The 60,948-nt window shown below is 55.8% G+C and overlaps 6 protein-coding genes and 1 non-coding gene across 16 annotated transcripts in view; 4 read left to right on the forward strand and 3 right to left on the reverse strand.

The window, feature by feature from the left end:
- The window catches only part of LOC103165915 (E3 ubiquitin-protein ligase RNF220-like), an 8,063-nt gene extending 6,442 nt beyond the window's left edge, over positions 1-1,621 (reverse strand). Inside the window, exon 1 of the mRNA XM_029049785.2 lies at positions 1,184-1,621. Coding sequence (XP_028905618.2) covers positions 1,184-1,621 — 438 coding nt within the window. The remainder of the gene's footprint in view (positions 1-1,183) is intronic.
- Positions 1,622-7,096: 5,475 nt separating this feature from the next.
- Positions 7,097-13,205, forward strand: LOC100090109 (phospholipid phosphatase 3). 3 transcript variants are annotated; one of them, XM_029052059.2, is made up of 7 exons: positions 7,102-7,538; positions 7,639-7,851; positions 9,882-10,039; positions 10,461-10,741; positions 10,957-11,014; positions 11,984-12,160; positions 12,483-13,205. In XM_029052059.2, exons 2-7 carry the CDS (start codon positions 7,668-7,670, stop codon positions 12,582-12,584), a joined length of 960 nt encoding a protein of 319 aa, XP_028907892.1. In that variant the 5' UTR covers positions 7,102-7,538; positions 7,639-7,667; the 3' UTR covers positions 12,585-13,205. The 3 variants fall into 3 exon arrangements, with proteins under 3 accessions (XP_039766271.1, XP_028907892.1, XP_028907893.1); XM_029052060.2 differs by having other exon boundaries at positions 7,102-7,442; XM_039910337.1 differs by having other exon boundaries at positions 7,097-7,851; positions 10,551-10,741.
- Positions 13,206-22,241: 9,036 nt separating this feature from the next.
- Positions 22,242-27,192, forward strand: TUBB4A (tubulin beta 4A class IVa). The gene is made up of 4 exons (XM_029052191.2): positions 22,242-22,411; positions 25,044-25,152; positions 25,287-25,397; positions 25,776-27,192. Exons 1-4 carry the CDS (start codon positions 22,355-22,357, stop codon positions 26,831-26,833), a joined length of 1,335 nt encoding a protein of 444 aa, XP_028908024.1. The 5' UTR covers positions 22,242-22,354; the 3' UTR covers positions 26,834-27,192.
- A 3,282-nt stretch (positions 27,193-30,474) lies between these two features.
- Positions 30,475-37,528, forward strand: DENND1C (DENN domain containing 1C). 4 transcript variants are annotated; one of them, XM_039910166.1, is made up of 23 exons: positions 30,475-30,636; positions 31,690-31,754; positions 31,852-31,895; positions 32,083-32,132; positions 32,349-32,468; positions 32,582-32,651; positions 32,835-32,915; positions 33,093-33,167; positions 33,324-33,377; positions 33,491-33,601; positions 33,695-33,795; positions 33,899-34,025; positions 34,128-34,229; positions 34,462-34,587; positions 34,765-34,866; positions 34,960-35,050; positions 35,193-35,233; positions 35,417-35,488; positions 35,684-35,728; positions 35,811-35,930; positions 36,298-36,368; positions 36,499-36,709; positions 36,814-37,528. In XM_039910166.1, the coding sequence occupies exons 1-23, from the start codon at positions 30,620-30,622 to the stop codon at positions 37,375-37,377; spliced, it is 2,460 nt and encodes an 819-aa protein (XP_039766100.1). In that variant the 5' UTR covers positions 30,475-30,619; the 3' UTR covers positions 37,378-37,528. The 4 variants fall into 4 exon arrangements, with proteins under 4 accessions (XP_039766100.1, XP_028908017.1, XP_028908020.1 ...); XM_029052184.2 differs by having other exon boundaries at positions 33,093-33,377; XM_029052187.2 differs by having other exon boundaries at positions 33,093-33,377; positions 33,980-34,025.
- Positions 37,529-37,983: 455 nt separating this feature from the next.
- On the reverse strand, positions 37,984-41,309 carry CRB3 (crumbs cell polarity complex component 3). 2 transcript variants are annotated; one of them, XM_029052192.1, is made up of 5 exons: positions 41,224-41,309; positions 40,445-40,621; positions 39,675-39,733; positions 39,216-39,359; positions 37,984-38,534 (listed from the first exon to the last, which is right to left on the reverse strand). In XM_029052192.1, exons 2-5 carry the CDS (start codon positions 40,515-40,517, stop codon positions 38,466-38,468), a joined length of 345 nt encoding a protein of 114 aa, XP_028908025.1. In that variant the 5' UTR covers positions 40,518-40,621; positions 41,224-41,309; the 3' UTR covers positions 37,984-38,465. The 2 variants fall into 2 exon arrangements, with proteins under 2 accessions (XP_028908025.1, XP_028908026.1); XM_029052193.1 differs by lacking the exon at positions 41,224-41,309 and having other exon boundaries at positions 40,445-40,652.
- Positions 41,310-44,818: 3,509 nt separating this feature from the next.
- LOC100090615 (calcium-binding mitochondrial carrier protein SCaMC-3) lies at positions 44,819-53,417 on the forward strand. Of its 4 annotated transcripts, none has more exons than XM_001519649.4 (10): positions 44,819-45,031; positions 47,058-47,184; positions 48,111-48,198; positions 48,376-48,487; positions 49,018-49,176; positions 49,523-49,675; positions 50,098-50,205; positions 50,519-50,686; positions 50,949-51,099; positions 51,832-53,417. In XM_001519649.4, the coding sequence occupies exons 1-10, from the start codon at positions 44,864-44,866 to the stop codon at positions 52,014-52,016; spliced, it is 1,419 nt and encodes a 472-aa protein (XP_001519699.1). In that variant the 5' UTR covers positions 44,819-44,863; the 3' UTR covers positions 52,017-53,417. The 4 variants fall into 4 exon arrangements, with proteins under 4 accessions (XP_001519699.1, XP_007662321.1, XP_028908021.1 ...); XM_007664131.3 differs by having other exon boundaries at positions 47,061-47,184; XM_029052188.2 differs by lacking the exon at positions 49,523-49,675.
- A 2,926-nt stretch (positions 53,418-56,343) lies between these two features.
- Positions 56,344-56,481, reverse strand: LOC114806671. Its single transcript, XR_003754733.1, has one exon. It is a non-coding gene; the product is annotated as a small nucleolar RNA SNORA7 (small nucleolar RNA).
- Between the last annotated feature and the right edge of the window lie 4,467 nt (positions 56,482-60,948).

The following is a 60,948-nucleotide window of genomic DNA, read 5'->3' on the forward strand; positions in this document are numbered from 1 at the left end:
AATATCCAGCCCCGAGGCTCAAGGCCTGTTTGCTTTTCCCAGCCGCGGGTGGGCGGGTAAACGCGAGAGGGAGGGAGGAGAGGGGAGGGAGGAGGGAGGCGGGTCGGGAGAATGGCCCCTATTGAGCTTTTCTCTCCCACAGACAAAGGCTGACCCCGCCTCCGGTTTCCCGGGCTCCCCTTTCCATCAATCAGTCAATCAGTGATATTTATTGAGCGCTTACTGTGTGCAGAGCACTGTACTAAGCGCCCGAGAAAGTACAATACAATACAAAGCAGTCTTTCCCGGACTGCTCCTGCAGGTGTGGTGAGGGTCGGAGGTGGGAGGGAGCTGCCCCTCTCTGCTCCCTTCCCTGCCAGTGATTGTAGCTCCCCCCGACACCGCCCCCTCGTCCTCCCCCCCAACCTTCCTCCCCTAGCATTTTCCTGCTTCCCTTAACTGCACTGAAAATGAAGTTTACTTTTGCGGGGTAGGGGGGTAGGGGCACTGCATTCACCAAACCCTAAGTGATGCCTCCTAGATTTGCCGTATAAAAACTGAAAATGGTCTCCCAGTCCAGCACACACACATACAGATAGGAGAAAGAGACCTGGGAATCAGATGCCTGGTCTTCTCCCCTCTACTAGATTAGCCCCCTCAATAAAACAGAGTAAACCTGCTCCCAGGAAACGACATCAAAATCCAGCATTAACCTCGCGGTGCCTGTAGCCCTCCTTACTCCTCCCTTCCTACCCACATGGCAGACCTGTTGAGAAATCCCACAGCTCCTCCTCTTCAGTACAACAATCAGAGATGCGGAGGCCTTCCCTGCCCTCCGTCCCAAATCAGCTTCAAATCAGCTCCTACTGCACCGCGACCCCATCTGTGTCCCAGTCCCATTCCCAAGAAGGCGGCCAGCTGGCGGGGCGGGGGGGCTGGGTTCTTGGAAGTTCTCTGGGTCTGTGTCCCAGCCCAGAGTCCTCTCCCTCCTCCCTCCCCCATCCCTTTTCCTCTCCCCAGCTCCCTCTGCCCCAACCCCAGGGCCAGGAAAGTGAAGCCCAAGACTCTCTATTGAGGGGCTGGCTGCTCCAACTTTGACCACCCCGGACCCAAAAGGAGGCTGGGGTGATTCCCTCTTACCTTTCTTGCTTTGAGAGGGCCGGGGACCAGAGGATGCTTGGAAGGGTCTGAGACTGAGACTGGCCAAGCCTGGCCCTGGCTCCCTCTCTCCATGATCCCTCTGATCCTTCAGGTCCTTCTCCAGCACCAGGTACCGGCTCTTGAGCTGCTTGGCTCCCAGGAAGCTGCCCAGTTCCTCAGGTAGGGGGAACGGGGTGAAAGGGTACAGAGCGCCATAGCCCAGCATGCCCACTGCTGCCTGCTCTAGGCTAGGGGGCCCAAAGGTCAGGGGCAGCAATGGGGATGGGTACTCTCGGCCTGGGTGCTCGGGGGGTGAGTACATGAGGGAGTAGCCGGTCCCCAGGAAGGGCACCTGGGCTGGCTTGTCCAGGTTCAAAGGCACCCCGAAGGGATGTGGCTGTGGGCAAGGGGGACTGGGGCCCCGGGGCGCTTCTGAGGATGAAGCCATGACCAGGAGGGCCGGGGAAGCCAGTGGATTCAGGAGGCCTGAGGAATTGTCCATCACTGGTACCTGGAAGCACAGATGGACACATAACCCCATCCCCATCAGACCCATTTGGACCAAGAACCCAGGTTTGCTGGCCCAACCCTTGCCTGGGGTTCCCCATTCAATCAAGCTTCCCACTCCGACAGCATCCCCCAGGGGCTGAATTGGCCCCTTCCTGTCCACACTGCTGTTCCCCACCTGCCACTCCCCAGTCTCGGCCACGCTCCCACCTCCAGGACAACTGGAAACCAGGATGGAAGAGGCTCCCTGGGCTCTCTGCTCGGTTCCCTGTGGTCTCGACTTGTCTTCAGCCCCCTTCTCTACCACTGGCAGAGACTGCGGACCCCAGGTTTGAATCCCAGCAGGGCCCCTCTGGGGGCAGAGCCCTGCCCCACCCCTCCCCTCAGTGCTCCCTAGAGGCTAATACATCATCCAGCTCAGCCCATCTCAGACTGGTGGTCCCCGCCTCTCCTCTGTAACTGCCAATCCCCCCCAACCCCCACAACAGGAAGGGGGTGGGGCGGTGTCAGCGAAAGGATGGGGGAGCAAGTCAAGGTGCCGGTGGATCCTCTGGGGGAGGGAAGAGAAATCCTCCCCGCCCCCCATGGTGGAGGAGGGGTAAGGGGGGAATACCAGGACTACACTCCGGAGGGCTCATGTTTGCAATTTCACGCTCCCAGGGAACAAGTGAAAAGAGCAGGAGGAGGAGGGTCTGGCAGAGCAATCATGGGGAGGAGGAAGATTGCGGGGGGCGGGCACAGAGCTTGGGTGGTCTCCTCTCAGACATTCACACACAAACACACACACACACACTCACACAATCAGTCCAGATACAGCCTGTGATTTTGCTCTTATTTTGTATTTAAATTGACTTAAGGGGTGTGTGGGGGTGTATGTGTGTGTGTGTGTGTGTGTATGTGGGTGTGGGTGTGTGTATGTGGGGGGGGGGTTTCTGTGGCATGTGCAATTACATTATGAGCCCCATATGGGACAGGGACTGTGACTGGCCTGATTATCTTGTATTTACTCCTCTGCTTAGTACAGTTCTTGGCACATCATAAGGTCTTAACACCACAATTACTATTATTCAATTACTATTATTATTAACACTGAATTGCAGCCTCTACCCACTCTCCTGACCCCAACTCCTTACTTCAACACTGCTTGCCTATCACAGCCTAAAGAGTTCTCAATTCCTCCTACTAATTTAGCACCCCTAAACTCCCATCAATTCTGTTTGGCCAACATGTTTCCCCTGGAAAAAAACCCAGCCTCCTGCTCTCCTGGCCAGCCATTCCCACACCTCTCCCACTCACCCCAGCTGTCACGTCCAGCCTGGCATTGAAGCTGCACTGCCCTGATAGAGGTGAGACAGGGAGAGCCGGGACAATAGAGATGGGGAAAGGGAGGCAGGGATGGAGTTAGGGATGTTGAAAGAGCAAGGAAATATGGGGAGAGGTAGAGATGGAAATGGAGATGGGGACAAGGAAATGGAGAAAGGAATGGGGCAGTAGGGATGAAGATGGGAACAGGGAAATGAGGACAGTTGCTTGGCCACCTGCTGCCTCACTGAACTGCAGCTCTGGCTCAGGGGGTTTTATTCTATGGGGTCAGGGCAGCCAGCTGGTCCCTCCACCCGCTTTCCTTTCACTCTGCACTGCGTGCGCGCGTGTGCACACACACACACACATTTCTCAACTAACTTCACCCACCCCATGAACACACTTCCCCTGCTATCTCTACATCACATTCACCCTCCCAATACACCCTGTACATCAGAAACTACTTTCAGTCTCACCACACACACACACCCTCATAGCTGCCCTCCCCCACAGGCCTCTTCTCTCCCCACCCACCCCACCAAGATCCTTGCCCCTCCCCAGCCAAACAAAGTCTTTTTCCCCCCCAGGGTTTCTACTCCCAGAAGAAAGGGAGGGGTGGGCTAAAAAATGTGGTGACCCGGCAGGAGGCTGTCCATTGGCCTGTGGGAGATGCTTAGCATCCAATCAGCAATGCCCTGCCCTTGGAGCAGACACACACACCTGGGTTTTCAGAAAACCACTTGTGTTCAGATGAAGGGGAAAAATGCAGGGGGGAGGGCCTGCAAGTAGGATGCCATTGCAAAAAACTTGGGGGATATGACTATCTGGATGGGAAGGGCAATTAGGAGTGTGTGTGTGTACATGCTTCTACTGAGCTGTGTATGCACATATGAGCCCAAGTTATGGGGTTGGGTTGTGTTGGGCATAGCGGGGAGTTTCACCCTCTCTGGAATCCAAAATATCCCTTTTCAAACTACCATACCCCCCTGCCAGTCAAATGACAAACGCACCCCTGATGTATCTGCTATTTGGCTATCTGCCCTGACCCCATAGAATCAATCACTGGTATTTATTGAGTGCTTACTATGTGCAGAGCACTGTACTAAGCGCTTGGGAAAGGTTAGTCTCTAGAAAATGTACAGGCAAAATTCTGGTGGAATGATGATGCCTACACTCCCTGGCAGGCTGCTTATCCTCCACCAGCTCTCCATCAGCTCTCTTCCTCTTCTTTATTCATTCTCTTCTCTCATTATACCCCAGCTTGCCCTCTTTGCTCCCCTCAATCTAACCTATTCACTGTACTTTGTTGTCATCTCTCCCACCGTCATCCTTGTGCTGACACCCTCCCTTCTCCCTGGAATTCCTTCCCCCTTCATTTCCATCAAACCACCTCTCTCCCCATCTTCAAAGCCCTTCTGAAATCACAGCTCCTCCAGGAGGCCTTCCGTGATTAATCTCTCATCTCCCCAGGTCATATCCTCCTTCCCCACCTCAATAATCCTATATCAATTATGCACTTATGTAGTCATAGCACTTGCATGCCCTGGACTGTAAGCTCTTTGTGGGCAGGGAACAAGTTTTCTAACTGTGTTATATTGTCCTCTCTCAAGAGCATAGTACAGTGCTCTGTACACAGTAAGTGCTCAGTAAGTACCATTGATTGATTGATTGATTAATATTATATAAGCTCTTACTCATCTACATATCAATTTCCCCTTTCCTTTTTCTATCTGTAAATGATTTTGTGGCTGTCCCCTTAATAGACAGTAATTTCCTTGAAGGTAGCAATCATGTCTTCTAACTCTATTGTACTCTCCCCAGCGCTTAGCACAGTGCTCGGCACACAGTGGGTATGCAGTCAGTATTGTTGATTGATGATTAACTGATCGATCTTCAGGAAGCACCACTGAAATGATAGCTGCAAATGAACACACTGCTTAAAAAAAAAGGAAGATGCTAAAGGAACTCCCATAGGGTTTGGATATATTCATACACAAGACTGTAGACCATTCATTCACTCATTCAATCATATTTATTGAGAGCTTACTGGGTGCAGAACACTGTACTAAGCGCTTGGGAAGTACAATTCAGCAACAGAGACAATCCCTGCCCACAATGGGCTCACAGTCTAGAAGAGGGGAGTCAGACATCAAAACAAGTTAGCAGGCATCAGTAGCATCATTATAAATAAAAAGAATTGTAGATATAAACACATCATTAATAAAAAATAAATAATAATAATAATGTTGGTATTTGTTAAGCGCTTACTATGTGCTGAGCACTGTTCTAAGCGCTGGGGTAGACATAGGGGAATCAGGTTGTCCCACGTGGGGCTCACAGTCTTAATCCCCATTTTACAGATGAGGGAACTAAGGCACAGAGAAGTTAAAGTGACTTGCCCACAGTCACACAGCCGACAAGTGGCAGAGCTGGGATTCGAACTCATGAGCCCTGACTCCAAAGCCCGTGCTCTTTCCACTAAGCCACGCTGCTTCTCCATAGAATTATAATTATAAATATGTACATATATACACGAGTGCTGTGGGGCGGGGAGGGGGGGTAGAACAAAGAAAGCGAGTCGGGGTGATGGAGAGGGGAGGGGGAGCAGAGGAAAAGGGAGGCTTAGTCTGGGAAGGCCTCCTGGAGGGGGTAAGCTTTCAGTAGGGCTTTGAAGCGGGGAAGTGTGCTAGTGTGGCGGATTTGAGGAGGAAGGGCATTCCAGGCCAGAGGTAGGACGTGGACCAGACTATAAACTGTAAGCTCGTTGCGGGCTGGGAATGTGTCAGTTATATTGTTATATCGTACTCTCCCAGGCGCTTAGTACAGTGCTCTGCGCACATTAAGCGCTCAATAAATACGACTGATTGATTGACTAATTGATTGATTGATCGATCGATCCTCTGAGCTGGCGAAGAAGCGGACTTAGACTGGATTCGACCCTGGGAGTCCCTTTAACTGAGACACGAGAGCAGCTCCCTCAAGTCACCACCAGGGGGCACTCTTTGCCTAGCCATCATCTCTCACCTCACCGCACAGGCCCGGAGGAGAGCTGAGAGCAGGCACCTGTGACCTAAGGGCGGTCATTCAACCCTATTCATGGAGCCCTTACTATGGGCAGAGCACTGCACTGAGCGCTTGGTCCAGGGCAGTGCCAGCGTAGTTCTTCAGGACGGGGGCCTGGGGGTGTTAGGCTGGGCTGGTTGTAGGGTGACCCCCCCCACACCCTCCACGGCCCCTCCCTGACCCGGAGCTGCTCAAGGGTGTGGGTGGGGGAGGAGCAGGCAAGTAGAGCAGATCCAGCTAAACAGGCTGCCCCTGTGTCACCTCCAGCTGCCTCGTCTGCCCCAGGGACATCCAGACCACCCGGGCCCCCTCCCCATTCAGGGTAGGGCCTTAACTAACCCCCCCGTTAAGCCCTAGAGCAGGCAGAGTTCTGGGTTTGTTGATTAACCCCAGCCCCATCCCGGGCCGCTACCCTTCCCCACACTGGCCTTGACCTCTAGCAATCAATCACTGGTCTGTGCTGCAATGCTTTTGCCTGGCTCCTTCAGTTTTGCTTATTGCTCTCTTACTCTGGGCAGAGCGCTGTATTGAGCGTTTGGGAGGGGCCACAGATGGCTTCTCAAGGCCCAGGGCCCACTTCCACTCAATCGATCGATGGTATTTATGGAGTGCTTACGCTGTACAGAGCACTGGGCTGAGCGCCTGGGAGAGTACAACAGAGTCGGCAGATACGTCCCTTGCCCACAGGGAGCTTCCAGCTCGTGAACTGCTCCCCGAAACTCCCATTCCGACCCTAGTGGGGGAAACTATAGCCAAAAAGCCCTCCCGCTTCCCTCGCCCTCCCCCCGACCAGCCTCGTCCAAACTAACCCGGTCTCTGGCTTCCCTGCCCATCCCTCCGGGTATATCCAGGACCCCTTTCTTTCCTTTCTGCTTCTTCCTTCCTCCCCTTCCCCGAGGCTGTGGATCCATGACAAAAAGCATTCAAACTGTTTACTCAAAACTACGGAGGGCTCGCTCATTTGCATGGAGTTTTGCATTTTATTTGAATGGACTGGATTTCCAATCCAATGCAAGCGCCTCCCCAGCCCTGTCCGGTTCCGGTGCTTCCACGCCTCCTCCCGAGCCCTAGTCCTAGCAGAGCCCCTCCTGCCAGCAACCCTCCAGCCCCACCCGTATCGAGCAGGCCGGAGCCCACCCAGCCGGGCAAGCCTCCCGACTAGGTGGTTGCTCCCTGCCCGGCCAGCTGGCCGGCTGCCCGATCCCTTTTCCTTTCCCCTCCCGGTCTCCTCCCCTTTTCCCCTTGCACCCTCCCCTCTCCCCGCCTCCCGAATCCGTCGCCGCTGCCCGAGAGCCCGGAGATCCACAAGATTCCCCCCGGCTGCTCCGGCGACTGGGACCCGAGTCTCGAGCCGGTGCTGTCACCGTCCCGTCCCCCGTCCCCCGTCCCAGTTCCCAGGGGGCCGGGGGCCACGAGCCATGTGCTGCCTGACCCCCCAGCCCTAAGCCCAGGTAAGGGAGAAGTTCCCCCTAACCCGGAGTAGGGCCAGGCCGGGCCAAGTGTGCCCCCTTCCTCCTCGTCTCCCCTGCTGCCAGCTGCCGCATCAGGTGAACAGATTGGGCCCCCACCCGCCCCCCCATCCCCGCCTCCCGCCGCCACGACCTGTAACAGCCTCAGGCCTGGGGTCCGGGCCCTGTTCCCCACCAGGCTGACCACCCCTCGCCCCGAGCCAGACCATGCAGAAGGGGAAACGCCAGTTCCTGCCTGAGCTGCCCGGGGAACAGCGGGTCTGGCCCGGGGACCCCGCGGACATCCGGGTCACCCGGCGGGCGCTCAGCAACCAAACTGATGACCTGGGGGCACCTGGCACCGGCCGCAGGAAGACCTTGGTCCTCATAGACATCGTCTGTCTCCTTGTGGGTGAGTCTGGCAGGCAACGGGAGCGGGGAAACCGAGATGTCCCGGGGGCCCACGACCCCCACTCTTTCCCGAGGACCTGCAGCGGCTCCTGGGGAGAGGCCACAACAGCCTAAGTCGGTTGGTGCGGTCTCGCCCACGAGGTGCCCCAGATCGGGGAAACCCGAACCTCGGGCGCATCTGGTACCCCATGCATCCGCACGGAGCTGGGCCCCAGGACGGCCGAGGCTGGCCTGAGAAGGGAAGGTTGATGGGGGAAAGGCCAAGAGGACGGCGGGTCGGTTTAAGGGATGATCTCAGAGACCCTAAGGGGGGAGAGCCTCAGTCCTGGCTCCTTACCTCTCAGCCTCATCCCACTTGCCTCCCCGGGGCCCTTGCTCCCGCCTGCCCCCCCGCCAGCCCCCTGTCCGCTCAAAGGTCGGCTACTTCCCCGTGATCATCTTTTGTCCCAGTTCCTAGCGCTCCACCCCCCCCCCCTGCCCCCCAAATAGTGCAGGCCAAGACACGCAGCCCCCACACCTTCCTCTCCGGCCAGCCAGGGCACAACTTGTGCCATGGAGAAGGGGCAGGTCTCTACTTGTCTCCCAGGCATGAGCCCCCGCAGGGAGAGAGGGGAAGGGGCTTGCCTAGGAGAGGCACGAGAGGGGCCCCCAGCGTGGTAAGTTTTACTCCCAGAGCCCTTAGGCCTTAGGTGGCATTCACACCCAAGCCCTGAGGCCAGGGAGGGAGCACAGCTGAAGGGAGGAAACAGGCCGCTGGATTCTCTCTCCAGTAATTTCCTTTGGAAAACTGGGAAAACTCTCCGAAGGGGAAAGGCCTGGGGTTGGGGGGGAGGGGGGGACAGAGCCTCAGGGCACTTCAGAGCAAAGGTGGCAGGGCCGGATGAGCTGGCTGAACAGGGCCAGGAAGGTAGAAGAGGGAGGCTGGGGGAGGGGAGAGGGCAACTGTTGTGGCCCCCCCACCAACCATCCAGAGAGGTAGTTTCAGAGCTTCTAACTATAAACACAATCCACTCGGGCCCCCACACACATGCTCAGAAATCCCCAAGCCCACACGCAGCACACATAAACACACACATTCACATATACACACATTCACAAGCAGACACCCCCTCACTCATACACAGAGATGCACTCATACACACACCCAAACTCATAAACGGTCAGCCAACCAGCCAGCCACCCTCTGACATCCAGAGCTGCATGCCTATAGACACATTACACATGCCTACACCTTGACACTCATATCTACACAGTCTTCTGATAGAAACTCCAATGAATACACATGCACTTTAGCCTAAAGACACACATACATACACACCTTTTTCTCCTGCTGAGGAGGCCTCTGTATTACTACACTACAGAACTGGTTGATGCCCAAGGACAAAATGGCCCAGGACCCATTTTCTGCTGGAGTTGCAGGGGAGGGCCCATTCCATTTGTAAAGTTGAGGGGGTCCTATCTTGGATGTCGCGGGGGTAGAGGAGCCGCCCTATTCTGCATTTTGGGAGCTAAGTGGGAGGGGACTAGTCCACGCTGGAAGTCAGAGGGGGCAGGCCAGCTCAACCACCAGCCAAACTCTGGAAGATGCATCCCTCATCCCCAAGCAATTCCTGGGGGCCAGGTTAGGGGAGGCGAGAGGCATCACACAGGGATCTGCTGACTCTAGCAGCAGAAAGACAAGACTGAGGACAGGCGGGAGCCAAGCAACTTGTTTGGAAAGGAAACCAGGGACTTGGGACGGGAAACACAGCCCCGGCCACACCCCCAGGAAAAGGCTAGTGGGCAGGACGCCTGGGTCCCCTTCCTGGCCCAGCCCCACGTCTGGGGAATTGGCAGCTGCAGGTCTCCGTTTCTGCTGACAGATCCTTGGATCTGGGGGGGCGGGGCGGGGGCGGGGGGGAGGTCAAGAAGCTTTTGTGACTGCCCCGCAAGAGGTCTTCAGGTTCAATAGTTGTGCCTGACACTGGGGTGCCCTCAGCTCCCGGGTGACTCCAGCTCCATCTCCCGGCCCCCAACTTCCCTCTCCCCCAGCTTCCATCCCCTTCTTCGTATGTGAGATCAGCCGAGTGCAGCCCACCCATCGGGGCTTCTACTGCAACGACAGCAGCATCCGCTACCCTCTGAAACGGGTGGAGACAGTCAGCGATACGGTCCTAATCTCCGTGGGCATCCTCATTTCTGCCCTATCGGTGAGCGAAGTCCACAGCTGGATGATGGGGAGGGAAAATGAACCACGGGAAGTGTCAGTGCCTCCTCTAGAGACCAGGACAGGAAGTCCCGCCTTTCTTTGGCAGGGCAGTAAAGGAAGTCTCACCTTTGCCCCACCAGCCTAATGGGGAAGGACAGCATACTCCTGGCGTCCCCCTGGATGGGGCCAGAGGAGCACTGCCTCCTGAGTAATGGGGCAACCAGGACACTGGGAACCGCTCCTCGATGGCTGCGGGAGCCACCTCTCCCACCTGCTCAGACCCGCAAGGTTGCCCTGCAGGTCAACTGGGGAGCCCGGGAGCCTGCCCCAGGGAAACGGGAGCCTGCCCCAACCTGGGCACCATCTCCCAGTTCTCCAAAACCTCCCGGGTCCTCGGGTCACAAGTTCGAATGCTGCCACAGATCGCCCTGGGGGAGACCTACCGTGTGCGCTACCGGCACCTGAGCTCCCGCTCCTTCGTGGGCAACTCCTACGTGGCTGTGCTCTACAAGGAGGTGGGTGCCTTCCTGTTTGGCTGCACCGTGGGCCAGTCCCTCACCAGCATCGCCAAGCTGACTGTGGGCCGTCTCCGTCCCCACTTCCTGGCCGTCTGCCAGCCCGACCCTGCTCAGCTCGACTGTTCCAGGGGTTACGTGTTGGACTACGTCTGCACAGGCCGCCCCTCTGAAGTCCGGGAGGCGAGGTGAGAGCGGGCGCTGCTGGGGGACCCGGGGGAACTCCATGCCGACGCTGAACTGAGAGCCACCTTGGCTCCGGCGCTGGTGGACTTCCATTTCCACAGCCCACCCAGTACCAAGGTGCTCCTCCCTCCCTCCCTGGTCGGCACCTTCGAGAGGGTAGTGGGGCTGGGGCTGGTAGGGGCTTCAGCGAGTAACGCAGCCTCTTCTTTCTCTCCAGAAAATCCTTCTACTCAGGCCACGCCTCCTTCGCCATGTACAGCATGCTCTACCTGGTGGTAAGTGCCTTCAGAAGCAACTCTCCCCGGGGTGGGCCCCCCCCCCCCCCCGACCCCCTAGCCAGGGCCTCGGGAAACAGCTTCTGGCAAAGACGAAAGAGACCTTCCCCAACTGGTGACCCCACCCAAAGGGAGTCTCCCGGGGCACTGGCAAGAGATAAAGGTGAACACTGATGCCTAGGCCACCTGCATCCCTGGTCCCTCCCAACTCCCCAAACTCCCCGATTCCCCCACCTGCTTCCGGCCTCTTCCCCATCTGCCTCTCTGCCTCGTCCAAAGCCGTTCTCCTTCCCAGTCCTCTGCGCCTCATAGCCCCGTCTCTTCTCCTGCTTTACCTGCCCCTCCCCCTCCACACCCTGCAGCTCAGCCTGTGCCCCAAGGGACAGAGAAGGCCCCATTGTGCCCACGATGCCCACGGAGCGGGCACAAATGAGGCCTTTGTGTATCCCTGGCCTGCGAGCGGCAGGAGCTGGAGAGCCGCCCCGAAGCCCAGACCCTATTCAAGCCCGCCGGCTCAGCACGGCACCCCATGAATGGAACCTCTCAGATGCCTTTTGTCCCCTTCCTCAGCTCACTCCCAAGTGAGCAGTGGAGGGGGGGCGGGCCCGGTAACAATGCCCATCTGTCTGGGCTCGCTCGGGGTGCTCCAGCCGCCAGGCTGAGCCCCGCGGCTCCCAGCAGCTCCAGGAGGGTTTTCAGCCCCAACAGCCTCCGCTCTTCTTCCACTCGCTGGTGTCCCATACCCTGCAGGTGTCCTGTTGTCGAATCAGTGGCCTTTCTGGTCATTTGGACCCCCCTCCCCTGGGGGAGCAGGGGGACACATAAAAAATCCCAAATACAACTGATTATAAAGACAGAGTGAAACAAATCCATCCAGTGTCAGTCTGGTGGGGGGGATGGAGGGAGGAGGGTGCCAATTCTGCCCAAGCCTGGGACAGAAACCCTCATCTGCCCTTTCTTTTCCCCCAGTTCTATTTGCAGGCCCGGTTCACGTGGCATGGGGCCCGGCTGCTGCGCCCCCTGGTCCAGTTCATCCTCATCCTCATGGCCCTCTACACCGGACTGACCCGGGTCTCTGACTACCGCCACCACCCCTCGGATGTGGCTGCGGGGCTCCTGCAGGGAGCCCTGGTGGCTTACTGGGTGGTACGTCCCAGCCCAGGGAGAGGGGGGTGGGCGTCCCAGGCGTCCAGGGAGGAGGGCTCCAGGAGCAATCTGGTGGGTTATCAGAGGGGGTGGGGGGCAAAGCTGGAGGAACTGGGAACCATGACCTCAGGGAGGGAGCCCGATCCCCACTTGACTCTGGCCTCACCCAGGATTGGGGTGGCAGGGGGCGGTCCTTGGGGAGGCTGCCAGGGGGCTGAGAGGCCCAAGGCTCAAGAGGGGTTAGTGCTGGGAAGAAAAACAATGTGTCCACGCCGGGGCCCGGAGGCCCAGCTGTACCAGCGTCGCTCGCCTTCCCTCTCAGGCATTCCACATCTCATCCATGTTCCGCTCCAAGAAACGCTCGGCCCTGTTCTCTTCCTCCTGCCCCGAGAGCCCAGACTCCAATGGCCACACCAACTGCTAACCCCATCGTGCCCCCGGGGCTCCTCCAGGGTCCGGCTGGCTTCTCCGCTGCCTGTGGCCCTCCAGCCTGGCCCGGACTTCTGAGACCCCATGCAGCTGGTCTTCTCGGCGGCTGTTCCCCAAGACCTAGGCCTCCAGGATTCTCCTAGCCTTCCCTGGACTTTCAAGGAAGGTAATTAACGGGATACCACCACAGGAAGTTGGATGATTCAGGAAGGCCCACCTCAACCGGGCGGATGACCCAGGAAGCCTCGGACAGGAAGTTGCCCCTTCCCTGGAGTATGGCATAGGAAGGCCCGCCTTTTCTAGCCAAGAGATACCGAAATCCTCCCTGAGGGTAGAACTGTTCTTGCCCTTTCTCTGAGTCTTGACATTTCAGCCTCTCTCAGCACGGGCCAGATCTGAGCCCTAGTCTCTGGCTGAGCTGGGTATAGCCCAAGGATGAAGAAGCGTGGGGGCCAGAGGGAGTAGGCCGGGGCCCTTGGGCCCTCCCCCTGCTCTGCGCCCTGCCCCCCAATAATGTGAAGTGTACAGTGTGGTGTGTGTTTTTTAATAAACGGTACAGCTGGAGCCGGGGGTGACCCCTTTAACCCCTAAGGACCTGCTGTCACCTTCACCTGGGCCCTATCCCACCTAACCCATTGTGAGTGCCCACCTCAGTGGGGTGGAGGGGTGCTGGAAAACAGGAATCTGTCATGAAGGAGAAGACATGAGGCAGGTGCCCCAACCCTGATCTCAGACCCATATTATGTATTATATTGTATTATGTGCATCCTGGAGCATGAAGCAGCATGGTGCAGTGGATTCAGCACGGGCTTGGGAGTCAGAAGATCATGGGTTCTAATCCCGGCTCCACCACTTGCCTGCTGTGTGACCTTGGGCAAGTCACTTCACTTCTCTGGGCCTCAGTTACTTCATCTATAAAATGGGGATTGAGACTATGAGCCCACATGGAACAGGAACTGTGTCCAACCCGATTTGCTTGTATCCATTCCAGTGCTTAGTACAGTGCCTGGCACATAGTAAACATTTAACAAATACCACAATTATTATAATCCAGTCTCCCTGGCTCTACCTTGGTTCCACAGTTTTTGCACTCCCTTGCTCCCTGAAAACAGCTGCCAAGTCTAAATTGTGGGAAAAGCCCCAAACCTGAAGGTGCCTGATGTTGGTTCAATCAATTCGTGGTATTTATTGAGTCATTACTCTGTGCAGACCAAGATCCTAAGCACTTGGGAAAGTCCAGTACCACACAGTAAGTAGGCACAATCCCTGCCCACTAAGTGCTTACAGTCTAGGATCGTATTGTAATGTTGGTATTTGTTAAGCGCTTACTATGTGCCGAGCACTGTTCTAAGCACTGGGGTAGACATAGGAGAATCAGGTTGTCCCACGTGGGGCTCACAGTCTTAATCCCCATTTTACAGATGAGGGAACTGAGGCACAGAGAAGTTAAGTGACTTGCCCACAGTCACACAGCCGACAAGTAGCATTCTTCCAAGTGCTCAGTACAGTGTTCTGCACCCAGTAAGAAAGGGGAGACAGACATTAAAATAGACTACAGATAGGGGAAATGGCAGAGTGTGAGGATATGAATGTGAGTGCTGTGGGGCTGGGGGTGGAATGAATATCAAGTGCTTAAAGGGTTCAGATCCAAGTGCCTTTAAGGTGACACAGAAGGGAAAGGGAGTAGGGGAAATGAGGGCTTAGTTGGGGAAGGCCATTTGGAGATGTGTTCATTCCAGATGGGTTACAGATTATCTGAAGACTCGGCAGACAGCCCTCCTCCCTTCACCCCTGCACATTTTGGTGGCCAAGCTGGGGGACAGACCTGAACCCCCAAGGTGCCTCCATCATCCTCCAGGGTCCCCCAAGACTGAGTCAAGTGGGACTCCCTAAGAGGCTCCACCTGGGGGATGAAAGGAAGAGGAGGCGGGGCCCTGGAAAGCGAGGTGGGGGATGGAGAGGGAGGCTGGAGCCAGGCTGGCTGCAGGGTGGAAGGACAGCTGGGCCTGGGCAGAAACTCCAGTGCATTCTTTCCAGACTGATAAGAGCCACTTCCTGGCCCTGGGGGTTGGAGGGGGGGAGGGCAGGCACAGCCATGCAGAATGCCCTCCCACCCCAGACCTTGGGGATCATCAGGCCCAGCCCCTCCTGCCTTTCTGACTCTAGGTCTGCCCCATCCAAAGCTGGGGGCCTGGACAGGAGGGAGGGGCTGCCCTGTGGGGACCAGATTAGGTTTCTCCAACCACATGGAGGACATGAAAGGCAGGGTTGGAGGAGTGTCAGGGAAGAAGGAGGGCTGCAGGGAAAGGGCCTAGGGGGCTGGGGGAAGGCCCATCAGGGCATGAACCCCAATATCCTGGCTAACAGCCCAGACTTCAAGTTACTTTCAGCCTGAACTTTGTCCCTGTCCATGTTGCAGCTGGCCACCACGGGCGGGACAGGGAAGATAGCAAGGGAGGGTGCAGGGTCTCCCAGAAGCAGAAGGGAGTGGCTCAGGGGAATAGGGTTAGTTCTTAGAGATAGCCAAGCTCTTTACGGACCTTTCCCAAAAGGGCTTTTGGGGGTACGGGCAAGAGCCCCCCCGCCCGGAAATTTCCTCAACTCCAGCGACAGGTCGAGGGGGTAGCGGGAGGAGGGGCATGGCCCAGAGGCTATTTGCAGAGATGCTGACGCACGTACACACGCCTGCGCATAGTCTTTGCACCTGGGCCAGCCCCGCCCCTGCTGCTTGTCGGGGCGTGGGAAGCCCTGAGGAGGGGGAGGAGCCATGTGAGGCATGTGGTGGTGTGAAGCACAAGGAACTAGGGGGAGACCCCCGAGGTAGCTCGCCTGTTTATGGGTGTGTCGGGGTAGCGGGGGAATCCTGAAGAGGCAGGGTAGAATAGTGTGGAGGGACGTGTTAGGCCAGACTGGCACTAACAGGGGCCCACAGGAATGGCCCCTGGCAGGGGTAGCTGAAGCTAAGCATAGGGTTGGCTAACCAGAGGGTCCCCATTGTGTGAGCTTCCTCAGCTGGAGCCTAGCCAGGCCAGAAGAGGGAAGGGCTGCTCCCAGTCCCAAGTGCCCCCCTTTCCTCCCCACATGGCGCCCACAACCTCTCCTGGGGACTGGAGGAGACAGGCTGTGGACCACTCAGTTTCCTTGCCCTTTCCTTCCCCCCTGACTCATCAGACCCACCACCCCACCCACCCTTCCTGCTTCCACCCCCTAAAGGGTTAAAAGAGCATAGGCCATGTTCCTGCCTCCCCAAAGTTCCCCTGCTGAGCCACACAGGCCAGGGACTGGGACTAAGGCAGGTGGTGGGGGAGGAGGGGCTAGACTCCAAGCCCCTGATGATGGACTTGGCTGGCAGTTCACAGAGAAGGAGGAGAGGAAGAAGCTTGAATGGGATGTCCTAGGCCCATTACTCATTACCCTGGGATGTAGGGGTTCCCTATCTTCCACTCTGGATGGGAGGGAGGCTCCAGGAACAGCTGGCAGCTGTCTCCTCCTCCTCCTCCTCTTCCCTACTACTACCATACCTTCTGCTTCCTGACACCTCCCAGTCCCTCCACCATCAGCTCTGGTCCTCGTTCCCCAATTCTGTCCCCAGCCCAACCTCTCAGTTCCTCAAGCCCCAGCCCACCACACCCTGGTCCCCCACCATGTCCCTTTCCCTGCCAAGAACTATAAATAGGGATTTCTCGGAGCTCTCAGCCAGTTTCCCAGAAATGAAGAGCTGCAGCTGCCATTCTCCCCGGGCCCCAAGAGGGAGCGGGCAGTGCCACCTGACAGACTGTGGGCACATACACACAATACATGTGCATGCACAGAAACACGTTCGGGCATACCCAAATAGACACCTCCACACACACACACACACTCACACACACGACTTCCTAAGGGGTCAGGATGAGGAAACCACCTCTAGAGAAGAGATGGAGCCCATAGGGGGGTGGGGGGTGGGGGGAGATTGAACATTCCACCACCAGGATAAAGGGGATTTATCCACTTCCAACGATCTCTTAAATCAAGTTCCCTCACCGAGAGGCACCACCTCCCCCTGGTGGACACTGGATAGTTAACAGGGATTTCCTGAGTCCTCGGGGCCGCAGAAGACTGGATGAGGTGCCCGGAACCTTGTCAGAGAATAGATCGAGTCCTTCCCCTCAAGGAGCTCCCTACCTATTAGAGGAGGCAAGCCCGACCGACCGTCATCATAAACACATGTGCAGATTAATTCATTCAATAGTATTTATTGAGCGCTTACTATTGCAGATGGTGCAGGCATGGCGAGAAGGTGTAGAGGTGAGAGTAGTGGGTCACTGTTTCTGCTGGTGGGTGGAAGAAAGGGATGGAATTAATAATAATGTTGGCATTGGTTAAGCCCTTACTAAGCACAAAGCACTGTTCTAAGCGCTGAGGTAGATACAAGTTAATCAGGTTGTCCCACGTGAGGCTCACAGTCTTAATTCCCATTTTACAGATGAGGGAACTGAGGCCCAGAGAAACTGTGACTTGCCCACAGTCACACAGCTGACAGGTGGCAGATCCGGCATTCGAACCCATGACCTCTGACTCCCAAGCCTGTGTTCTTTCCACTGAGCCACTCTGCTTCTCTGGAGTTAGTCTGGGGAAGCTTCCTAGAGGGGGTGCCTATGTACTGCAATTACTATTACTCTTATTATTATAGATAGTAATAATTGTAGTATTCGTTAAGCACTTACTATGTGCCAAGCACTATACTAAGGGCTGGAGTAGATACAAGATAGCCAGCATGGCTTAGTAAGAAGCTGCATGGCGTAGTGGGTAGAGTAGTAGAGTACGGGTCTGGAAGTCAGAAGGTCATGGGTTCTAATCCCAGCTCTGCCACTTGTCTCCTCTGTGACCTTGAGCAAGCCACTTCACTTCTCTGTGCCTCAGTTACCTCATCTGCAAAATGGGGATTAAGACCGTGAGCCCCAGGTGGGACATGGACCGTGTCCAACCTGATTGCTTTCTATCTAACCCACAGTTTAGAACAGTGCCTGGTACATAGTAAGCACTTTACCAATATCATTAAAAAAGAAAAATCGGGTCCCACATGGGGTTCACAGTCTCAGTATTCATTCAGTTCATTCAATTGTATTTATTGAGTGCTTACTGTGTGCAGAGCACTGTACTAAGCGCTTAATAATAGGTGGTGCTTTTATTATTTTATTTTATTACCAAAGCACCTTACATTACTTATTTATTCCTCATAACGCCCCTTTGAGGTAGGATTTAGGTATGAAACTGAGGCAAGGGGAGGTTAAGTGACTTGCCCAAGGCCACACAGGGTACGCGTGTAGAGCTGGAACTCGAACCCAGGACCTCCAGTTTTCTGGACCGCGGCTCTTCCATCGTGCCACAGTGCCTCCCCAAGTAGGAGGGGGGAAGGTATGGAATCCCCATTGTACAGATGAGGAAACCGAGGCACAGATAAGTGACTTGCCCAAGATCACACGGCAGACACGTGGCAGAGCCCAGATGAGAACCCAGATCCTCTGACTCCCCGGCCTGGGTTTTTTCCACTAGGTCACGTTGCTTCTCTAATTTTAAGGGAGGGAAGGACAGGGGGTGGCGGAGAGGAGCAGAAAGATCTAGCCATGTCTAACGTCTTCCTGCCAACACTGTTCCTTTCTAGGACTGACGTCTTGGGCTTATCGACTTCTCGTTGCTTCGTCCCCCTCCGCCCTCTGTCCTGCCCTTGGGAAAAGGATCGCCTGGACTGGAGAAGCTGCTCAGCTCCACCCAGATAGAGCTACATTTCCAAACGGCGGGGGCGGAGTGAGAGGGGCAGGGCAGGTGAATTAAACTGCCCCGATTTTAGGGGGAGGGAGGGGGCAAGGATGGGAAGCTAGGAGCCAGGATTCTTCCTGGATTCCGCCGGAGCAAGGGGGAGATAGTTGGGGCCGCTTTCACTGCTCAGGATTGAGGCACAGAGAAGGAAGGAGCCGGGGGAGAAGGGGGCGGTGATCAGCGGGCCTGGGGCTCCACCCCATGGACGCACTTGGCCTAACACCGAACAGCCTCTGCTTTCCTAGGCCAGGACCCCCCCTTTCCCTCTTTTTTTTATGGTATTATTAATAGCGATGGCATTTGTTAAGCGCTTACTATGTGCAAAGTACTGTTCTAAGCGCTGGGGGGGGGGATAGAAGGTTATAAGGTTGTCCCACGTGGGACTCCCAGTCTTCATCCCCATTTTCCAGATGAGGTAACTGAAGCCCAGAGAAGTGAAGTGACTTGCCCAAAGTCACACCGCCGATGAGCGGCGGAGCCAGGATTAGAACCCACGACCTCTGACTCCCAAGCCCGGGCTCTTTCCACTGAGCCACACTGCTTCCCCGCTTACCATGTGCCAGGTATTGTACTAAACGCAGGGGTAGGTACGAACAAATCAGGTTGAACACAGTCCCGATCCTTTAAAGCACTCAATCACCTTGCCCCCTCCTACCTCACCCGGCCATTCTCCTACTACATCCCAGCCCACACACTTCGCTCCTCTGATGCCAACCTCCTCACTGTACCTAGATCTCGTCTATCTCGCCACGGACCTCTCGCCCACGTCCTGCCTCTGGCCCGAACGCCCTCTCTCCTCATATGTGACAGATATTCTCCCCTCACTTCAAAGCCTTACTGAAGGCACATCTCCTCCAAGAGGTCTTCCCTGACCAAGCCCTCCTTTCCTCTTCTCCCACTCCCTTCTCCAATGCCCTACTTGCTCCTTTTATTCATTCCCCCCTCCCAGCCCCAACAGCACTTATGTACATAACTGTAATTTATTTATGTTAATGTCTGCCTCCCCCTCTAGACTGTAAATATGTGGTGGGCAGGGAATGTGTCTGTTTATTGTTGTATTGTACTATTGTACTCTCCCAAGCCCATATCACAGTGCTCTGCACACAGTAAATGCTCAATGAAAACAAATGAATTAATGAATTGTCCCACATGGGGCTCACCATCTCCATCGCCATTTTACAGATGAGGTAATTGAGGCCCAAAGAAGGAAGTGACTTGCCCAAGGTCACACAACAGAGCAGCGTGGCTCAGTGGCAAGAGCCCGGCCTTGGGAGTCAGAGGTCATGGGTTCGAATGCTGGCTCTGCCACTTGTCAGCTGTGTGACTGTGGGCAAGTCACTTAACCTCTCTGTGCCTCAGTTACCTCATCTGTAAAATGGGGATTAAGACTGTGAGCCTCACGTGGGACAACCTGATGACCCTGTATCTACCCCAGTGCTTAGAACAGTGCTCTGCACATAGTAAGCGTTTAACAAATACCAACAGTATAAGTGGTGGAGCCAGGATTAGAACCCAGGTCCTTCTGACTCCCTAGACCCTTGCTCTATCCACTAGGCTTCACTGCCTCTCCCCTTCCTCTAGTTGCTCTCTCTCTCCCTCCAAGAGTCCCCAGTGCCATCCACCACCCTACAAACTCGACTCCCACCTCGTCCCTAGCTTCCTCCCTTCCCACACCCGTGGCCAAGCCCCAGACCAAATCTTCGGTTGGGTGCGCCTGCCTTCTTGGCAATGCCATGAGGGTTGTCGGCTGGGAGACGACAGGAAGGAAGAGTCACAGAGCATTCCACCTCCCCGGCTGCCCCTTGCCTCATTCTTACACCTCTTGACATCATCCCCTCATTCTTCACTCAGACTCAGGGCCGAAGGGAGCCACTGGTTACAGATTGGAGGTTACACAGATAGGAGGAAGGCTAAGAACCCGGGAGCTGGGCCCAAGGACAGGGACAAGATAAGGATAAGGAATCCCAGTTTCTGGGAAGCCCTTTCTCCCCCCTTCCATTGCCCTGAGTTTCTCACCATCTTCTGCTGGCTAATAATAATAATTAATAATTGTGGTATTTGTTAAGCACTTATGTGCCAAGTACTGTACTAAGTGCTGGGGTAGATACAAGATCATGGAGCTCACAGCACAGGTATTTTATCCTCATTTTGCAGCTGAGGGAACTGAGGCACAGAGATGTTAAGTGACTTGCCCTAGGTCACAAAGCAAGTATCTGGAGGCAAGATTAGAACCCAGATCCTCTGAATCCCAGGCCTGTGTTCTTTCTAATTGGACCAGGCTGCATCTCACCTTCCTCAACCCCGTTTGGCTTGCCTGTGGCATCCCCACCCATAAAGTCCAGGAAACCAGGGACTCCTCTCTGGGGAAGGTAATCACAGAAAGGGTTAGAGGAAAGACCACAGGATGGTGAGTCAAGAGCTCTGGTTTCTAACTTCGGCTTTGCCACTTATCTGCTACTTGACCTTGAGCAAGTCACTTTGCTTCTCTGGGTCTCAGTTTCCTCATCTGTAAAATGGGGATGAAATACCTGTTCTCCCTGCCCCTTGGTCTGTGTGCCCCATGTGTGACAGGGACTTAATTATTGTTGTTGTTCTTCTTCTTATTATTATGGTATTTGTTAAGCACTTACTATGTTGCCAGGCACTGTACTGAGCACTGGGGTGCATACAAGCAAATGGGGTTGGACACAGTCCCTGTCCCACATGGGGCTCACAGTCTCAATCCCCATTTTACAGATGAGGGAACTGAGGACCAGAGAAGTGAAGTGACTTGCCCAAGGTCACACAGCAGACAAGTGGCAGAACCATGACCTTTTGATTCCCAGCCCCGTGCTCTCTCTACTACGCCACGCTGCTTCAAGACTTGATGATCTTGCATCTACCCAGCACTTAGCACAGTGCTCGGTACATAGTAAGGACTTGACGAATACCACTATTATTCTTAAGTGGGGGAAGTAGTATGGGTTGAAGGATTCTGGTGCCCATCCAGATGCCCAGATCCCTGATAGATGCTTTTCAGCCTCTCCTGCCCCCGTGCCTGCTTTGATGTGGGCACTCCCCACCCCTCCAACCTTGCACCGTGGGCTTCAAAGGGCTTACTGCCCCGAAGGTGCCGGCTGCGGGGGTGGCTCGCCCTGCTGGCGCCTCTGGGTCCGGGGAGCTCAAAGCCCCAGCCAGACACCTGCCTCTCCCCCCCACCCCACCTTCCCTACTCTCCCCCGCCCCATGGGTGGGCTGTGACTCACAGGGAGGGACAGGAGGAACCCATGTGTTCCGGCTCCCAGGCTTCCCTCCCCAAGCCCAGGGAGCCACCTGAGAGGCCCTGGGTTTCTCGGTGGAGGCATCTGGGAAGCAGCGGGGCTCAGTGGAAAGAGCACGGGTTTGGGAGTCAAAGGTCATGGCTTCTAACCCTGACTCCACCGCTTGTCAGCTGTGGGACTCTGGGCAAGTCACTTCACTTCTCTGTGTCCCCCGCGGGACAATCTGATCACCTTGTATCCCCCCGCCCCCAGCGCTTAGAACAGTGCTTTGCACGTAGTAAGCGCTTAATAAACGCCATCGTCATTATTATTATCTGGGGGTGCGAGGGGTTAACGCAGGGAGAGTTGGGAGCTGCAGTTCGGGTCTGAGACCCCAGGAGAAGGGCGGGGGTGACGGGGACAAGCGGAGAAGTCCGGGGCGCGCTGAGCGGGTGCAGGAGGAAGCGCGCACGACCTGGGCCGGAGGCCGGGCCGCGCGCGCCCGGGGTAAGGGCGGGGCGGGGCCCGTGAGCGTCATCGGTGACGTCAGCGGGCGAGGGGACAAATAGGGGAGCGCGGCCGGCGGGCCGGGGACAGTCGGCGGCAGCTGCGGTGCTCTAGCCGGTCCTATCTCCCCGCCCGCCCAGCGCCAATCTCCCCCCCCGCCCCCCTACGGGAGCGCCAGCCCGAGCCCCCCACTTCCCCGAGCGCGCCCTCCAGCGGCGCCATGCGTGAGATCGTGCACCTGCAGGCCGGCCAATGCGGCAACCAAATCGGCGCCAAGGTAGCGGGAGCGGGGTCCGGAACGAGGGGCCCGAGAATTGGGGAAGCGGTGGGGTGTATCGGCGTCAGTGCGCGAAGATTCGGGGGGCAGACGGGAACGGGTGCGTGAATTTGCTGGGGGGCCGTCATAGGGGATTTCTCGTAGCTCCAGCGGGGAGGACTGGGCGTTCGGAGGGGTGGGAACCCGGGGATGCGGGGAGGTGGGTCGAACAGTCGGGGTGACGGGGAAGGTAGGGGGGCGCCCAGGCCTGGGAACTCTGGGGGTACGGTCGTCCGAGCAGGGATTCCTCCCGTCCTGGGGCGGAGTGAGTGTGGGGACACTGCCCGGGTGAGTCCCTCAAAGCCTTCCCCCACCTCTGTCGAACTCCCTCCCACGACACAGACTCCGGCTGTCAAGGTGACGGGCGGCGGCAACTGGGGTGCCGCCAAAGGGGAGGGGCAGGATGGGCTGGGCCTGGAGATCGGGCGGATTGGGGGTCCTAGACCCGGCTAGCACCTCTTCCCCAGTCCCAGCGTGGAACTAGGGAGAGAGGAGAGAGCTGTCAAAGTGCCCAACTCCGCCCTGCCATGACCTGAGCTCAAGGGACCCTGCCTCCATTCCCATCACTAGGGTTTGCACCTAAGGAGCTCAACCTGGGGGCTGACGCAGGAGGTGCGACCAGGGCACCCTACCTGCCCCTTCACCCCTAAATTCGTCCTTGCCCCAGGGACCTCCGCACGGAAAGGTTCTGGGAGCAGATCAAACAGCATGCAGTGTAGCATCCCTTAATTAACCTGGGCTCGTTAAGGGAGCCGGGGGTGGAGCCGAGGGTGGGAACGGAGGGGTACTCTTCCCCCTCCCCTCCAACATCTGACCCACCTTAGGATGCTACTGCTGCTACCCTTGCCAGCTGGTGCCTGCCCCAGTTGGGCTCCATCCCATCTCTCAGGAATCATTTCTAATAGTGGAGCTGCTGCCCCTTCCCTCCGGGACATTATTTGGGGGTTCGGGGTAGCGGGGAACTGCCCCACAGTAAGTCTCAGGGCTCCCGAAATGAAATCAGGAGCGGGCAGAGCTGGGGAAGACCCCCCTCAACTCTGCCCACTCACAGACTTGGCAGCGAGAGAAAAGGTGCTCCAGGGCTGGGCAGCTGAAGATCCATCCCTGGGAAGAGAAGGGGTGGGGCGGGGGGTGGAGGGCAGAGCCTGCATCTTGGCGCTGGGTTGGACGGTGCCAGGCGGAGCCTGGTTTCCACCCCACCCCCAGGTTACCGCATCTCCATTGATTGAGGTTTGAACCACTGCTGAAGGGTGGGGAAGGGGGGAGGAGGAGGAGGAGGCTGTTAATTCTCCAGGCAGGGAGCTCTCTACTTCCCCCGCCCCCCTTTCAGCCTGCAGTGCTGGGAGCGGGGAGGGTGAAGAGTCCTCCTCTGCCCTCCCCCCACACCTCGGTGTCTGCCCAGAAGATTCAACCAGGTGTCTGGTTTGGAGGGAAACTGAGGCACTGACAGGTAAAATTGGGGGGGGTCCCCAAATGGGCCTCAGGAGCCTCTGCTCCCACCTATCTTACCCCCCAACCCATCCTCTCTCTTCAAATGAACCCAGGAGGGTGGCTCCTCAACAGTGTCCCTCACTTGGAGGGGACTTCCCCTCCTCCCCCCAGCTGCCCCTGGACTTGGCCAGCATTGGCTGGCAGAGCCTCACCCTGTATGGTAATGAGATCAGGCGAGGCTGCTGCTCAGCTGTAACTGCAGAACAAAGAGTCCAGCCGGGTGGGGCAGCCCTTGCCTTGGGGTAGGCAAGAGCCGGGCACAGCTTCACCCCGGGATGCCAACCCAGACCCCTTCCCACTCCTCTGTTTGATCTTTTAAGATGCTGAGGTTTTCACTTTAAAAATCCTCCAGGGGTCTGAGGAAAGGCAGAGAAGCCCCTGGTGAAGTTAGCCTGACCATTGTGAGTGGGACTGCACAGTTGGCTGGCTCTAAACTGCCCCCCTCCCCTTCTTCCCTCCCCCAGCCTTCTCCAGCAGTATTTGTCACTGGCTCGCCCCTGCCTTCCCTCCTCCACCAGGGTCTAAATAGATACAGCCTGGGCGAAGCTGAAGCTGGGGATGGAAGGATCCCACATCTTCTCCTAGAGCCCAGTTCCCCCCACTCCTCTACATCTCCCTCTGACTCATCTTCTCTGGTCCCTAGAACGGAGACAGGAGGAAGCAGGACCTCCTGGGTGGGTGGTGGGAAGTCCATCCAGTCTGGGCAGTCAGGAGGGCAGTGAGGTAGAACAAGAAAGCAAGAGTGGGGTCCCTACAGCTAGCCACCCAGGAAAGACCACCCAGGGTGGGGAGCTGAGAGAGAGATTGTGTGTGTGTGTGTGTGTTATGCCTGTGTTACATGGCTGCACCCAGATACCTGGCTCTGGTCCCTATCTCTTTCTCCCCTTCTCTCTGGTTTCCTTCTCTCCCTGCCTTTCTGGATCTCTTCTCCCCATCTCCTTTTCTTTTCCTATTTCTTCTGCCTCCAGGGCCTAGATCCCTGAGACCTAGTAACTTGCTGGCGTTGGTGGGTGGGGGTGGGGGGAGGATCACCCCAGCTAGGTTTGGGGTGAGCCTCCCCAGCCTTGGTCCTGCCTCCTGACCTCTGGGGGTCTTCCTACAGTTTTGGGAGGTGATCAGTGATGAGCACGGCATTGACCCCACGGGGACTTACCACGGAGACAGTGACCTGCAGCTGGAGAGGATCAACGTTTACTACAATGAGGCCTCAGGTGGGGCACGCCACATCCAGGGGCCTGGGGGATGGGAGGGTGACACAGCCTAAAATGTGTTCTTGGGGGCGGGATGCTCTGGTGCAAGGAGGGGGCTGGGTTCAGTTTCAGCTCTGACTAAAGACTCCCCCTAGGTGGGAAGTATGTGCCCCGAGCTGTTCTTGTCGACCTGGAGCCGGGCACCATGGACTCTGTCCGCTCCGGCCCCTTTGGACAGATCTTCCGTCCGGACAACTTTGTCTTCGGTGAGTCACAGGCACAGACGAACACACATAGACATGCACAAGCACACACAGTCACACACACGCACGCAACCCCACGCCAACCCCTGCCAACTTCCCATGGCGGTCCCCTATCCGGGACATAGAGCCAGTGAGACACGCATGCCAGGAGCATGGCATCCCTTTCTCTGACTTCCCCCTGCCCAGGTGGCTTGGCGGGAAGTGTCAACTGTACCACCCTTGGGGGTGCCCTGGAACTGTCCTCCAGGCACTTCCTGCCATGGGGAGACACTCTCTTCTCCCCTCAAGTCCTGCCCCTTCCAACTTCCTTCCTGCTCTCCCCTCTCTGCCTTGACCCTCCTCTCCCCTTAACCTCTCCCCAACTCACCACCCGTACTCCAGGTCAGTCTGGGGCCGGCAATAATTGGGCCAAGGGCCACTACACGGAGGGGGCAGAGCTGGTGGATTCGGTCCTGGACGTGGTCAGGAAAGAGGCAGAGAGCTGCGACTGCCTGCAGGGCTTCCAACTGACCCACTCGCTGGGTGGGGGCACGGGCTCGGGCATGGGCACGCTGCTGATCAGCAAGATCCGCGAGGAATACCCCGACCGCATCATGAACACTTTCAGCGTGGTGCCCTCGCCCAAGGTATCGGACACGGTGGTGGAGCCGTACAACGCCACACTGTCCGTGCACCAGCTGGTGGAGAACACAGATGAGACCTACTGCATCGACAATGAGGCCCTGTACGACATCTGCTTCCGCACCCTCAAGCTGACCACGCCCACCTATGGCGATCTGAATCACCTGGTCTCGGCCACCATGAGCGGGGTCACCACCTGCCTGCGGTTCCCGGGCCAGTTGAACGCCGACCTGCGCAAGCTGGCCGTCAACATGGTGCCTTTCCCCCGCCTGCACTTCTTCATGCCAGGCTTCGCCCCGCTGACTAGCCGCGGGAGCCAACAGTACCGGGCCCTGACGGTGCCCGAGCTGACCCAGCAGATGTTTGATGCTAAGAACATGATGGCCGCCTGCGACCCCCGCCATGGCCGCTACCTCACTGTGGCCGCTGTCTTCCGTGGACGCATGTCCATGAAGGAGGTAGACGAGCAGATGCTCAACGTGCAGAACAAGAACAGCAGCTACTTCGTCGAGTGGATCCCCAACAACGTCAAGACGGCCGTCTGCGACATCCCACCCCGTGGGCTCAAGATGGCTGCCACCTTCATCGGCAACAGCACGGCCATCCAGGAGCTGTTCAAGCGCATCTCGGAGCAGTTCACTGCCATGTTCCGCCGCAAGGCCTTCCTGCACTGGTACACAGGAGAGGGCATGGACGAGATGGAGTTCACCGAAGCTGAGAGCAACATGAACGATCTCGTCTCCGAATACCAGCAGTACCAGGATGCCACGGCCGAGGAAGGCGAGTTCGAAGAGGAGGCTGAGGAGGAGGTGGCGTGAGCTGGGGAGTGAGAGCTGAGGCGGAGGTGGGGAGCAGGGAGGGAGCAAGGAGATATCCCACCCTCTCCTGTTTGCTTTGACCTCACTTCTGGGGGAGCAGAGGGATGGGGTAGGGGGGCTTGGGAGTGGGATGGGGGGCTGTGCCCCCTCTTCTCCCTGCCTCTTGGCTCAAGCCTGCCCTATCAGCAGGCGGGTATCCTGTTCTATGCTTTTGATCTCTGGTAACTTATGCTTTCCTTTCAGGAGATGGAAGTGCACTAACTACTAACTTAGCTTCTAGGCACTTTTTTTGCAGTGGGAGTGGGTGATGAAGGGACCGGGGAGGATTGGTGGTGGGGAGAGAGGGGCTGATTTTCGGGGGGAGGGAGGGCGGGGGGGGGGGGGGAGGTGTGCACTAACCTGGTTGTATCTGTCTGTTGCCACAATAAAAATCCCTAGACCCTAGGACTTTTTGTGTCTTTTTGGGGGATTTAGGGTTGGAGGATGTAGGCTGGGTGAGAGCCCGATGAAAAGTTGGGAAAGCCCTTGAGTACTAGCTCTGATTTGAAGGTGGTTGGGGCTTGGGCCTGCCCCTGGGCCCTACGGACATCTGGGCTGGCAGGAGTGCCAGGCAGCTGGGCTGAGGAGAGAGCACCCAACCCCCTTCTTGCCTGAAATAGCCTCCAGAGCTATGCCCAGCAACCGGACACCATTCACCCTATCCTGCCTTGCCCTCCTAAGGGCCCCAGGCCAACTGGGAACAGGGCCAGGGGCCTGGCTTCTGAGCAGAGACGTAAGGACTGACCACACCCCAGGCTGACAATGGTCTGCACACAGTAAGTGCTTAATAAATACCACTGATAGATTGATTAATAGCAGGCACCATTTCTTTGGGGAGCAAAAAAAGAAACTCCAACTTTCCTACATTGTTCCACTTGGCTCTTCACCCCTCCTCCCCTATGTACCTTTTGCATTTGGGGACCAAGATCTGGGCCCCTCTACACTGTAAGCTCTTGGTGGGCAAGGAACATGTCTACCAATACATGTGTTATACTCTCCCAAACACTTACTAAAGTGCTCTACACACAGTAAGCACTCAATAAATACCATTGATTGGCCTTCCCAGACCAAGCCCCACCCAACTTTCCTCTTGCCTCAACTTGCTCCCTTTGTTCTTTCCCCCTCCCAGCCCCACAGCACTTTTGTACCTATTTGTAATTTATTTATTTGTATTAATGTCTGTCTCCTCCCACCTCTCCCCTCCATTCATTGGGGGCAGGGAATGTTTATTGTTCTATTACACTCTCCCAAGCACTTAGTACAGTGCTCTGTACATAGTAAGTGTTCAATAAATATGATTGAATGAATGATTGGTTGTCAGCCACTGGGGTGGCCAGTCGTCTGCTTCTGACCCAAACAGTCTGGTTTTTAGCTGGTCAGTTTCCTGCCCGATTCTGACCCAGCTTAAGAGGCCTCTGGGACTGGTATTTTAATTTTCAGGTCCTAACCTCCTACCCCCAAGTCCTGCAGCTCAGAAATGGCATCGGTGTTCACAGGGACTTGGGAGGGAAATCCAACAGTTCTGTAGCAAGCGTGTGGAAGGGGTCAGGGGTGTGTCATGTTCCCCTTCCCCCACCCCCTGGAAAATGCCCTAGGATCATATGGACACAATGTCCTTCTGCAAAATTGTGCATATGACATCACGTGTGTCCCTGGGGTGATGCATGTGATGTCCTGAGCATCCTTGTCCAACATCTGGGCTGCCCAATGGGTCACTCTGGACATTCCAGACTCCAAGATCAGGGAGGTGGGGAGAGCTGGGTAGCAGGGTCTACACCTGATCACCTTGTATTCCCCCCCCCCCCCAGCACTTAGAACAGTACTTTGCGCATAGTAAGTGCTTAACAAATACCATCATTATTATTATGTGGGACAGGGACTGCATCCAACCTGAATTTCTTATATCTACCCCAGTGTTTAGAACAATGCTTGGCACATAATAGGTGTTTTAAAAATTCCATTATTATTATTGGAATTCCTTGTGTCTTTGGATGGGGGAGATTAGGGTTGGAGTGGGAGGGTGTCCCTGGAGAAATGAGGGGCAGGGAAGAGAGGGAAGAATGGGGCTGGAAGACTCCTGAGTGCTAATCTCTCTGCTCCTAGAACCTAGTTGGAGGAACTGGGTTCTAATTCATTTATTTATTTAATTGTATGTATTGAGCATTTACTGTGTGCAAAGCCCTGTACTAAGCACTTGGGAGAGTACAATATAATAACCAGACAGATTCCCCGCCCATGACAAGCTCACAGTGTAGGGGGAATCCCTGCTGTGCCACTTACCTGCTGTGTGACTTTGGGCAAGTCACTTAACTTCTCTGTGCCTCAGTTCCCTCATCTGCAAAATGGGGATTCAATACCTGTTTCACACAGGGCCGGATGATCTTGTATCTACCCCAGTGCTTAATGTAATGCTTATTATAGTATAGAGAAGCAGCGTGGCTCAGTGGAAGGAGCACGGGCTTGGGAGTCAGAGGTCATGGGTTTGAATCCTGACTCTGCCACTCGTCAGCTGTGTGACTTTGAGCAAGTCACTTAACTTCTCTGTGCATCAGTTACCTCATCTGTAAAATGGGGATTAAGACTGTGAGCCTCACGTGGGGCAACCTGATTACCCTGTATCTACCCCAGCACTTAAGAACAGTGCTCTGCACATAGTAAGCGCTTAACAAATACCAACATTATTATTATTATGGCAATTATTATTATTACTATCCTGCCCAACCCTGCCAGCTAACAGGCCAATCCAAGAGGAGGTGTCCCCTGGGCTCAGAAAAAGGGAACAACTGGGCCACCCCTGAAAGATTTAGTGTGACCAGAGAATATTTGGTCCTTAAATGCTTCCTCTATGCAGTGTGGGAATGCAGTTCCCACCACTGTGAAAACAGGAAGAATTTTCACTCACACCATGACCTAGTAGAAATAATATGGGCCTGGGAGTCAGAAGATCTGGGTTCTAATTCCAGCTCTACCGCTTACCTACAGGATGAACTTGGACAAGTCACTTAACTTCTCTATGCCTGTACCCTCATCAACAAATTAGGGATTCACTAGCTCTTCTCCCTCCTCCTGAGCTCCAAATGGGACCTGGTTATCTTGTATCTACCCTGTGCTTCGTAAGGTGCTTGGCCCGTACTAAGTGTTTAACAAATACCACAGTTATCTCAGGCAGAGGAAAGGCAAGTCCTTGCGCTGCCCCACCCACCCTATCCATTCAGGGCCCAAACGTCCTGTGTACATACCTGGTTTCCCATTACCCTGCCATCTTCCCACTGGCTTGAGAAGCCAGAAGAGTCAGCAATGAAACAGAGCAAACTAGTGAGGCTTGGCCATGGCTGAAGTTGTCTGGTTAAACCTCAGAAAAACTCTCAGCCATTTTCTGTGTGTGTGCGTATGTGTGTCAGGGGCTATCCAAGGGCAGAGCTGAATGCCAGGACACCTAAGTTCCACTCAGGGCTCTGAGGGAGCAGAGCCCTAGGAATTAGCCTGGAGGAGGCCAGGATGCCTGGGTCCGGTAGAACCACGGGCGGGGGGCGGAGTATGTGGGGGGAAGCTGCCTTTAGGGACGTCACCCCGATACTTCCTCTCATAGCCACACAGGAAGCTGAGCTGAGCTGGGCCCGCGCCGCCACCCCCCCACCCAGAGAACTAGACGCAGATGGCAGATTTGTGACCCTTGGTGGGGGGGGGCGGTGCGGGGGACGGCAAAGCAGGGGCGAAGGGGCGAGGAGCTGGTCTGCACCAGACGCCATGGGCTCCAGGATCAAGTAAGACCTTCTCTTCCCTTCACCACTGCCGCAGATGCTGCCGCCACCACCACCGCCATCCCGTTCCCTCTCAACCTCCTTCCCCTCTCCGCTCCCTCATCCCCTTAACCCTGGCTCAACAGGCATCTTTCTGCTCCCTGCACTCAGCAGACCAGAACAGAAAAGGCCAACGGGCACATTTCTTCCAAAGAGACAGAAAGGCAGACTTCCCCTCGGCCCCACAGGGCTCTCCCTCCCAGGGGTGCCTGTCCCGGGGGCCAGAATGTTTATTCACCTGGAGTTTGCAACCCCTCCATCCCCCCCACCTCCCTTCCTCACCCCCAAATGCAATCTCTTTTTCTTCCTCCTCCTCATCACAAGGCCCCTGACCCTCTGGCTCTGGCCCTATGCTATAATAAAAACAATAACATCTGTGGTATTTGTTAAGCGCTTTTTATGTGCCAAGCACTGTACTAAGCTCTGGGATAGGTACAGGATCATCAGGTCGGACACAGTCCCTGTCTCACCCGGGGCTCAAAGTTCAAGTAAGAGGGAGAACAGGAATTGAATCCCCATTCTGCAGATATGGAAACTGAGGCCCAGAGAAGTTAAAGTGACCTGCCCGAAATCACACAACAGGCCAGTGGCAGAGTGGGGATTAGAACCCAGGTCCTCTGACTCCCAGACCTGGGCTCTTTCCACTAGGCTATGCTGCTTCTCTAGAATAGGAAGGGATAGGGCTAGGGAGAGCTGTGGGGTCCCAGCAGCCCCTCAATCCCACCACCCCCAGACTCAGGAGCGGGGAGGTCATGGTTGAAGGTGCAGGGGAGAAAAGAGGTGCTGTGAGTAAATCCAGGGATCCTGGCCCCCAGTTCCTCCCCTCCCAGTGCTCCTTTTCTTCCTAGGACCCAAGTATCTGGCTACCCCTGCCCTCCCCTACACCCCACTCTCCCATAACTTGAGTGGAAGCAGACCTGGTGGGAAACCAGAAGTCCCAGGGAGGGGCGGGAGAGGTGGAAGCGTGATCCATACAGACCAGGAGATTCTGCAGCACTCCCCCTCCCCCTCTCACAGGGAAACGCCCCCCAGTACATTCGATTGGTTCTTTGAGGCTGCCTGTCCTGCCTCCTTGCAGCAGGGTAAGTAAGAGTTGGAAGAAATTGTGGGGGTTGGGTCCTGGGAGGGGAAAGGGAAATCTCCGAGCTAAATCGCGTGGGCACTGCACTCTTCCCACAGACCCTCCTATCCTGAGGCAGTTCCCCAAGGACTTCAGTGACCAGGTAGGGTGGGCCCACCCTACCCCCTGACGCACTGGGAGAGAAGTGAGGATCAGGGGGTCAGTTGCCTGGGTCCATCTTGGGAGGTTAGATTAGCCCTTCTGTGCTGATGGGGATCAGGGGCCTGTGTTCAGGGCGGGGGAGGGGAAGCTCTCTCGCAGTGATGCTACCTCCATCTTTCCCATCCTAGGACTCAATTCAGATGTTGCCTAAATTCTGCTTCCCATATGATGTGGAGAGGTGAGAACAGAGGGTGAGACATCCGGGTGAGGGAGTGAAGGCAGGAAATGGGGGAGGGGACAGGACATCTAGGGCTTGAAAAGGAGGCTGGGGGCAGGACACCTGGGTTCGGGGAGGGGAGTAGGGGTGAAGGCAGGGGCACATGTCATCCCTGGGTGCACGGTGAGCCTGGGCATGCTGGGTTCCTGGCTGCCCCTCCCCTTCCCTCTCCTCCAGAGTGACCCCCAATCCCATGGTACAACATTTCACCTTCGTCCTCACCGACCTGGAGGGGAACCGGCGCTTCGGCTTCTGTCGTCTGGCTGGGGGCGCACTGAGTTGTCTCTGCATCCTCAGGTGGGCGGGGCGGGTTGTCTCTGGGGACTCAGCAGAGGTTGAGGGGAAGAGGGGAGTGCCCACAGGAGAAACCCAGGGTCCCACCTCAGAGCCACCATCTCCTTTCTTTTCAGCTACCTGCCATGGTTCGAGGTTTTCTACAAACTGCTCAACAATGTGGGGGACCTTTTAGCCAAGGGGCAGGTGAGAGCCCCTGGCCTCTGCCACAGCGACCTACAAGGTCCCCATTCTCCCACGTCCTCTCTCCCTCTCTACTTGATCCTTCACCAGCCCGGTCAGCCACCAAATCCAGCTCTCCAGTGGAGCCCTTGGCCCGCTCGTAAGCAATCTCTGGTGTCAGCTCCTGCCCCACTCTTTCTCACCTAGGTCAGCGAGGCAGAGGAGTTGCTCTCTGCCCTCTATCTACACCCTGTTCCTGGGCCCCACTCACCCATGGGGCTGGAGCTGGTAAGTCTCTGTGGCCTCTGGGAGTCTTGCTGCCTGTGTGCCTTGAACTCTGGGGTCCAGCCCATGTGGAGGGCTGGAGGTGTGGGGGGGGGGGGCATGACTGAGGGGGCTGGGCCTTGTTTCCCTGCCCTCCCCTCCAACCCCCCACGATTCATCACATCCCCTTCCTCTCCCCAGGACCAACAGCACAGCAAACTGAAAATCACCAGCCGCAGCTGCCCCCTGCCACAGGGCCCTGGGGAGAGCCAGACAGTGAGAGGGTCTCAGGGTGGAGCCAACCAGTGGGACGAAGGAGGGAGGGAAAAAGGGAGGAGGGAAGGAAGAAGGGAAGGAGGAAGGAGGGAAGAAGGAAGAGGAGAAGCTGTCTGCGCTGTGGTCTCATGTCTCCTCTCCCCCGCACCCCACCAGCTCTCCTACTTCATTGCCCCTGATGCCAACAGCCTGCCTTCCATCCCTGAGAGCGTGAGTCTGATCTGTGGCCGGTGGGGTATGGGAGAACTCTGGGCCGGGACACCTGGACCCCCTGCCCACCGGGGTGCCCAGGCCCAGCTGGTTCCCTGTCTTTACTTGGCCAGAGGAACCTGACAGAACTGGTGGTGGCCATGACTCCGGAGAACATTCTGCACCTGTACAGTTCCCTGCTCTGTGAGCGCCGCATCCTACTCACAGCCAGCAAGCTCAGCACGGTGAGGGCGGGCAAGAGAGAGAAGTGTGTGCGTATGTATTTAGGGGAAGGGGAAATGCTCTTGGCCCCCCTGACCCCTCTTCTCCCCCCCCAGCTGACCGCCTGCATCCACGCCTCCGCCTCCTTGCTCTATCCCATGCAGTGGCAGCATGTGTACATCCCCACCCTGCCCCCGCACCTGCTGGACTACTGCTGGTGAGAAGCCCAGGGGCCCAAGGGACCACAGGGCCAGGGGGAGGGACAAAGCATCTCCACTCCTGGAGATCTTGGAGAGAAGCTCTGCTCCCCCACCCCTCAGCTGGGCAGGAAGCAGAGGGCTGAATGAGTTCACCTCTCCGGCTCTGGGCGACACCCACCCGCCACATCCCTCTGCCCACAGCGCCCCCATGCCTTATCTCATTGGTGTGCACTCCAGCCTGATGGAGGTGAGTCTCGGGGTTGGGACTGGGGCGGTGTGGGTAGGGCCACCTGGTATTGCCCCATGCCCAGGGGTGGGTATTCACTCTCCTTTCCTCTTCCATTCTCAGAGAGTGCGGGACAAGGCCTTGGAGGACGTAGTCTTCCTCAACGTGGACACCAATACCTTGGAGTCACCCTTCCAGGACCTGCAGACCCTGCCCACAGAAGTGGTCAGGGCCAACACTACTCACCCTCCGGCCCATTTGCCCCAGCACTGCAATCTTCCCCCTTACCCCAACTCGCTGACATGACCAGTTTGGGCTAATGCCCACCCCTGGACCCAGCCAACTTCTCCTCTGGCCCCCAAATCTCCCAGCACTTCTCTCAGGCTCAGGCTAACTGGTTGGGGGAGGCTGGGCTGGTCCCTCACCCACACTGACTATCCCCCCTCAACCTGGCCAGGTGTCGCTGTTGCGGCTGCGCCTGCGGAAAATGACTCTGGCAGCGGGAGATGGGCTGGCCCGGGTGTTCCTGAGGGCCCAGGCCCTGCTCTTTGGGGACTACAGGGACGCCCTCCTCTACACCCCGGTGAGAAAGAGTTGGGAGCTATGGGTTTGGGGGCCGGTGGAGACCGGGGCACAGGATTCCTCTTCGGCCTCCCTAAGCACCCTTCCCAAGAGGCTCAGTCAAAGTCAAGGTCAAGAGGGACAGGAGTCGGGGATGAGTGGCAGGACCTGAGGCTAGCGCAAGCCTGTGTGTCTTCAGGGGCAGCCTGTGACTTTCTGTGAGGAGAAGTTCCTGGACCTGAAGCCAGGGCCCCTACACACCTTCCGTCAGGCTGCTGTGCACCTGCAGCTCTTCAAACAGGTGCAGCTGGTGGGTGAGGGAGGGGTGTAGGGGTCTGAGAAGGGCAGAGGGGCCCAGCTTCATTTCTTTCTCTGTCTCCCCGACCCTTGCCAGTTCATTGACGGGCGGCTGGAGAGGCTCAATGCTGGGGATGGCTTCTCCGACCTGTTTGAGCAGGAAATCACCGGGAGTGGGCTGGCCTCAGGTGAGACCCCCAGCCTCTTGCCCTCCCCCGGTCCAGGAGAGGAGTCAGCTTGGGGTTAGATTTGGTTACCGGGCTCCTCCTGGCAACCCAGCATGACAGGCCCCTTTGCTCCCCACCCTGACATTCTCCTTCCCTCCCACAGGCAGCCTGCGCTCCTATCAACTCTGGGCTGAGAATCTGAAGGTAATAATTCCACTGCCACAGAGTAGGGGCAGCCCAAGCTTCCTACTCCCACCAGGCCTCAGGGATCCCACACAAGTAACCCCCCCACCCAGCTCCTCCCAGAACTAAGATGGAACCCTGCCTCCCAGCTCTCTCCCTGGGATCTGTGAAGGTGACTCTCTCATGTCTCTCCCTCACTCCCAGAAAGGCGGTGGGGCCCTCCTTCACAGCGTGAAGACCCGGACCCAGCCAGCTGTCAAGAACATGTACCGCTCTGTGAGGCCTTGCCTGGGCAGGGATGCGGGGTGGGGAGGGCAGAGATGCAGCAAGCAGGACAAAGAAGTTGGGAATGGTTTCAGTGGGGGCAGGGGGAGGCATGGGGGGTGAGGGGGGAAGGGAGCAAAGATTGTTCTGAGGCTTCTGCCCTGGGTCAGAAGTCTCTTCCTATCCTCCTGCCATTGTCTCACCCAGGCCAAGAGCGGGCTGAAGGGCATGCAGAGCCGGTTGCTTTACAAGGTGAGAGGCCAGGGGGGCAAGCACTGCTGTGGAGGTTCACTGCAATCCATTCCCACCTAACGTCTCCCTCCTTCTGACACAGGATGGTGACCCCCGCTTGCAGAGGGGTGGCTCCCTGAGGGGCCCACCCCCTGGCCTCATGCCCAGCAACCGCTCTGAATGCTTGCAGAGTCGCCTGCCCATCACACAGCACTTCGGTCAGGTGAGAACCACTGTATCACCCCACCACCACCACCTCTAAGTGGGATCTCCTCCCCTTCACTTCCTGGCCAGACCCTCAACCCCCATCAGCTTTCTCCCCACCCAGAGCCTCCTAGCAAATTCCATTCGTTCATTCATTCAATTGTATTTACTGAGTGCTTACTGTGTGCAGTGCACTGTATTAAGCTCTTGGGAAGTACAATATGGCAACAAATAGAGACAATCTCTAGTCAACAACGGGCTCAGTCTACAATTCCATCCTTCCTCATCCCATGCTGGATCTCCTTCCCTACATCAACTGAGCTTGAGCTTCAGGGATCTGGACGGGGGGGAGCAGTGATGATGACCCCATTCTCAATCTGTTTCAGTCGCGGCCCCGGAGGCCAGCCCGGCGTTCTCAGCTCTGCAGTGAGCAGGGGCTGGTAGAGCAGGGGCTGAGGTAGGCCAGCACACGGGGTCCGGGAAGGGCAGCAGGTGGGGGGAGGAAGGGAGGTGAGGGGGAAAGGGAGGGTGGAAAAGAGGTGGTGGTTGGGGGGTGCACCTTAGACACTCCCTCCCTGTCTCCATAGCTCTGCTGCCCTGCCCCTGGAGGAGACAGGAGGGCTCCTGGGAGAGGAGCCCCTAGATAGCAGCTTCCTCGGTTCAGGGGAGCTGGACCTACTGGGAGAGATTCTGGACAGCCTGAACCTGGGAACCCCAGAACCCAGGGAGGCCCGAGGGCTGCACAGCAGCCGCAGTCTCGACTGCTGCAACCTGGAGACCGGCAGCTATTTCACTCCGGTAAGACAGACGCCCCTTCCTGTGCTCCTGAGGCCTGCTTTACCCTTCCCCCAGCCTGCATCACCCTAATTCCTCTCCCTTTTGATGGCCCTACCCCACTGCAGACCCAGAGACTGGGGGCCATGGGCTGGCCCCGCTGGCTCCTGGAGGAAGAGGAAGAGGAGGCACCAGAATCCCAACTGCTTCCTCACACAGTCCTACTGGCCGAGAGCCCCAGGCCCCTCCAGCCCCTTGAGAACCCTTTAAAGCCCGGACTAGAGCCAGACTCAAAGCCGGAACCACAGCCAGAACCGGAACCACAACCCGAGCCTGAGCCCGTGCCCCAACTCAAGCCCATCCCCGCGCCCCAACCCGCGCCTCTACCTGAGTCCATGCCCCAACCCGAGCCTGTGCCTGAGCCCATGTCCCAACCCGAGCCCATGTCTGAGCCCATGCTCGAACCCAAAATCGAGCCCCCTGGTTTCCTAAACACCCCCCAGCCCTCAGAGATCTCAGCTTTCTCCCAGCACCCAGCCTCCACCCTGCTTGGACCCCCAAGCCAGAGCCCTCAAAACAGTGGGATGTGGAATCAGGGAGTGGAGGACAGCCACTCTGCCCCTGGTGACAGAGATCCCGAAATCCTGGCCCTGCCCAGGGTGTCTGAGCTCAAGAAACGGTTTGAGAGTTAGGGGACACAGCCCGGCTGCCTTACCTCCTGCACCCCACTTGGTTTACATCGCCCTTTGCTGCTGAGGCTGCTCCCCCATGTGGCAGGAGTGGGTGGGGGTGGTGGAAAGGGCAAGAGCAGGCAGGGGAGATAATAAAGCTGCACCATCCTAACACCTGGCTTTTCCTCTCTCACTTCCAGCACAGGGGGAGGGCTGGAAGGAGAGTGAAGAAGTAGGTGATGGAGGTAGACAGCTGAGGGCCATGGTTCTGCGGCCCTCTCAGCTGACCCTCTCCAGGGGGAGTGGGGAGAAAGAACAAGAGGGAAAAGAGGCCCAGCCTGTCAAGATCGCCTCACCCCAGAGCCAAGGGACCAGCTAGATCCCCAGTCCTGAGCGAGGATCAGAATCCTGGGAGCATCCCCATTCCCAGCCCAAAGGTCCCACCAGAAGAGCCCCTGGCCCCAGGATGAGAAGAGGCCGCCATCCATGGCCCATAGCTTCAGGACCCCGGCAGAGGCCAAGCCAACATGTAGGCAGGCTTAATTGCCCAGGCTGGGGCCCCAGCCGAGCAGCTCAGTCCACCCCCTCCCGCAGCCACACCACCAGCCCCCAATCTCCAGAACACGGTTTCATTTGACAGCACAGCCACTGTCCTTTATATATATATAATATATATATAAAAATACAAGAGGTCCTGCCCTCTGCCCCACTCCCCAACAGTCCCCCAGGCCGAGTCCGGCAGGAGGAGAGAGGGGGAGAGGCTGGCAGGGGTCTAGGTTGGCTCGGGGAGAGTGGGGGAGCACCTGGGGAGAAGTTGCAAGAATACTAGGCTTACAGTGAGTTCTACCCTCCTGTGCTCTTAAGAGAGTTGGAGGGGAAGGGGGTGGGGAGAGGGGAGGGATGGTGACAGCTGGAGAAAGAAGCCCAGAGAAGTGAGAGGGTTGGCCCAAAGTCACACAGAAAAGGCCACCAGTATGAAAGTAGGAGGAACTGAGCAGGGTACATTTGCCCACTTCTCCCAGTGGCCACCCCCCCCCCACTTCCTTCCCCTACCAAGGGTGGCAATGCAGGGCCCAGCCTGGGGATCCAGGCTTCGTGGAGCCCCAGCCCTAGCATGGCAGACACCTGGCAGCTTTTGCCTTCGAGTCCTCGGGGCCGCGGGCCTCGGCGTGGGATGACTGAAAGGAGAGAAGAGTGGGGGTGAAGGGGTGGGGCATGGGTGAGAGGTGCGGTGGCAGCAGCAAAAGGGGAGAAGAGTGGAGAGGTAGGAGCCAGGAATGCCAGCAGTCCAGGCATCACACCCCATTTTCAGAACAGTTTCTTGGTCAAACTTCAGAAAAAACACCCAAAATTCAGCATGCAACTTGGAGATGGACCCCTCACCTTTCCCTGCAAACCACCACACACACACACACACACACACACCCCTGCACGCAAGCGCGCGCGCGCTCTCTCTCTCCTCTTTACGGCCCCACCCTCCATACAATCCCAGTCCAGGGGGGACCAAGAGCCAGAGCTTCAGTCAGAAGGGCAGGGAGTAGGCTGGACAGTAGGACTTGGCCATCACAGTTCACGAGGGCCAGGCTGAGGCCTCATGGCTCCAAGCCGCCACTTCCCAGGTGCTAGGCAAGGTGCCAAGGAAACACATTTCTTGGGGGAGGGGGGTGTCACAGTGTGTTGGGGGTTCTAGATGGCAGGAAGAGTGCCAGTTCCAAGTTGGGCACAAGTTCTGGGTGTCCAGCCCCAAATGAATTTCTCTTCCGCCTTCTCCTCGTCCGTAGCAAGAGGCAGCCAGCTCAGATGAGCCGCTCCTCGGGGGGCCGCTTGAGGTCAGGGGGTGGCTGGGCCCGGGCACCCACCTGCTCCTCACTGCTTGGCCGGTAGGTGCCCTCCGTCTGCCGCTTCTCCCGCAGTTTCTGCCCCAGGAAGTACAGGCCCATGGCCAGCAGCAGCAGCCCCAGCAAAGAGAACACTACGCTGATGGCTATCACGGCCTCCTGGGACTGTGTAGAGAGGGAAGGGGAGTTAGCCACAGTTGGCCAGGACGGCCCAGCAGGGACTCAGACAAATCTGGGCCTAGTCTCCACCCCTACACCCTCTCGCCCTCTGGGCGGACCCATGTCACTCCTAGGTCCCGTCGGTTCATCTCTGCCACACCTGGGGTGAGTGCACCCCTGTTCCCCATCACACCTGAGCTGCAGTTTATCCACTGTTTCCCTCTCCTTCACTCCCAAGATGTCTCTGCTTGAAGAAGGGTTGGATTTTTTTTGGACAGGGGAGAAGGTGGAGGGTGGGGGAGTGGATGGTTGGTTACTCACCAGGCCCTCAGGTTGAGAGGTGCTGTTATTTGCTCTAGGATCCACAGATGCCAGAATAGCTGGGGAGATGGCAGGGGTGAAGGGCAGGTCCCCCTCAGTTCTAAGAAGCCAAACTTCTGCCTTTCCTCCCCCTCCCACCCCAACTGCCCTGCTCTCTCCAGTCCCTCAGTCTCAGTGGAGACAAAACATGTTGGGGGGAGGGTGGGTGGGCATGAGGGGGTATCATTCTCCAAACACCAGGGAAGTCGGGCGTCAGAACGATAAGCCTGGGCAAACCAAGCTCGCAGCCTGCTCGGGAACCCTAGGAGGCAGAGCCCCAGGCAATGGCCTGGGCGTGGTCTCTGCTCCTTCTCAACCCTTGAGTGTCCCTGACTCACTTTTCTCCCTCACCCACCCACCCCCCTCCCCTCAAGTTGAAACCCGGAGGACAAACTGGTTTGGGCCAGTCCCCAGCCTGGGGAAATTGTGGACCCCAAAAGAGTTGAGATTTAAAGCCAACGTCCCGGAAATCCCCCAGCCCCAATTTCAGGGTACCCCAAGAGTGCCCCCAGGTACCCTTCCCGGGGTCTACACTGGCGACTTAAATTGCCACGGGCTCCAGGAGGGTGATAGACCCCTCAGGAGTCCTGCCCTATCACTCCTCTCGAAGGCTCACCCCCTTCCGGAGACAGGGATCTAGAAGTCTTGCTCCGAACTGTAACCATCACCCCCGCCCAGTGTCAGACCCGGAACCCAGGCATCCGGCGCCCCCCCTCTCCCTTGGTACCTACTTTGCCCCAGGACCCGGTGCGGCGGCTGCAAAGCCAGCACTAGGAGCAGCCCCAAGCCCCGGCCACTCGCCATGGAGCCGGAGGGGTAGGGTCGCCTCGAACTCGTTCCCCTCGTCGGCCTGAGGCTAACGCATCTCCCGGGCTGAGCAGGGGAAGAGGCCCGTTCGGCCACAGTACCTGGAGGGGAGGCAGAGATCGTGGGGACAGTGGGAAGGAATTGCAACTCGACCCCCAGCCCCAGCCATAATCCCCAAGAAGGGGACCCCGAGGAAAGACCCACCCCCAGCCCGATCCCAGACCAGCAGCCCTCCCACCCCTACAGCAACGCCCACGTGATGATGATGGGGGGAAGAGAGAGGAGAGAGGGGAGCTGCTCTTGGCCCGCGAGAAAACCAGGAGTTTGGGCCCCCCGTCCCTAGACTTGTCCCCTCCTTCCCCCCTCTCATCATGCCCATAGGGCAGACTCTTTGGACCGCGACGAGGACAGGGGAGCCGAACAGTGGCCAGAGTCTCTGGGGGCCGACAGTCCCAGCCCCTCCCCCACCCCAGGGGCCGGAGGTTAATAGTTAACCCAAGAGATCGGATTCCGGCCTGGTCGGGGGTAAGTGGCTAAGGACGGGAGGCGGGGGAGGGGAGAGAAAGAGAGCGAGAAAAAAAAAAGAGAGAGATAAGGGGCGATAGCCGCCCCCTCCAACTCCGTCTCCCCAAACGGCCGGCCGCCTAGGAGGGGAGGGGTCTCCAGCGCGGGAGAAAGAGATTAGCTTCGTCGCTCTCCCTACCTTGGCCGGTATCGGTCGGTCCTACGGCCTCGGTCCGTCCGGCCGGCCGGCTCCTACCGGCTCCGCCCGCTCACGTGACCCGGAAAGTTTAGTCACTCACCTGGGAGGGGAAGCGCACTTCCTGCAGGAGCACCTGAAGCCCAGGTGAGAGGGGAGGGGCCGGGGCCAGAGGGGGCGGGGCTGCGCCGGGAGCCAGGCCCGCGCCACCTCAACGGCACCTGTAACGGGAGAGGGGCACCTGTAACGCGGGGTCGGGGGGGCGGTTACCCGACCTGCAGCTGTAATGAGCACCTAAAGCGGGGGGTCACGCCTCTAAAAAGGGAGCTCGTCCGAGTCAGCTCTGTAGCATCACTTCAGCTACATCCAAGCTGAACAGACATTAGATCTTTTGGCTTCAGGCTCTCTACTTCTCCTTCTCACCCTTTATGTCTTCTGGCCGTATTTTCCCAGGGAAGAGAGGTAGGAGAGCGGGGAAAGGAGAAGGGGAGTGCAATCTAGAATTGGGGCCGGAAGCCAGGAGTCTGAATGTCCAGCGTCCTCACTGCCTTCAGGTCTGAGGGGAACTGCTGGGCTTGGAGGTGTGTGTGTTGGGGGGGTGGGGGAATGGAGTCTGGGAGGTTGTGGTTTTGAACCCAACCCATTGTTCCCTGGTTTGATTACTATGAATTCGCTGTGGGCAAGGAACCTGTCTACCAACTCTGTTGCACTGCTCTCTCACAACTGCTTAGTACACTGCTCTGCACACAGTAAGCCCTCAATAAATACCATTGATTGAACTCTGCCCTGACCTCTGAGTGTCCTTGAGTCTCCTCCCCCTCTACAGTATAGTGGTTAGCGTTCCTGCCTGTGACTTGGGGAAAGCAGAGTTCGAGTCCCCCGAGGGATACTCTTAGAGAAACACCATGGCCTAGTGGATGGAGCAGGGGCCTGGGAGTCAGAAGGACCTGGATTCTAATTCCAGCTCTGCCACTTTGCTGTGTGAACTTGGGCAAGGCATTTCTTGACTTGTTGCTGAATTGTACATTCCAAGCACTTAGTACAGTGCTCTGCACACAGTAAGTGCTCAATAAATACGACTGAATGAGTGAATTCCACTTCTCTGTGCCTCAGTTACCTCATCTGATAAATGGGAATTCAACTGTGAGCCCCATGTGGAACAGGGACTGTGTCCAACCTGATTAGCTTGTAACCACCCCAGTACAGTGCCTGGCAAAGAGTAAGTGGTTAATAAATACCACAGTTATCTGAAGTTTGTTTCCTCCTCTGTACCCTGTGGGTACCGGTCTCTGCCTCTCTTAGCCAGAGGCTCTTCAAATCCCTAAGAAGAAAAGAAAATGAGATTTTCAAGAACCCTGGGACCCTATGCTCCAATACCCTTAGAGAGGAAAGCGGGATCTGATAAGAAGTAGGTCTCTGGCCACTTAGGTTCTTGGAATATAGAGATTTTTGTCCTAGATTGGAGTTTGCGGGGGAGGTCTCAGGACCAGGGGATTGGAAGTGTTTCCATTTGTAGGTTAATGGGAGCAGTGTCTTGGGTTTATGTGTGAAACAAGTCGATGGATCAATAGCATTTATTGAATGCTTACTGTGTACAGAGCACTTTACTAAACACTTTAGACTCTAAGCTCTTTGTGAGCAGGGAATGTGTCTGTTATATTGTTATATCGTACTCTCCCAAGTGCTTAGTACAGTGCTCTGCAAACATTAAGCACTCAATAAATACAACTGATTAAGTACAGTGTAACCCAAAAGTTTACAATCCAGCAAAGGGAAGCAAACGATTTGGTTGCATTTCCATCTCCACTTCCTTTCCTCCTCCCAGACCTCTTGTCTTTAAATCGGCTATGTTATTGGTGCCTCGTGATGATGTGTTTATTATTATTTTTATTATCAGCAGCAAAATCATCATTAGCCTAATCCCAAAGCCACTTCCTCACCCATACTCTATAAACACGGCCAATTTCCAAGAATGTGGTCTTGGGCGAGAACCTGGCAGGGGAACCGTAGCTGGGGGCTATGACTTCGGGGTTCCCTGAAATTGGGAGAGAGAAATCCTCTCTCTCCCCCGCCCCGTATATACGTGCGCCTGAGTACGGCTTGAGAAGGGTGGATAAGTATGCAAGGTTGGCTCACTCATGCGTGTGCACGCACGTTTGTGTCAGGTGTGTTTTTACATGTATATTTAGCACATCATCATCACCATCAGGGAGGTCTTTGCGCAAAGCTCTGTATTAGGTGCCGAACGTGCGTTTGGACACATGTATGCAGAAAGAGTCCGCCCAAGGAATGGGGGAAGCGGGTTGGGAAAAAAAAACACCCTAGAGTAGCCGTTAGTTCTACAACGCTAGATCCCCTTCCTAATCGGAGCAGCCTCTTTTAAAAACGGCCAGTCAGGAGAGGGATAGCACTGGCCGGAGTTGAGAACGACCAGGAGGGAGCAGCCGAGGGGAGCCCCCTCCTAGATTGAGAGGGACGGACGCCGCCTTGGGTTTCCACGCCAATGAGGAGCCGGCTAGAAAGCCGTGCCGAGCTTGATCTTTGGTTTCACCACCCGAGTTGGACTCGGGGAACCGGGCGGGCGGGCGACGAGCTATGTCGTTGCGTTTCTAAGAGACAAAGAGAGCATTGAAGCGGAAGGAGATTAGCTGGGACTCAGGGGGGCCCCGTGATCGGATTGGGGGATTATCAAACCCTCGGGCCCTAGCTACCCCGAATCTGTCCCTGTTGGGAGCCCTGGACTTTTTCCCGAGACAGAGCAAGTGATGAACACCCCCATCTCCCGAGGGAGAGTGAAGTGAGACAAGGAGAGAGAGGCTGATCCCGGGATGAAACGGAGCTGGGAGTCGAATCCAATCGTCCTGCGTCCCAGTCAGACCCCTCCCCGGGCTCTGATCATTAGCTCCTCTCCGCCCAGAGACAGAGAAAGGGCCGGGGTCAGACGTATGGGCACCCAGCCCACCCCCTTCTGCTTTAGCCGCCGGAGTGTGTTCCTTATTCAGAGCAAAGCGTCTTTCGCGGTCTCCCCGCCCCTTTCTCCCTTGGACTAGAACCCAGGCCCCTCGACTCTTCAGCTCTTCTCCTTCATCTTTCGAAGAAGCCCAGCCTTCTGCGGTGCACCGCGCAAGGTAGAGAACCGGCCTAGATCCCAAGACCCCCGCCGCCCCTTCCAAGAACCCAAGCGTCCAGATTTCCCAGAACCCCTGCCCCTTCTTTCCACTTTCCCTCCCCACACGTCTCACCCCCACCCCACGTTCGTCCCTTTCCCCTACCCGCCCCCACCCCGGCTCTTCTGATCCGGGCGGAGGAAGAGAACCAAATTCCCCCGCGGGCGGCGACGACAACCGGCGCCTTGCTCGCTGCTGCCCTTTTCCCGGAGCCCGTCTCATCTCCTTTGGAGGCGGCGGCGGCGGTGACAGCAGCGGCGGCTTGGGAGCAGCGCGCTCTCCTGCCCAGGGGAAGAAGATCAGCGGACCCAAGCGGCCCTGGCTGCCCCCTCCTCCGGGGAGAGAGGCCCGACCCCCAGAGCAAGGGATCAGGAAGAAGAGGGGGTGGTGGCATGAGCCGGTGCTCTCTGGGGTGGGTAGAGGAGGGCTTGGGGCTTTAAAGGGGGGAGGTGGGACTGGGGCTGACATCAGCCGAAATGCGGGGGGCTCGAGCCCAGCAGCCGGCGGGGGACCCGGAAAGGGAGCAGCGCTGGGGTCGCCTGTTCGAAGAGCTGGACAGCAACAAGGACGGGCGGGTGGACATCCATGAGCTGCGGGAGGGGCTGGCACGGCTGGGCACCGGTGCCCGCTCCAACGCAGAGCAGGTAATGGGGGTCAGCGGGGGGATGGGGGGGAGTGAGAGCTGATAGGCAAAGAGTTAATGGCAGCAGGGGGAACTGTCGTTATGCGGCGGGAGGGCGGGGGGGAGAAGATATGGAGATCATCTCTGACTGTGAGCCCTGAATTCATTCCCAGGGGCTTGCTGGGCCCTTCTCCTCTCCCCTGCCCCGCCTCCCCCCAGCCCCGTTGGAGCCACCTTGGGAAAACTGCCACACACACACACACACACCCCGCCCCTCGGATTTAATAACCTGGCCAGCTCAGCTCGAACCCTGGTAGGGTGGGGAGGGGGGGGGGGGGGGGGGGGGGAGGGCGGCGGTGTTTTTATCTGGGCGTGGGTGCAAAGGGGAACTCGATGAACCAGCCCCCGCAATATGTCCAGGGCTCAGGCTGACTGTAGAGCTGGGCTAGACCCACGGCCAAGCTCCCCAGTTTCCCCACTGTAATCCCATACCCAGAGGAAAGGATTCCCAGCACCCGGTACACAGGCGTCTTTGGAACCACAGGCAGAGGACCCAAGGCCACGGTGCACACTGCAGCATGTGTATATATGGGGCCTCCCACTAGGACATGTGTGAACTCTGACACGTGTGCATGGCCAGGAGGGACACACCACAGCACCCTCGCCCCTGGGAGCAGGGAACAAACTGGCTGAGCTGGCTGCACCTGCCCTGGTTCAGCGAAGGGTCATCCACTGGAGCCAGACACAAGTTCTGCACTGAGGTCACTAGAGCAGCAAGGCTCATTTCCTCCTCCTCCTCCTCCCCTTCCTCTTTCTCCTCCTTCCCTGCTGCCCAGCGATGCTATATCTAAGGGCCTCCCCCCGCCCCACAGGCAGCACAGGGGGATGACCAAGCTCATAAAGCCTCTGCCTGGGTGCCAGAGGCCCAGCTGATACCTGGTCAGGTTTTGGATCAGTGCTCTGTTTTCTGGCATGTGCACAGTGTCCCCACTGCAGAGACCTGGAATGGAGTCATTAGCCTGGCTGCACTGATCTGACTTCACAGGCTGGTCCAACTGCAGGAACCAGGGTTATTTTCCCAGACCTAACTCCGGCCATGACCCTCTCCGCCCACTCCCCTCCCCCACTGTTTGCATTCTTCCCTTTGCACTTTCCCCTGTTGAGTGGGGTGAGAGCAAGGATTTGTTTAAAATCAGGCTGCTCGTGCCCCTTTTCCCACTGGAAATGCCCCTGGGACTTCTGATCTCCCCCTCCACCCACCTCATCCTTCTCTGAGCTCCCCACATCTCCCACCCTCGGCCCCCACCCAGATCCCTGGAGAAAGCCAGCTCTCAATGGCTAAAAATACCCCCACCAAAACATAGGTGATGAGACAAGACTCCGTTTTACCTAGATTGCACTAATTTAAAGCTGAGAGCAAAGGAAGGGTCTCATGAGAGTGGAGGGGATCTCCTGGGGTGCAGAAGAGACTGCTGGGATTCGTTTTGGTCTTCTCTCTCCTCTCAGTTGGGAAAGTCACAGGACAAGTGAGGGCCAGAGAATGTAAACAGGTCTGGAGCCAGGGAGAGCCCGCTCTTGCCCTTTTGGTGATTAACTGCAGCCTGGCAGCGTGATGGGTGCCTTCCTGGAGCTGCCCGAAGCCTGACAGCAATACCAGCTTTCAGGACTGGAGCTATGGGGTGCACTGCATGCTGAATCAGACCCTCGCTAGGTTCTCCCCACACTTGTGAGGTGCCCCTAAGGCAATCCACCTACTTGGTGAATGTGGATGACTTTTCGGTGGCTTCAACCCCCAGACATGTCACTGCAACCCTGTCCTCAACTGCCTCCCCCCCCACCCCCACACACTCTTTTGGAGGCCTGGGAGAGCCAGACAACTGAGTCCCATTCCTCGGTGGGGGTGGGGGGTTGCTGAGTTCTGGCTGGATCGGGGTCCCCAAGAGTCTGCTTCTCCTCCTCAGGAATGGAGTGGAGGAGGAAGAGAAGAGGGGGGAAGGAGAGGGTCAGGGCCCTGGGAATTGCTGCTTAGACTTCTTGCCTTGCCTCAGGAGATCCTGCAGGAGGGGGACACGGACCGTGATGGAGAGTTGGACCTGGAGGAGTTCACACATTATCTGCAGGAAAGGGAACGGCGGCTACTGCTGATGTTTCACAGCCTGGACCGCAACAATGATGGTAACTGGGGGCCCTGGACTCTGGGCAGGCCTTTGGGTTCTCCCCCAGCTCTCCAGAGGAACTTGGGGTTCCCCATCTGTGTTCCAAGGAGCTTGGATACTCAGCTCTCCTTCCAGATCCCAGAGCCTCTGCTCTGCTCTGCTCAGCCCTGCCTAATTCCCGCCAAGCCTGAGAGGTTCTGAGCAGCTGCTGAAACCAGGAGGGGGTGGGGGGCGGAGGCGCATGTGGGCGCCACAGAGACAGAAACCAGGGTGCCTGTTGGCTGTGGCATCCCCCATTGCAGGGAGCTATGGAGGTGGGGTGATGGGGGGAGGAGGGGCTTCTCACGCAGTGACGCACGAAGCTATTTTAGGAGCTCCCGGGGGCTGGCTCCCCCACTAAAGGGGGAGAGTAAGCATCTACCCTTCCCTTGCCCCGCAGGATATGTCTTCTGCCTCTTCGAGTGTGTGATCCTGGATCCCATACCAGGATCTTTCTAGATCACTCCCTGGCTTTTGAGATCCCATTAGTATTCCTGCCCCCAGTTCTTCCCTCTTTAGTCCCCAAACCTCCATCTCTGTGCTCCCCGCCACTTCCTGGGACTCTGAGCCACCAGAAGCCAGAAGTGCTTTTCCTCTAGCCTCAGCTTCCTACTGATTTTTTATTTTATCTTGTGCATTTCTCCTTGTCTTTTATGTTGTTTTGGTGTTTGATTATTTCATCGCTCCTAATGAGTCTGTCACCAGTCCCCTCTCCTCACTTATATTCTTAGAATATGAACTCCCCCACCCGTGATCTGAGGGCTATGTCTGATTCCCCATGTCTGATTCCCTCACCGTTTGTATAGTGTTCTGCCTACATTGAGCACTTAATAAAAGCTATTCCCACTCCTCCTCCTCCTCCTCCTCCTCCTCCTCCTCCTCCTCCTCCTCCTCCTCTTCCCTCAGGCCACATCGATGTCTCAGAGATCCAGCAAAGTTTCCAGGCCCTGGGCATCTCCATCTCCCTGCAGCAAGCCGAGAAAATCCTGCACAGGTAAGTCCTTCCCCCTAACCTGGACCCAACCCTGACTCCAGGTGACCTGTCCCCCACTCCAGCTCTCCCCCCAGGACCCAGGTGTTCTGCCTCACCCTCCACCAGGACCCAGGTGCTCTGACCCCCAGCTCCTGCCAGGACCTAAGCGTCCTGGGATGAGCCCCCCCTGTCTGGCAGTATGGATCGTGACGGCACCATGACCATCGACTGGCAGGAGTGGCGGGATCACTTCCTCCTAAACCCGCTGGAGAACATGGAGGAGGTCATGCACTTCTGGAAGCACTCAACTGTGAGACCTGACTCTTGGGCCCGGGGTGGGGGAGCGGAGCTTGCCGGGGAAAGGACATCTGGGTGGTGCAAGAGGGGAAGTTGAGGGTTGAAGGATCCCAGTGGGGGCAATGTGGGGAGTGATGGGGAGGGGATGCCTGGTTCTAGGTGGGAGCAGTCAAAGCTGCATGTTGGATCCCTACCCCCTTTCTGTCCTCCCCCCCCACCCTCCACTCCTGCCTCAGCAATATAATCCTGTTATTGGATTTGTCCTCTGGGGTGGGAGAAGGGGAAGGGCCCAGGTTCTCAGGCTGGGCCAGCTGCTGGCAAACCCAGAAGGAGTGAGAGTCTTTGCCTCCCCCACCACACACACTTGTCCGGCCCTCCTGGGCTGATGTCCCCTCCCTCATCTCAGCACCCCCTCAGGGTGCCCCTATCCCTGACAGGGTCTGGCCAGACCACTGGATGGGGTGTGGAAATCTCGGGAGCTATGGGATCCAAGACAGCTCTCTGTGGTGATCCCAAGCCCTCCATTCCCATCTTCCCTGGCAGGTCCTGGACATTGGGGAATGTCTGACCGTGCCAGATGAGTTCTCTGAGCAGGAGAAACGGTCGGGCATGTGGTGGAAGCAGCTGGTGGCCGGGGCCGTAGCGGGCGCCGTGTCGCGCACGGGCACAGCCCCGCTTGACCGCCTCAAGGTCTTCATGCAGGTGAGGGCTGCGGCCTCGGGCACCTCCCAGGCACCTTCCTCGGGAGCCCTGACGCCTTCTACCGCCCCCGCCAACTCCCACCCCAGGCTGCTCAGTGTAAGTGCCTTGTGTCACCTATTTGTTTGGTACTTCCCTGTACTTAATGCAGCTCCGGTCCAATGAGGGTAATTACTCTTAGGGAAAGACCCTCGGCCACCACCCTGGTAGCAATCTCCTTTCCCACTGGGCAGCTCAGGCTGGCTCTCGTTTCTCCTCTCCTTTTCTCCGGGGGCCCTGAGGACTCAGGCCCTTGTGCCTGGAAACCCTGGCTGGGCTGGGTCCCTCAAGAAACTCCTCTCCCGGCTAGGTCCACGCCTCCAAGACGAACCAGCTGAATGTGCTGGGGGGTCTGCGGAGCATGATTCGAGAGGGAGGCATCCGCTCCCTGTGGCGAGGCAATGGTATCAATGTACTCAAAATTGCTCCTGAGTCAGCCATCAAGTTCATGGCCTATGAGCAGGTAGGAGTAGGCAGGTGTGTGCTCCTTTCTGGCATGTCTAAGCATGATCTCCTCCCCAGAATGTGTGCGCGTGTGCAGGAGCATAGGGGGTGGGGGTGGGGGCTTGTGCAAGTTCTCCTCCTTGGCATGTTTCAATATGTGTTCCTCCCCAGCATGGGAAAGCCTATGCTCCCTACAGGTGTGAATAACGGGGTGCTCTTCCTCAACACGTTGAAGCGTGTGCTCTTTCTTGCGAACGGTTAGCGGAAGGTCCTCCCCGCCGGTGTGTTCCTGCTGCCACTTGGGAGGAGGCTGCCCCTCAAGCAGACGGGTAGCCGAGGGAGAGCTGGAAGCCTGGCTTCCAGGGTTTGGTCTCCAGAAGAGAGAGCTAGCAGTGGGGGTCCGGGCGCTGGGATTCTGACTGTCCCTTGTGCCGCCATCAGATCAAGCGAGCGATCCGGGGGCAGCAGGAGACGCTGCGGGTGCAAGAGAGGTTTGTGGCTGGTTCCCTGGCAGGGGCCACAGCCCAAACCATCATCTACCCCATGGAGGTAAGAGGAGTGTGGGGGCCGCAAGGACCAGGCCAGCTCGGAAGCTGACATGGAGGAAGGAACAGAGTCACCCCCTCGCGCCCCTGCCCCGTACCCTCCCCCCACTGCTCCCAGACGGCTGGACCCTTTCTAATCCAGGGATCTCTAGCCTGAGATGACCCAGGGCAGGATCGGACTCTGGCGATGAAGTCCCCGGCGCCTCCCTGACCCCCAAGGAGGGTCCTGCCTAGAGCCTGAGCCATCCAGAGAGGGAGAGTGGCCATGGGGAGGGCTCCTCCCACAGCAGCCTCCCCTCAGGCTGGGCTCAATGCAGGTGCTGAAGACACGGCTGACCCTGCGGCGGACAGGCCAGTACAAGGGGCTCGGCGACTGCGCCAGGCAGATCCTCCAGCGGGAGGGACCCCAGGCCTTCTACAAGGGCTACCTGCCCAACGTGCTGGGCATCATCCCCTACGCGGGCATCGACCTGGCCGTCTACGAGGTCAGTGGGGAGCCCCCTGGAGTTGGGAGACCTGAGTGATCTGCCTAACTTTACCCTGGCCACAACCAAGGAGGAGTCAGCTGGGGCCAGGAAACCCCTTCCTACTTCCCTGGAATATTCTTGGAAACTCCTTGCTCCTGCCTCCACCTCCTTGACTCCAATCCTCTTCAGTCTCTCCCCTTGTCATTGAGCCTTCCCCCCTACCCCACATTGACCCTGACTCCCCTTGCCCCCGTTGACCCTTTCTCCCTTCCCCCTGCAGACCCTGAAAAACAGGTGGCTCCAGCAGTACAGCCAGAATTCTGCAGACCCAGGCATCCTGGTCCTCCTAGCCTGTGGCACCATCTCCAGCACCTGTGGCCAGATAGCCAGTTACCCCTTGGCGTTGGTTCGAACCCGGATGCAGGCCCAAGGTGCGGCTAGTTGGAGCCTGGGGGCCTAGGATGGGGGGGGGGGGGGGCGCAGTGCAGTGGAAGAGTGGGAGATGGGACAATCAGGGAAACTTGTAAGGGATATATGAATCTGACATCCTTGTAATTAAGTGCTTGGAAAGGCACATGAGACGTTTCCTGGCCTCAGGGAGTTTCCACTCAAATGGGAATGAAGTGGAACCTAGTAAATAATGAGGATTTGGATTGTCTGGGGATTTCAATTATCCACCTCCTCCATTAGTCTGGATAATCGAGAGTTCGTGGGACTGGTAAGGACTTTGAGAGGTGATCTTACCATCGCCCTGCTTCTGAGCAGGACCAGCCCTTCTCACGCATTCTAGCCCAGGGAAGTGCCACCTTCCTCATAGAGATGAAAGAAATGCCTCAACTGCCTTAACTACCTGTTGCCACCTCTCACTGTTAAAAAGCCCTACCTGCTGTCTAGCTTTATTTCTGCTTTCGGCAGTTCATATCTGCTTCCTCAGTCAATGGTATTTATTGAGTGCTTACTGTGTGCAGAGCACTGTACTAAGCACTTGGGAGAGTACAATATAGCAGAGTTGGTAGACACATCTCCTGCCCACAATAAACTTATAGTCTTGTTCTATCTTTCCAGACTAGGGTGTTTGGGGTAGGGGGAAGTCATGGGTGGATGTGTGGGAACAGGTCTATACGGATAGGTTCACCACCTTTTCTTACTCTTCTCAATCCCAGCCTCCATTGAGGGTGCCCCACAACTGACCATGCTGGGCCTGTTTCGCCACATCCTGTCCCGGGAGGGAATATGGGGACTATACCGGGGCATCGCCCCCAACTTCATGAAGGTGATCCCAGCTGTGAGCATCAGCTACGTTGTCTATGAGAACATGAAAATGGCCCTGGGGGTCACCTCCAGGTGAGCGACACCTTCCTTCCAGGGGTCAAGGGGGCAGGGAAAGATGGGGCGTCTGAGATCCATTACCACCTGCTGCTGAAAACCTGCTGACACCATCCCTCGTCCCCTGGATCCCCTGGTCACAAGACAAAACCCTGATTGGAAAATGGGAAAGCCTCCCAGGAATGGTCTCCGCTTTCCCCGGAGAGCTGACACTGGATCCTGAGTGGAATCCAGCTCAAAGATCTCTGTCCACACCTCACGCTATTGACACTGGATCCCCCAGGATCTTTCCCCCACAATCCATCCATTCCTGGTGGAAACCGCCTGGCCCACGGATGTACACGGAATCCAAGATCTGTCTAGAATTGACACTGGCTGCTGGAGGGGCCCTCCAAGAGACCCCCATCTCCCACTCCTGGCACTGCCATTCCTTCACTGCCGACCCACACTGGATCCCAGATCCCAACCACATTCAGTCCAGGAGACCCACTGCCAGCCAAACAGATCCCCTGGATTCCCAGAACCAGCTGCTCATTGGGCACCCCGCTCCCCCTAGAGCCTTTCATTAATTGGGGGATTAGGGGAGCATTCCTGAAGCTTGGTCTGGTCTCTCCTTCCAGTCAGGAGCAAGGGATTGCCATCTTCGCTGTCCCTGGAATCCCCAGGCTCCAGCCCCTTGGGGTCGGCCAGGCCCCAGCTTGCTGAGTCAGCCAGTCCAGGGTGGCCATCTCTGAGGTTCGGAGTCAGGGACAGATTCCCTCTCCCTGTTACGCTGTCGGTCCCTCTGTCACCGGCCGCCCACACTCCCAATTATGCAAAATAGAATCAACATCAAATCTATTTTTCTACTGGGGGAGGGCCGGGGGAAAAGGCTCCTGGGATACCATGGGGCCCTTCTAAGGTGGCCAGATCACTGCCCCAGCTCCACCCCAGCTCCTGTCCTGGGGGACTCTCTGTATATTTTGCACTTTATAGTTGGACTCCATGACTTTGGAGGGACTCACCTGGGGTGGGGCGGGATTAATTCGAGCAGGCATCTTCATGCAAGCTATTCAAAGGTTTACCTCCTCCTGCTTCCGGTTCCCAGCATGTTGACTGAGGACAGGATGGACAGGGGGTGGAGAAGCTCTGACACTCATAGCTGGGGACCCCACTGGGATGAGGGGGCCAGATTGACTCCCCAAAGTTTCCAAATTGTAATGCCATGACCCTGGAAGCTTCGGGAGAAAAGAAGAGGGGATGAACTGTCCCTCTTCCCAGATGGGAAATGATTTTTCTAAGCTGCATTCCAGCCTCCTTTCTCCCTGTCTCCCCTGACCCAAGAGGGCGGTATCCCCCCAGATGGGCTCCCCAAATCACCGTGGGCTTTAGATGTTGTTATTTCAAAGGGAAAGAAGCTAATAAATTTTCCAAGCTCCCTGTGTCTGGCTGGCGTTTCTGTGTGGGGATCGGTGAGGGGATGAGGGAGGGAAGGGGTTCAGAGCAGTGTCGCACCCAGCTATGACCAGTGAGTTGTCACCCCCCCTACATAATAATAATAATAATAATGTTGGTATTTGTTAAGCGCTTACTATGTGCCGAGCACTGTTCTAAGCGCTGGGGTAGACATAGGGGAATCAGGTTGTCCCACGTGGGGCTCACAGTCTTAATCCCCATTTTACAGATGAGGGAACTGAGGCCCAGAGAAGTTAAGTGACTTGCCCACAGTCACACAGCCGACAAGTGGCAGAGCTGGGATTCGAACTCATGAGCCCTGACTCCAAAGCCCGTGCTCTTTCCACTGAGCCACGCTGCTTCTCCAACACATATAGTGGAGCAGTGCATGTTTTTCCAACTCTCCAATCCATCTAGACCCTCCCCCTTTTCCTAATGTTTTCCTCCCAACCTGACCCAGCAGTGAACCCCCATCCCCAACCCTGCCCTTACCCTCCTCCCTCTATTTTCACACAATTCCACCTCCTTTCAGTTCAAGCACCATGGCAGTGCAACCCTGGGGACATCACTGATGGCCTGGGACAGTAGTTCTTCCCAGCAGCCACTGGTCCAGAGTGGCCAGACCAAAAGGAATATGCTCCATGTTTTTCCCACCTTAAACTCCAGGGGCCCAGAGACCTCCTGGGCTCCTGCCATGGGGACTGACTATTCAGGGCTACTTTTCCTACTCCAGGATGGGATCCAGAGACTGGGGGACAGGAGCACACTGACAGCACCCCCAGAGCTGGAAACCCCATATTTTGAGGCAATAACCAGTTGAGGTTGGGAAGGCAGAATGTGATGATCTGGGAAGGGGGAACCGTGCAATGAAGCCAGGAACCCAGGCACCACTTAACTCCAGCTGAGTTGCTCCTCACCTGAGTGCTGGGGGGATGGTGGGATAGGTCCTGGGTAGGGGGGAAGGATGGTTGGTGCCAAGAACAACTCAGGACTCCAGGGCATTGCCTTCCGTCAGGAGTCGGGTCCTGTGGCCATGTCCCAGACAGTGCTTGGTCTTCTTGCAGGTGTGGTAGCAGCAGTGAGATTCTCTGCCACATTCAGCCTCTGGACGGGAGGGGGCCCAGAAATGGGGTAGTCAATGAGGGAGGGAGGACCTGGGTTCTAATCCCAGCTTTGCCACTTGCCTGCTGTGTGACTTTGGGGAAGTCACTTTACTTCCCTCTGCCTCAGTTACCTCATCTATAAAATGGGGATTGAGACTGTGAGTTCCATGTGGGACAGGGACTGTGTCCAACCTGTTAAGCTTGTATCTACTCCAGCACTTAGTACAGTGCCTGGCACACAGAAAGCACTTATCACATAAAAAAAAGAGGGAGGCGCCTGCCTTTTAGACTTGCGCTTTTAAAATAAATATTATGAAAAGGCTGGGGGGAAGGGGGATGCTGCATTTTCCAGAAGGGGCACCCGCTCCCTGGGGCTGGGTAATGACATAAGGTTGTGCGTAATGACATAAGGTTGTGCCTGGATATGCCATCTTGCTCTCAAACACAAAGGGGCCTGCCCCCCAAATCGCTTTCCCCTAGCTCATTCCATTCCCCCACATTCCCAGTCTCCCTCTGCCAGTCTATCCCCAGGCACTGCCCTGGCCCACAAGACTAACTCCAAGAGCTCCCCTTGCAACTGCTTCTTTTGGGATCACTATCCCTTGGACAGAAATGTCTTCCTCAGGAGAGACTGAACGGAACAATTCATTTAGCCTCTCAGCCATCCCTTTTTCACCCTGAGTCAGTGCACCTTTTATCCCACAATCCTCAAGGGCCCCCACTGATTCCCTAGCCAGCATCCTGTTTTTGAGAGATTTGAAGAATCAATCCATCAATCTCTTGGTTGAATACAATATAATAGAATTGGTGGACACCGTCCCCTGCTCACAAGAAATTTATAGTCTAGAAGGGGAGACAGACATTAATATAAATAAATAAATTACAGATATGTCCATAAGTGCTGTGGGGCTGGATAAAGGTTGCAAGTCTAAATGCAATGTAGAAAGGAATGGGAGAAGCTGAGGGAAATGAGGCACAGAGAAGTCAAGTGACTTGCCCAGGGTCACACAAGCAGGCGACTGTCAGAGCGGGATTAGAACCCAGGTCCTCTGTCCCTCGAGCCCGTGATCTTTCCACTTGGCCACAGCTTCTGCGTGACCATGGGCAAGTCTCCTAACCTCTCCTGGGCTTCATTTTCTTTGTGTTTTGTAATTAGCTTTGGCATTCTTTTTGGGCCACCTAATTTCCTGTTTGCAACTGATCTGTTAGTCTCACTCTGTAGGACCCAAGGCTGTTTGGGCTCTGGATGGCAGAACTTTCTGGAACAGGGGCCCCAAATAAGTCCCCTTGGGGACTGTCTCAAAGCCCTGCCCCTTAGGTCCTCACCTCCAAGAGAATCACTGGCAATGTCCTGGGGAAGGGCAATGCCCAGCATGATCCACTGAAGCCTTCCATATTTTACTAAACTCTCATCGCTCCTACCTCCCCCCTGCCCCCAACACACACACCGTTATCCCTGTCTACTGAATTGCCTCTGCACTTAGTCCCACCTCCTAAGCATTTAGGTACAACACTTGTGTCCATCTCCTTACACTCCCCTACCTATAACTTAATGTAACGTCTGTCTCCCTCTTGTCTTGTCTTATGCTGTTGGGTCATCTCCGACCCATAGTGATGCCATGGACACATCTCTCCCAGAACACCCCACCTCCATCTGTAATCGTTTTGGTAGCATATCCATGGAGTTTTTTTGGTAAATATATTGAAGTGCCATTAATCATTAAGTGCCATGGCCTTCTTCTGCACAGTATACCTGAGTCTCCGCCCTCGACTCTCTCCCATGCCGCTGCTGCTCAGTACGGGTGAGTTTTGACTTGTAGCAGATTGCCTTCCACTCACTAGCCACTGCCCAACCTAGGAATGGAATGGATAGGCCTCTGCTTGACTCTCCCTTCCGTAGTCCAGACTGGTAGGGTACTGGAAACTCTCCAGGGGCAACCCTGAGAGGGGCTGTCTCCCTCACTAGACAGTAAATTCCTTGAGAGCAGCAACTGTGTCTACTTATTCGATTGTACTCTCCCAAGTGTTTAGTTCAGTGCTCTGCACAGACTAAGCCCTCAATCAATATCTCAACCTGTAATTTACCTTAACGGTCTCTCCTGCTAGACTGTAAACTCTCTGAGAGCAGGTGTGTCTAATTATGAAGCTCATTGTGGACAGAGAATGTGTCTGTTATATTGTTGTGTCATACTCTCCCAAGCGCTTAGTACGGTGTTCTGCACATAGTAAGTTCTCAATAAATACAATTGATTCAACTGTAGTCTCCCAAGTGCTTAGTACAGTGCTCTGCACACACTAAGTGCTCAATCAATAACATTGATTAATTCCCATTGCCCTCTCCAATCAGTGGTATTTACTGAGCACTTACTGTGCACAGAGCACCATACTAAGCACTTGGGAAAGTACAATATAACAGATTTGGAAGACATGTTCCCTGCCCACAAAGAGTTTACAGTATCCTCACGAAAACCTTCTCAATCCCTCTCCAAGTAGTGGCTAGAGCCCGGGAGTTAGAAGGACCTGAGTTCTAATCCCAGCTTCACCACTTAACTGTAGTGCAACCTCGGACAAGTCCCTTAACTTCTCTGGGCCTCATTTACATCTGTAAAATGGGGATTGAGACTGTGAGCCCTGTGTGGGACAGAGACTGTGTCTGACCTGATTATCTTGCATCTGCCCCAGTGCTTAATACAGTGCCTGGCACATAGTAAGCACTGAACAAATACCATTTTAAAAAGAAAAATGGACTCAGCTGGCTTTGGGGTGGACAGGACAGTATTGTTCAAGGGGTTGGTGGACTGGGTTCAGAAAATCAGAAAGTAGGGGAGGGGCCCCGGCATTCTACTGTGGCTACCTGACTCACCAGGCTGGGCACCATCCCCTGTGTCTGCACCAGGCATTTGGGCCCCTGCTGAGACCCCCTCCCAGCCGGACTCCTATTCCCTTGTAGATCCCCTGCTACCTACCCTTTGCCCACCCATTTTTCTCTGATAGCACCTCCCCCACCACCCCCCACTCCCTTCCCACTCTCTGGGAGGCATGGTCTACTTTTTCAAGCCTGGATTCAATCAATCAGTGGCATTTATTGAGCACTTACTGTATACAGAGCACTGGATTAATCACCCCAATACAGTGATCTTCAACACCCCAATACAGTGACCTTTAACCCTCAAGTGTCCCAGGGAAAAGAAGATAAGCTTGAGGCTTGTAAGATAGTGGCAATAATAATAATGGTGGTATTTGTTAATCACTTATTATGTGCCAGGCACTGTTCTAAGAGCTAGAATGGATAAGAGCAAATCGGGTTGGACACAGTCCCTGTCCCACACGGCACTCACAATCTTAATCCCCATTTTACAGATGAGGTAACTGAGGCCCAGAGAAATTAAGTGACTTGCCCAAGGTCATACAGAAAATACATAATGGTGCTGGGATTAGAACGCAGATCCTTTTGATTCCCAGGCCTGGACTCTATCTACTAGGCCATGCTGCTTCTCATTATGGTAATCATGTTATTAGCAGCATCATGTTATTAGTGTTATTAGTGTTTCATTGATTGATTGATGAAGGCTTGAGGAATGATCCCAGCTAGTTGCATCGCAAAAATCAATCAAGTGATTGCTTACTCTGTGCAGAGCATTGTATTCAGAACTTGGGAAAGTACAATATAACAAAGTTGGTAGATGCGTTTCCAGCCCACAAGAAGCTTACAGTCTAGAGGGGGAGACGGGCATTAATATATATAAATAAATTACACAAATGCTGTGGGACTGAGCGTGGGATGAATCAAGAGGAGCAAGTGCAAGGACACTGCAGAATGGAGAGGGAGAAGGGAAAACGAAGGCTTAGTCCGGGAAGGCTTCTTAAAGGAGCAGCATGGTGTAACAGATAGAGATCGGGCCTGGTAGTCAGAAGGTCATGGGTTCTAATCCCTGCTCTGCCGCTTGTCTGCTGTATGGCTTTGGGTAAGTCACTTCACTTCTCTGTGCCTCAGTTATCCCATTTGTAAAATGGGGATGAAAACTGTGAGCCTTATGTGAGACAGCGACTGTGTCTGACCTGATTTGCTTGTATCCACCCAGCGCTTAGTAGAATGCCTGGCACATTGTAAAAGCTTAACAAAATACCATTATCATTAAAGGAGAAGTGATTTTAATACGGCTTCGAAAGTGGGAAGATGATAGTCTGTTGGATACGAAGGAGGTGGGAGCACGTGAGTGAAGGGTCAGTGATGAGATAGGCAAGATGGAGGTACAGCCTCTAATGGACAGGTCGACATTAGAGGAGTCAAGTGAGCATGGTGGGTTAAGAAATCAGGGTGGTAAGATAGGAGGGTGCCAGCTCATTGCACTCAATAAATACGACTGAATGAATAATAATGATAGTGCTTGTTAAGCGCTTACTATATGCCAAGCAATGAATGATTGAAGGCTATAAAGCCAAAGGTAAGAATTAATGCCACCATTCTATGACTTCTACTAGGTTTTTGCCTTCTGAGGTGTGTGGGATGCTCCCAGTGTTTGCCGCCTGGTTCTTTACCCAGTGGGGCTGGTAGCCCCCTCCCCCAAATGATAGTCTGAGCCTTCCAATTTATCAGGGTTCACCACATGCAGGCTTAACAGGCCCCCTTCTTTATAGAAGAAATAACTAGAAATACACTGACTAGATCTAGAAAAACGTCAAATACAGAACCTTAGGTCTCTGTTAGCATTGAGTACAACAATCAAAATTAGGGCAACAGACATTCTTGGCAGAAGTAGATGTTTTAGAGTTTGATTCAGATAGAAGGTGATGGAAGAAAAGGAGACTATAATGACCATGACCCAGTTCTGAATTGGTTACAAGACATAGATCTGCCAGTAAGGCCTTCTAACAGCTTGTTTTAATCAAAATGACGGGATTGCGAGATAATAGTGTTATTAGTGTTTCGTTGTCATTACTAGGGAAACCAATTGCACTGATTTTATATTCAGTTTACTGGATGGTGATTTTAAGCAGTTGGTTTGCCTGTAAAGTGGGAATGCGGTACTGATAAGTATTAGAGGCCAACAGTGCAGGCTGTTTGAAACAAGCTTCAGAATGCCTTTTCTTCTATCACACCTTCTTGAATTTCACAGGTGAGATAGAAGCCATACCCTGCCTCAATTGTTTTTGAACATCTTCCACCCAACTCCTTCTTTACCGCTGAAACAGTGGTTGATCCGATGCAGTTTTCTGTCCACACATAGCAAAACAATTCCCATGTTGTAACAGGAATACCTAGATTAGAGCAAATCCTGAAATAAACCCAGATTGCCCCTAGCCTGGCACTTGTCTTTAATTTAATCTGGGATTCCCAAATCCCCCAACACACACACACACACAAAATCTACATTTCAATTGGCTATCCGCAGTGGGGGGAAGGGAGGTGTCTTGCTTGCTTCTTTCCACATATGAAGCCAGGTCCAAAAGACCCTTACTTCTTATCTGTCTCTTTCCCTTAGCTCAACTCTCTCCCTTGAATTGGCTGAGCTCCATTTTATGTCAACCCCTAGACTGTATTATTATTATTATAATTGTGGCATTTGTTAAATGCTTACAATACACCTAGTACTGTACTAAGCACTGGGGTAAATAAAGGATAATCAGGTCCCACATGGAGTTTACAGAATAAGTAGGAGGGAGAACAGGTATTGAATCCCCATTTGGCAAATAAGGGAACTGAGGCACAGAGAAGTTAAGTGGCTTGCCTAAGATCACACAGCAGGTAAATGGCGAAGCTGGGATTCGAACCCAGGTCCTCTGACTCCCAGGCCCATGCACTTCCCACTAGGCCATGCTGCTTCCTCTGGGCAGGAAATATGTCTACCAACTCTGCTGTACTCTACAAGCATTTAATACAGTGCTCAGCATTTGGTAAACACTCAATAAATACCATCGATGATTCATTCAATTGTATTTATTAAGCACTTACTGTATGCAGAGCACTGTACTGACGATGATCAGACAAGATCACCACTCTGAGGTCTTGACAGGTCATATAAATTAATGTCTCACACACACACACACACACACATGCCAGGGAGGGGTCTAGTATTTCAGGCTGCCTTTCACCTATTTCCCTATTCTGGTGAAGTCAATTTATGGATTTGTGGGGGTGTGGCCTAGCCAGGCACCTTGGCCTGAAGGTGCAGGATCCTGCGGGCTTGGCATTCAATACCATCATCACCATCTGTGACCAGATGGCAGGTTACCCCTTTGGCCTGGACTGGACTTCTGGATACAAACCTAAGATGAGGAGCTAGAGCCCTTTCTACGCCTCCCTTCCCTCAGACAGGGATGGGGTGGGCCCTGGAAGAGGGTTTATTCAGGGTTCTGCCCCCCTCCTCTCCTGTCCTTCATCTTCCCACTCCCAAATCCTCTCAGTCTGTGCTGTGA

The sequence above is a fragment of the Ornithorhynchus anatinus genome, chromosome X1, assembly GCF_004115215.2.
Source record: "Ornithorhynchus anatinus isolate Pmale09 chromosome X1, mOrnAna1.pri.v4, whole genome shotgun sequence".
NCBI lineage: Eukaryota > Metazoa > Chordata > Mammalia > Monotremata > Ornithorhynchidae > Ornithorhynchus > Ornithorhynchus anatinus.

Bases quoted from the DNA above. Each gene is read 5' to 3' on its own strand.
- LOC100090109 (XM_029052059.2), top strand. From the start codon at position 7,668: ATGCAGAAGGGGAAACGCCAGTTCCTGCCTGAGCTGCCCGGGGAACAG. The intron at 7,852-9,881 runs GTGAGTCTGGCA...CCTCTCCCCCAG, and splicing joins CATCGTCTGTCTCCTTGTGG to CTTCCATCCCCTTCTTCGTA. The intron at 11,015-11,983 runs GTAAGTGCCTTC...CTTTTCCCCCAG, and splicing joins ACAGCATGCTCTACCTGGTG to TTCTATTTGCAGGCCCGGTT.
- TUBB4A (XM_029052191.2), top strand. From the start codon at position 22,355: ATGCGTGAGATCGTGCACCTGCAGGCCGGCCAATGCGGCAACCAAATC. The intron at 25,153-25,286 runs GTGGGGCACGCC...GACTCCCCCTAG, and splicing joins TTACTACAATGAGGCCTCAG to GTGGGAAGTATGTGCCCCGA. The intron at 25,398-25,775 runs GTGAGTCACAGG...CCCGTACTCCAG, and splicing joins TCCGGACAACTTTGTCTTCG to GTCAGTCTGGGGCCGGCAAT.
- DENND1C (XM_029052184.2), top strand. The intron at 33,796-33,898 runs GTGAGAAGCCCA...CCCACCCCTCAG, and splicing joins CACCTGCTGGACTACTGCTG to CTGGGCAGGAAGCAGAGGGC. The intron at 35,931-36,297 runs GTGAGAACCACT...AATCTGTTTCAG, and splicing joins TCACACAGCACTTCGGTCAG to TCGCGGCCCCGGAGGCCAGC.
- CRB3 (XM_029052192.1), bottom strand. From the start codon at position 40,517: ATGGCGAGTGGCCGGGGCTTGGGGCTGCTCCTAGTGCTGGCTTTGCAG. The intron at 39,734-40,444 runs GTAGGTACCAAG...CCATCTCCCCAG, and splicing joins GCACCGGGTCCTGGGGCAAA to CTATTCTGGCATCTGTGGAT. The intron at 38,535-39,215 runs GTGGGTGCCCGG...CTCTCCTTTCAG, and splicing joins GGCCAAGCAGTGAGGAGCAG to TCATCCCACGCCGAGGCCCG.
- LOC100090615 (XM_001519649.4), top strand. From the start codon at position 44,864: ATGCGGGGGGCTCGAGCCCAGCAGCCGGCGGGGGACCCGGAAAGGGAG. The intron at 49,177-49,522 runs GTGAGGGCTGCG...TCTCCCGGCTAG, and splicing joins GCCTCAAGGTCTTCATGCAG to GTCCACGCCTCCAAGACGAA. The intron at 49,676-50,097 runs GTAGGAGTAGGC...TGCCGCCATCAG, and splicing joins AGTTCATGGCCTATGAGCAG to ATCAAGCGAGCGATCCGGGG.